This window comes from Ricinus communis, chromosome 9, assembly GCF_019578655.1.
Source record: "Ricinus communis isolate WT05 ecotype wild-type chromosome 9, ASM1957865v1, whole genome shotgun sequence".
Classification (NCBI taxonomy): domain Eukaryota; kingdom Viridiplantae; phylum Streptophyta; class Magnoliopsida; order Malpighiales; family Euphorbiaceae; genus Ricinus; species Ricinus communis.
In genome coordinates this window covers 17488840-17560928 of record NC_063264.1, presented here as the reverse complement: position 1 = coordinate 17560928, position 72089 = coordinate 17488840, and the positions used below count along the sequence as shown (strand labels likewise).

At 32.6% G+C, this 72089-nt stretch overlaps 5 protein-coding genes and 1 pseudogene across 11 annotated transcripts; 4 read left to right on the top strand and 2 right to left on the bottom strand.

Annotated features, from left to right (window-relative positions):
• The first annotated feature begins 22460 nt into the window (after nucleotides 1–22460).
• On the top strand, nucleotides 22461–36731 carry LOC8288358 (MLO-like protein 11). The gene is made up of 15 exons (XM_002528516.4): nucleotides 22461–23391; nucleotides 24093–24150; nucleotides 24272–24504; nucleotides 24907–25023; nucleotides 26075–26135; nucleotides 27149–27243; nucleotides 27745–27819; nucleotides 28572–28657; nucleotides 28814–28863; nucleotides 29140–29180; nucleotides 29415–29585; nucleotides 29732–29767; nucleotides 29991–30058; nucleotides 30139–30199; nucleotides 36021–36731. The coding sequence occupies exons 1-15, from the start codon at nucleotides 23266–23268 to the stop codon at nucleotides 36408–36410; spliced, it is 1668 nt and encodes a 555-aa protein (XP_002528562.1). The 5' UTR covers nucleotides 22461–23265; the 3' UTR covers nucleotides 36411–36731.
• Nucleotides 36732–37230: 499 nt separating this feature from the next.
• On the bottom strand, nucleotides 37231–38007 carry LOC8288357 (glycine-rich protein 5). Its single transcript, XM_048379735.1, has 2 exons — nucleotides 37530–38007; nucleotides 37231–37424 (listed from the first exon to the last, which is right to left on the bottom strand). Exons 1-2 carry the CDS (start codon nucleotides 38005–38007, stop codon nucleotides 37231–37233), a joined length of 672 nt encoding a protein of 223 aa, XP_048235692.1.
• A 945-nt stretch (nucleotides 38008–38952) lies between these two features.
• LOC8288356 lies at nucleotides 38953–41102 on the bottom strand. Of its 5 annotated transcripts, none has more exons than XM_048379033.1 (4): nucleotides 40849–41102; nucleotides 40518–40588; nucleotides 39594–39675; nucleotides 38953–39429 (listed from the first exon to the last, which is right to left on the bottom strand). In XM_048379033.1, exons 3-4 carry the CDS (start codon nucleotides 39667–39669, stop codon nucleotides 39323–39325), a joined length of 183 nt encoding a protein of 60 aa, XP_048234990.1. In that variant the 5' UTR covers nucleotides 39670–39675; nucleotides 40518–40588; nucleotides 40849–41102; the 3' UTR covers nucleotides 38953–39322. The 5 variants fall into 5 exon arrangements, with proteins under 5 accessions (XP_048234990.1, XP_048234989.1, XP_048234988.1 ...); XM_048379032.1 differs by having other exon boundaries at nucleotides 40518–40557; XM_048379031.1 differs by having other exon boundaries at nucleotides 40518–40554.
• Nucleotides 41103–43973: 2871 nt separating this feature from the next.
• On the top strand, nucleotides 43974–47406 carry LOC8288354 (2-succinylbenzoate--CoA ligase, chloroplastic/peroxisomal). 3 transcript variants are annotated; one of them, XM_048378811.1, is made up of 10 exons: nucleotides 43978–44256; nucleotides 44367–44439; nucleotides 44512–44689; nucleotides 44799–44897; nucleotides 44982–45079; nucleotides 45174–45367; nucleotides 45536–45663; nucleotides 46236–46624; nucleotides 46717–46928; nucleotides 47151–47406. In XM_048378811.1, the coding sequence occupies exons 1-10, from the start codon at nucleotides 44057–44059 to the stop codon at nucleotides 47278–47280; spliced, it is 1701 nt and encodes a 566-aa protein (XP_048234768.1). In that variant the 5' UTR covers nucleotides 43978–44056; the 3' UTR covers nucleotides 47281–47406. The 3 variants fall into 3 exon arrangements, with proteins under 3 accessions (XP_048234770.1, XP_048234768.1, XP_048234769.1); XM_048378812.1 differs by having other exon boundaries at nucleotides 43979–44256; nucleotides 44521–44689; XM_048378813.1 differs by lacking the exon at nucleotides 47151–47406 and having other exon boundaries at nucleotides 43974–44256; nucleotides 46745–46922.
• Nucleotides 47407–55970: 8564 nt separating this feature from the next.
• Nucleotides 55971–64350, top strand: LOC8288353 (putative nuclear RNA export factor SDE5). Its single transcript, XM_048378866.1, is given in 14 exon segments — nucleotides 55971–57336; nucleotides 57338–57440; nucleotides 58145–58153; nucleotides 58194–58210; nucleotides 59385–59459; nucleotides 59587–59660; nucleotides 59808–60064; nucleotides 60806–60894; nucleotides 61229–61285; nucleotides 61940–62007; nucleotides 62080–62148; nucleotides 63078–63097; nucleotides 63189–63262; nucleotides 63894–64350. Coding segments are annotated over 14 exon segments (1554 nt in total). The 5' UTR covers nucleotides 55971–56826; the 3' UTR covers nucleotides 64026–64350.
• Nucleotides 64351–66448: 2098 nt separating this feature from the next.
• Nucleotides 66449–68810, top strand: LOC8288351 (annotated as a pseudogene).
• Nucleotides 68811–72089: the final 3279 nt, after the last annotated feature.

Below are 72089 nucleotides of genomic sequence, written 5' to 3'. Positions count from 1 at the left end.
GAGGAATATTGGAAATTGGAACCATGAGCAAACTCATTTTACCTCTTCATTTCTCTAAAATTCGTATATGGCCAAAAACACAAAATTTAGAATAAGAGAGAGGAGTGGAATACCTAGGAAAACTTAAGATTAAGATAGGATTTTGCCAACTATTGAAGGAGCCAAGCTAAAGCTAAAGGATTTAAGCATATTAGCAACCCAAAAGCTGAAATTGGTAAGTTGTTACTTGAGTGTTATTAATTTGTTATTAGGGTTCTTGATTACAAATTGGAAAAACTTCATTTGATACTCTCATTGATTAATTAAAGGTCTGATTATCATGAATTAGTAGAGTATTGAATGATTGCATAAAGATTAAGCTTGATTTAAGTTTAAGTATGTTAAGATAGAAAACTGTCAAAATTCCACCAACCTTGATGTTCTGTATTTTAGGCATAACATGGGTTATATAAGTCCAAATTAAGCTTAATTGGTGTCTATGGAAATTTTAAAGAGTCCTCTATAATTTTGTAGTTTTGTGATTTTACTATTTTTGCCGTTTTAGTTACTTAAATTGAGCAAATAGATTGCTGCTCGGGTACAACTAGTTGTATGACCCTTGCTCAGTAATTTGAAAATAATTAAATCTATAGAAGTCGGAATTGAGTAATTCTTCTTAGAGATGAAACTAGACGCATAAATGGATATGTCTATTTAATATGAGATTTTTATATTAAGCCAATTTTGCCCAGCAATAAATATACCTTGGTACTAAATTCTGTCTAGAAAACAGAAATGTTGGAGATTAGTTTTATGCAATTTATTGATGTTAATTTGAGTTAAATTGGTATTTAACTAGATGGAAAATGTTTATAGGATATTAAAACAGTAATTGAGAGTCTTAGAGGAAGAGTTAGACCTATGAATTAGAGAGGAGATGATCTTGTAATGCATTAGAACTCGCATTTACATGACTTTTTGTAATATGCATGAAATGTGAATTGATGAATGTGTTGACAGGTACTCAAAGGCCTGGAAAGGAAGTTGTAGAGAAAGGAGGTTCTTATATGCTAAAGGAATAAGTATATTTTGAGTAAGTAAATAGTTAATATTTGCTATGTTCATATATTTAATCAAATATTCCGCAAATGGTTGCGTTTGCTTAATATTGTTTATGTTTGAATGACTGAGATGGAAATGATTGGTGTTGAGTGAAACAATTGTTATTGCTGAAATATGATATAAGTGAAATGATTGAATTGTGATGTTAAGTGCATATGTGCATGTGAATGGTGGATTCCCCTGTGAAAAAAAAAAGATATATATATAAAGCCTTGGGAGGCTAAAGCCTAGAGAGGCTATAAAAGTGTATAATGTGAGATGAGGCGGAGCAGCTTACGTGTGTGATATGTGAGGATGAGGCGGAGCAGCACATTAAAGGGGATCCACAAGCCGTGAGAACTAACCATAATTGTTGAATTATATTTCTTCTATGATGGTTGTAATGAATTGAGTAGAATGGTATGACTTTATACCTAAACTATGAATATCATGGAAAGTTATGTGATTGGGTGGAAATTGTATTAAGTGTATGTGATATAGATTATGTTGATTATTTATTTCACCGAGCTGGAGGCTCACCCCTCTCCAAAATTTTTCTTTTCAGGTTTGTAAATAGTAGTGCATCCGTTGGTTGTATGCGAAGTCTAGCTTTTAGCAGTTCTGTCAAGTTGGGCCAGTTTTGTGAAGTCTCCTCCTGATGCATTTTTGTATGCAGTTATGTGATATATATGGAAGTATGCCTTATAAGGCATAAGAAGATGTTTGTAATACTTGTTAAATGATGTTTAAGTATAATCATATGTTTATATGTTAATAACCTTGTGTCCGGATTCTTAACAACCTACATATTGACCTATCTACCCTGTAGTATATATTCTACGATGCTTGTATGCTTCCTAGCTAATGTTTATTGGTTAGCATGTGATGGGGGTGTTACATTTTAGTGGTATCGGAGGCAGGGATTAGATTCATTGGGAGTAGATTCATGTTGCACATCATTAAGCATATGATATATGTTCTTTAAACTTGACTGAATATTTGCATTTCATATATATAGATGGAGAGACAAGGAGAACACGCAATCGGCCCAGATAAGTCATTAGAGTCTGTGCATGGTCATGAAAATGCATCTGAACATGATCAACATGATGAGCATGAGCTACATTCTGAAAATGCTGCACAATCGAATGTACAAAATGTTATGGAACAGTTTATGGATTTTCCGATGCAGCGGAAATTTGAACAACAAGCACCTACCGGACTCAACAACAAAAGGCTGTGATAGATAAGAATTATGAAAGAGTTAGGAAACAAGGTGCTAATGTTTTTCAAGGTACTACTGATCCTGAGGCCGAGGGAATCGTTCTGAAATCTGAAAGGGTGTTGGATAGATTTAATTGCACATCCGAACAAAGGCTTCTATATACAGTATCTTTAATAGAAAAAGATGCACTTGATTGGTGGGAAACAGTTTTAAGAAGCAAAGATCGACCAATGACTTTGACTTGGAATGATTTCTTGAGAGAATTTGCTGAGAAGTATACTCCAGAAATTTATAGAGACAGAAAGAAGCTTGAATTTCTTCAGTTGAAACAGAATGATATGTCAGTTGCAGAGTTCGAAGTTCAATTTGTGAGATTATGTAAGTATGCACCAGAAGAAATAGCCACTGAAGAACTGAAAAGGAAGAAATTTGAGATGGGTTTGAGGCTTGACATTCGTGAGAAAATGGCAGTGAAACCTCATAATTACAATGCCTCAATTGAAGCTGCTTTGAGAGCTGAAGAAACATCATTTGAAAGGAATACTATGGAAGCTAAAAAGAAGAAGATCATTGGTGCTTATAGTAATCCTCCAAGACATATTAGTATTTCTTCGTTTAGAGGCTCTAATTCACAGCGGAGTAGTTATCGTGGACGAGGGTTTGGTGGTCAGTCTAGTAGATCCTCCACAGTACCTTATAGTAGAGGTGGATACAATTCATCCAGACTTGAGGGAGGACAAGTTTCAGCCAAGAGGGTTTGCTCCCTGTTTGTCCCACGTGCAACAGGAGACATCTTGGAGAATGTTGGGGACCTAGACCGGTAGTATATTTTACTTGTAGTAGGCCGGACATTATTTTAGAGATTGTCCTATGAGAAGAAATAATGTTTGGAGAATCTTATACGGTGGGTCGGAGTAGTGTTGGTGAAAATATTCCGATTGGTTCGGGCAAAGTGAGGAAGAGGTGGCATAGAAGGTTTAACTATTTCAGCAACACCATTAGAACAAATTGGTCAACCACAAGCACAAGCTAGAGTATTTGCTACTACTAGAAATGAAGCATTTGCTTTGAAATTATTCTTGGTATACTTTCTATTCATGATTCCGATGCACATGTTCTTATTGATCCTGGATCCACATGTTCATTCATATCACATGATTTTGCATCGCATGTTCATGCTAATATAGAGGCATTAGGTTATGATATATATGTATCTATGCCTGTTGGGGGTATTATCACAGTAAATACGATAGTGAGATCATGTCCTGTAGTAGTAGATAGTGTCAAACTACATGCAGATTTGGTTATTATTAATCTTAGAGAGTTTGATGTTATTTTGGGGATGGATTGGTTGTCAAGAAATCATGCTATTGTTGATTGTAAAACGAAGGAAGTGGCTATGGAAATACAAGGAGAAATGAAAATAGTAATGGTGGGTGAAAGGAAGACAATTCCTAATTGTTTGATTTCAGCAGTGACTGTGTGTCAGTTAATTAAAAATAGATGTGAAGCATATCTAATTAGTTTTACAGATACTACTAAGGTCAGTCCAGGGTTATTAGACATTTCAGTGGTCAGAGAATTTCCTAACATATTCTTAGATGATTTGCCTGGTTTGCCACCAAATCGAGAGGTTGATTTTGAGATTGACATCATCCCTGGTACTGCACCTATTTCCATTGCACCATACAGAATGGCTCCATTAGAATTGACAGAATTAAAGAAGCAATTAGAAGAGTTACTTGATAAAGATTTCATCAGGCCAAGTACTTCACCTTGGGGAGCACCAGTTCTGTTTGTGAAGAAAAAGGATGGTAGTATGCGATTATGTATTGATTATAGGCAATTGAATAGGATTACAGTGAAGAATAAATATCCATTGCCGAGAATTGATGATTTGCTTGATCAGTTAAAATGTGCAACTGTGTTCTCTAAAATTGATTTAAGATCAGGTTATTGGCAACTCCGGGTTGAAGAGAAATCTATTGCCAAGACAGTATTCAGAACAAGGTATGGGCACTATGAATTTATTGTGATGCCATTTGGTTTAACAAATGCTCCTGCTGCTTTTATGTCACTGATGAACAAGACTTTCCAGCCATATTTAGATCACTTTATTATTGTGTTCATTGATGATATTCTGATTTACTCTAGAATCCCAGAAGAACATGAACAACACTTGAGAATTGTTTTACAAATTTTGAGGGAAAAACAGTTGTACGCAAAATTCAACAAATGCGAGTTTTGGATGGAGGAAATTGCATTCTTAGGGCATATTATTTCTAAACATGGAGTGCAACCAGATTCATCAAAGATTAAAGCAATTATTGAATGGGAACCGCTTCTAGAAATGTTTCCCAAGTTCAAGTTTTCTTGGGTTAGGCTATTATAGAAGATTTGTAAAAGATTTTTCGGTTATTGCTAAGCCTCTAACAGCTTTGTTAAAGAAGAATGTGCCATTCCGGTGGGCGGAGTTATGTGATCAAAATTTTCAAGACTTGAAGAAAAGGCTTACTACTACACCGATACTCGCATTGCCATCCGAAATGGAGGTTATGTTGTATATACCGATGCTTCTAGGCAAGGACTTGGATGTGTCTTAATGCAGCATGGGAAGGTTATAGCTTATGCTTCCAAGACAATTCGCGACCTCATGAGCTGAATTATCCTACACATGATCTTGAATTAGCAACTATTGTACATGCATTGAAGATATGGCGACATTATTTATACGGGGAGACATTTCGGATATTCTTGATCATAAGAGTTTGAAATATATCCCTACGCAGGAAAGAGTTGAATCCGAGACAACGAAGATGGATTGAGCTTCTGAAGGATTATGATTGCACTATTGATTATCATCCTGGAAAAGCAAATGTTGTTGCTGATGTTTTAAGTAGGAAGTCAGTGGAAAATTTTTCAAGTATGATTTGTTACAATGTAGAATATTTAGTTGCACTTAGAGCTATGGATGTGAAGTTTTATGTTTATGACGATGATCTGTTAGCCACATTACAAGTAAAGCCTTTGATTGGAGATAAAATTAAAGACACACAGTGTGAAGATTCTTATTTGCAAAGGATGAAGGGTAGAGTACAAGAAGGAAAGAATACACAATTTGTGTTGAAAGATGATGGTGTGTTATTGAATAGAAATCGTGTATGTATACCTGATGTAGGGGATTTGAGAAAGGAAATCATGCATGAAGTGCACTATACACCTTATGCAATGCATCCTGGAAGTACCAAAATGTACAAAAATTTGAAGCCTTATTATTGGTGGCCGACAATGAAGAAGGATGTGGCGAATTTGTGAGTAAGTGTTTGACATGTCGAAGTGAAAGGAGAGCACCGGGGCACTGTAGGTAAACTTCATTCTTTATCTATACCTGTGTGGAAGTGGGATAAGATTACTATGGATTTTGTTTTGGGATTGCCGCGTACATTTAACAAGCATGATGCTATTTGGGTAATTGTTGATCGACTTACTAAATGTGCTCATTTCTTACCTGTGAAGCAAACAGATTCACTTGATAAACTTGTTGAATTGTATATTTCTGAGATTGTTAGATTACATGGTGTGCCAATATCTATTGTATCATATAGGGATCCCAGATTTACTTCTCGTTTCTGGGAGAGTTTGCAGAAAGCATATGGTACTAAGCTTTATTTCAGTACAGCTTTTCATCCTCAAATAGATGGGCAATCAGAAAGAACTATTCAGACATTAGAAGATATGATGAGGGCTTGCACACTTGAGTTCAAGGGTAACTGGGATGATTACATACCACAGATGGAATTTGCGTATAACAACAGTTTTCATTCTAGTATCGGTATGGCTCCTTATGAAGCTTTATATGGGAGGAAATGTAGAAGTCCAGTATGCTGGGATGTTGAAGGTTTAAGACAGCTTGAAGGTCCAGAATTGGTACAAAAAACAGTGGATAAAATAGAGATAGTTAAAAAGAATTTGAAAGTAGCACAGGACAGACAAAAGAGTTATGATGATTTGCATCGAAGGGAAATGGAATATATTATGGGTGATAAAGTTTTCTTGCGGGTATCACCATGGAAAGGAATATTAAGGTTTGGTAAACAAGGGAAATTGAGTCTGATGTATGTAGGACCTTATGAAATTATTGAAAGAGTTGGACCATTGGCTTATAGGTTAGCATTACCTACAGAGTTGTCTTCTATTCATGATATTTTTCACGTTTCTATGTTAAAGCGATATAGATCAGATCCTAGTCATATCATTCCAGAGCCAAAGATAGAAATCACAGAAAAGTTGACATATGTGGAAGAGCCGATAGAAATTCTTGATCGAAGGGTTAAGAAATTGAGAAAGAAAGACATTCCTATGGTCAAAATTAAGTGGAGTCATCATTCACCAAGAGAAACAACTTAGGAAGTGGAAGAGCATATGAGACAGAAGTATCCGCATCTATTCCATTGCAATGTTGGTGAGTTGTTAAAATTTCGGGGACGAAATTTCTTAAGGAAGGGAGAGTTATAGCCTTTGCATTTTCTCATCATCCATGTTATGTGCATTTACATTTAATCATTGGGCATATGATGGTATATCAATGATATTTTTATTTTATGAGAACAAATATATATAATTATAAGTAGAGAATAAGAAGCATGATATTAGATTATTAATTTAGATAAGTTGATTAAGTACTTGGGTTATGTGTATTAAGCCTTAAGACTTAATTGAACCAATAGTTGAAGGTTGGGTAAATAGATTGGACTTAAAAGATACAATTAAAAGTTAGTACCTATATATGGTTAGTAAGAATTAATTTAGGGTGATAAAAATAGTTTAGTAGGTGGTGGCATTAAGAGAGGAATATTGGAAATTGGAACCATGAGCAAGCTCATTTTACCTTTTCATTTCTCTAAAATTCGTACATGGCCAAAAACACAAAATTTGGAATAAGAGAGAGGAGTGGAATACCTAGAAAAACTTAAGATTAAGATAGGATTTTGCCAACTATTGAATGAGCCAAGCTAAAGCTAAAGGATTTAAGCATATTAGCAACCCAAAAGCTGAAATTGGTAAGTTGTTACTTGAGTGTTATTAATTTGTCATTAGGGTTCTTGATTACAAATTAGAAAAACTTCATTTGATGCTCTCATTGATTAATTAAAGGTCTGATTATCATGAATTAGTAGAGTATTGAATGATTGCATAAAGATTAAGCTTGATTTAAGTTTAAGTATGTTAAGATAGAAAACTGTCAAAATTCCAGCAACCTTGATGTTCTGTATTTTAGGCATAACATGGGTTATATAAGTCAAAATTAAGCTTAATTGGTGTCTATGGAAATTTTAAAGAGTCCTCTATAACTTTGTAGTTTTGTGATTTTGCTATTTTTGCCGTTTTGGTTGCTTAAATTGAGCAAACATATTGCTGCTCGGATACAACTAGCTGTATGACCCTTGCTCAGTAATTTGAAAATAATTAAATCTATAGAAGTCGGAATTAAGTAATTCTTCTTGGAGATGAAACTAGACACATAAATGGATATGTCTATTTAATATGAGATTTTTGTATTAAGCCAATTTTGCCCAGCAATAAATATACCTTGGTACTAAATTCTGTCTAGAAAACAGAAATGTTGGAGATTAGTTTTATGCAATTTATTGATGTTAATTTGAGTTAAATTGGTATTTAACTAGATGAAAAATATTTATAGGATATTAAAACAGTAATTGAGAGTCTTAAAGGAAGAGTTAGACCTATGAATTAGAGAGGAGATGATCTTGTAATGCATTAGAACTCGCATTTACATGAATATTTGTAATATGCATGAAATGTGAATTGATGAATGTGTTGACAGGTATTCAAAAGCCTGGAAAGGAAGTTGTGGAGAAAGGAGGTTCTTATATGCTAAAGGAATAAGTATATTTTGAGTAAGTAAATAGTTAATATTTGCTATGTTCATATATTTAATCAAATGTTCTGCAAATGGTTGCGTTTGCTTAATATTGTTTATGTTTGAATGACTGAGATGGAAATGATTGGTGTTGAGTGGAACAATTGTTATTGCTGAAATATGATATAAGTGAAATGATTGAATTGTGATGTTAAGTGCATATGTGCATGTGAATGGTGGATTCCCCTGTGAAAAAAAAAAGATATATATATAAAGCCTTGGGAGGCTAAAGCCTAGAGAGGCTATAAAAGTGTATAATGTGAGATGAGACGGAGCAGCTTACGTGTGTGATATGTGAGGATGAGGTGGAGCAGCACATTAAAGGGGATCCACAAGCCGTGAGAACTAACCATAATTGTTGAATTGTATTTCTTCTATGATGGTTGTAATGAATTGAGTAGAATGGTATGACTTTATACCTAAATTATGAATATCATGGAAAGTTATGTAATTGGGTGGAAATTGTATTAATTGTATGTGATATAGATTATGTTGATTATTTATTTACTAAGCTGGAGGCTCACCCCTCTCCAAAATTTTTCTTTTCAGGTTTGTAAATAGTAGTGCATCCGTTGGTTGTATGCGAAGTCTAGCTTTTAGCAGTTCTGTCAAGTTGGGCCAGTTTTGTGAAGTCTCGTCCTGATGCATTTTTGTATGCAGTTATGTGATATATATGGAAGTATGCCTTATAAGGCATAAGAAGATGTTTGTAATACTTGTTAAATGATGTTTAAGTATAATCATATGTTTATATGTTAATAACCTTGTGTCTGGATTCTTAACAACCTACATATTGACCTATCTACCTGTAGTATATATTCTACGACGCTTGTATGCTTCCTGGCTAATGTTTATTGGTTAGCATGTGATGGGGGTGTTACACTACTGGTTATAGTTTATAGTTTATAGTTGAAATACAAGTAAATATGACCATAGAAATATTGAGATACAATTATGTTTGTGACTTTGATCCAAAGATATACTGGTTATAGTTTATAGTTGGTTTGGGATTTTCCAACTTTAATTTTTATTTTATATTATTTTTAAAATTTTTAAAATTATTTTTGCAAAAAGCATATGAACTGATGGTTTTTAAAAAATTAATTTGAAACAAATAATTTATAAAAAATAAAAATATTTCAATCAAAAAAATTTAAAACCTGCTTTTTAACACCCAACAACACCAAACACAATCAGTGTAGTTAATTCTTATAATGGAGGTTGCCGACTGCCTGAACAAGATAGATCCTAATAATGTCAAATAAAATCATAAATGATTACTAGTCATGAATTCCGCAACAGCTAGAGTAAATATATTTAGGAGCAATGTGGTGAGAGAGATCGAACTTGAGTCAAATTATGTAAAGAAAAAGATATCAAATCGCTAAATTGTAACAAAATGATCACCCAACATTAACTAATGTATCGTTAGCAATTTAAAATTTGACGCATATAAAACATAAAAGATGTGAAACACACTAATTTTAATAATATTTTGTGACACAAAAGCCTTTATTTCTCTCACTTTAATTCATTTCTCTTAATTCTATACTTATATTGATAACTCGATCGGCTGAGACCAGCTATCAACAAAATTTTTTAAAAATTGACCTTAGACTCCAAAGTACCTGCAAGGAAATGTTAGAAAGCATCGAACGGGATTTGTCCAGTCACTCACTCTAATAGTAAAGTCAGTAATTTATGTGAAGATAGCTAAAGTGTTTAAGTGTGTAAGATTGTTTATACCTGGTGTATGACGTCCCCATTCTTATATAGATGTTGTAGGTCTTCTAGTCTATTTATGAGAGAACTCTATATATGTAGGTCGTCCTAATCGTATTAGGATTTGTACTCTTGTTTATCTTCAGAGTTCTAGATCGGATCGGACTCTATGACTAGAGTCATCTCACTACACATTCTTTTAGAGTTGCAGTCATAATGGACATCAATCTTTGATCAATCCCGCCTTTCTAAGATGGGACAAGCTGACTTATAATACTCGATTATCATATGTTAACTTTAATTTCTCATTCACTCACCCTAAATCTCGTAATTTCTTCTACTTATCAAGCTACTGCGTGCTTAGTTAAATGTTTCTCTGATCTTAATGTAAATGCGCTATCTTCACAATTGATTTTCTGATTATTGATATGTGAGTTGAGGTTTTGGGAGGTTTTTTTAACATATAGTTAAGATGTCTGGGTTTCTAAGCTTGGATGTATGGGGTAAGCCAATTGACTTTGAGAATATGGTAATATCAAAATATGTTCTTCCCCATTTAATATAAGCAAAATAAATGGAGATTATTTTTAAAAAAAATCTTATACTGAACCCTAAATCGATATTATTGAATCAAATGCATTGTGAAGGAAGCACAGTAGCCTAGTTATTCGACATTACAAGGCCATTGGCACTAATCCGAATTTGATATTGCTGTGGTTATTGACATGAAAAAAGAAAGAAAAAAAGAAAGATAGAAAGAAATGAGGAGGCAAAATTGAAATGCAAGATAAAAGGAGAAAAGGTTGTTGGCATCAACAACCATGATTAAATTAAAAGGCAAGAAGGAGAAAAGGCTCCCCCATATTACAAGTGCTCAGGGGTTTAAAATTGTAGAGTTTGAAAAAGATTTCAAACTAATATAGGTAATTTTCTAATTTAGTTATTTATTTGTCTTTGTTGCAGTACTTGGTTCCAACTACTTCACAATTTATTTGCATCATGAACTGGTATTTGGGATTTTAAATTATGTTGACCTACATTGTTGGATATTGTGATTTTTATACTTTATATAAGATTTCTAAACTAGAAATAATAATTCAATGGATAAAGAGTGTGGTTTAAATTATATAAATTTTTTGATCTGTGCACCCGTAACCGGCACTAGGGATATAGTTAGATATGAAGCCATTGAAACATAGAGCAAGCTTGACCTTAACCGAAACCTTATATATGTGTTATTATCCATACTAAAATTCATAATATTTAATACACTATTATAAATTTATAAATAAATATTAAACATCTAATATTTAGAGTCACGTTACAAATATTAATATCTCAATAATTTTAATATTATATATAATTAATATTGTCTGTTAGACATCTGATTCTAGTTGCAGAATATCTAGACTTCAATATAAAATAAATATAGATAAAATTTTATATTAAAACCTTGCACTAAAAGAAGAAAGGTTGACAAAGGAATAGTTGGAAATCCTATTTACCACTTGAAAAAAATTAAAATTGTCGATTTTAAAAGTGAGTTAAAATTGTATACTCAAAGTACGCTACCAAACATCCACATAATATATATATATAATAAGGTGATAAGGTAATTTTTTCTAAAATATATATCTTTTTATTAACGTCTCACATGAAGTAATAATCTAATGAATAAATAATATGCGGAGAAAGTGGATAATATTCTTATTGATTTCTTATTCCATTTTAAATTCTAACTATGGAATACCTGATTCATTATATATAATTTTTAATAATAAAAGAGCTTCACAATTACACTTCTATTGATAGGTTACATTTAGAGAATTTAATCGCTCGGTTATTTACTGTGGTACCTTGCATAAGAATGATAAGGAGCGTATAAACACTCATTGCTTGGTTATTCTTTGTCTGCACCAAATATTGTGTAGGAATTCATGTCTTCTGGAGAGTTGTCACAACCCGACCCAACCCGTGAGTCTGTGACCGACGCTAAGAAACGAGTAAATTTAAGGCTACCGAATCTCATAGTAAGCCTAACTAATCAAAAACTCATATAAACATATTACTCGAATATGCCCACAACACATTCACATAATCCCAATACAATTAATTAAATCCATCAGTAAGGTTATTTAAAAAAATTTCCATAGTTTTAAAAAGATCAAGATAAAATGTAAAGTTTCAAGTCCACTACTACGGAAAGTCTAGAATTTCAAATAATTCAAAATACAAAGGTATAATTTAATTACAATAAGCCTTAAGGGAAATGAAGTCGGGCTACCAAGAGAAAGTCAGTGGAGAACCTAGTTGTCACCTGAAAAATTAAGATTGAGACTGTCAGTCTCGAGAGTGAGTTAAAATCATATACTCTCAGTTTAAGCAGCCATAAATATAAAATAATTATTTAATAGTATAGAATATTACAATATAATAAATGTGTGTCAAAAAATAAATTTTAAAATATAAATTTTTTAACACATACGGGACGAGTACTTCAACAGAATCCTAAACCTCCAATTCTAGCAGCATTTCAGCTCTCTTATTTCAATAAGACTGGCGCTCCGATGGCAAAGTTCGACCAGGGTCCTTAAGTCCAGTCTAGTAACTTAAATACCAATACAGTCGGCGCCTAGAGAGCAACGCTCGACTATGGACCTTTCTCCGGCAAATCAGACTTCCATAGACCTAGAGAATTGTGCTCGACTAGCACATCTCTGAATATTCCTCTATTACTTGACTCTAATTTTCACCATTATGCACGCAATCCTGATGTAGCCCATCAGGTGGCATGTTCTACTGTTGCCTCATCCCGAGCCACAAAACATTAATATCAGTAATATTACATGCAACATGATACTCAATGATAGCTGTAGTTATAACAATATAATGAAGTAATACAATTTTATAAAATTAATAATAATTTAACAACAGCAACAGTAACGATAATAATAATAATAATTGTGATGATAATAAATGTAATGCACGAATAATAATAATAATAATAATAATAATAATAATAATAATAATGAAATAAATTTAATAATACTTATACTACTAAAATAACCATAATAATTAGTTCATTTAAAAATTTCGTCTAAATGCAGATATGATACAGGCGGTAGAATATATAATTCTAACTTATAGTTCTGTCGAGTTACACTGTTTGCTTCTATGCCTCGGATGGAGCTAGCTAGTCTGACGGATTATCTATTCATGAAAATAATTAAAGTAATAAATATTCATAATTTTCTCTAGGCATAGACTCCTAGATTGGACAGCCTAACTTCCGACTCAGAAATTCTACAAAAAAACTCTGCAGAATCTCCCCTAGAATATGGATGTTACCTCTCGTATAACAGGTCTAGAATCTGCTAAAAGCACTTCAAATATTTATTAATTAATTATCAGGAGTAGGGTCACCCAACTGCATTATTTTTCCTGACTCCGCAACACATTCCAGTTCACAATACAATGATTAACAGTTCGAAAATAAATATTATTTCATGATCCAACACGTAAATATTTTTCTTGTATTTTAATTTAATTAATCACAATCACAATTTATAAAGTAAAATAATAATTTTCACTATAATTAATCTATAGTATTTCTAGGTCAATCTACTAATTAATTAAATAATTTAATTAATTATTAATAACTAACAATTAATGCACCAATTGTTTTCTAATAATTTTAAATAATTTTTGGTCCAAGACAATTATACCTAGCCGAAAACCCGAAATTCCGCTCGTCCGGAAAATACTAGGGTCCGAAAACCGGTACCGCCAACAATATTGGAATTCAAATCCCAAAGCGCCCACACGAAGCTTAAGACTTGCTAAAGCCGAAAACACCAAAATCATAGCCTTGCCTTTGTCGGAAACTGCTAGATCGAGATTGGAAAGAGGTTGCTCCGGTTGCATCTAATATGTTCTTCCACTATCTTGAGTATCTCCTTACTCTGCTTCTTTAAACCTTCTAGGATTCCAAAGTAAGCAATATGATTAGTAGCGCTAAAGAATGAAAGAAAATTGTTATCTGGATTTGTAGCATTAGGTCCACTGGATTTTGGTTAACTTTCTCGCCGTGAGGAGTTTGAAGAATTGGACTCCTCTCCCTTCTCTATTCAATTATTCCACAAGTTGAGAAACATGAATATTGTATCTTACTGTTGTAGGCGTACTCTCCGTAGCATAAGACCCGATAACATTTCCAAAACACTACTGGTCTTTAGATAGTTCACAAATTATTTACTAAAATAAAATAAACATTATGTGGATGCATTGTATGTGACACGCCCCACTATGCATGCCAAAATTACTATTTGGTTAGTATTTCGGCCCTTTCACGTGTGATTGATTATTGAGCATATCTTAATTGATTATTGAGCGTGCCTGAGGTTGATTACCTCGAATAATTGCTACGGATGCAAGAAATATAAAATGCATGACCGTTTGACTTCTAACATAGATGATTTTGAATATAATAAAGTGATATAAACTACCTTGAGTTCTTAGCTAAGCTAATACAGTTTCGCCAATGATGAGTTAAGGATGTGAAATTGAGTTGTGGGCATGCAATTATGTATTAAGGATGTAATATAAGCTTAAAGAATCAAGCTAAGAACTAAATTATTGTAAACTAAGAGTGATAATATAAAATGTAAGCTACAGAACAAGATGCAATAAATATAATATTGAAACAATAATTAAATAACTTCAGAAATTTGATTGCATAAATAAAGTAATCGATTTACAAATGTAATTGAATGCTGCGTAACACTAGAGAGCTTTGAAGAATGTATTGTAAATTAAAGCTAGGGATTGTTTGACTATACTAAGTATTGTTTTTCTAATCTAAGGATTGTTGTTCTAATCTAAGGATAAATGTAAAGGTAAAGTCTATAGACTTTGGGTCTTTTTTTTTATTTGATTGGTTAGGTTTTGTTCACTAAGAGGTCCTTGCCTATTTATAGACTTCCATGGTTTAAGATATGCTTTAGCATATTCTTTATCCTTGGCTTGGTTCTCAATTAACTCTCCATCTTGAGAGCATTGGCTGTTGTTTTTCATATTTTACATATGTTGATAAAGATGTAACTTCCTTGCTCACTTTTTTACTCTTCTCAACTTCCTTCCATATTTTGCCCTATTTCATGCTTTTGCTCAACTTCCTTCCTCACACAATATAAATACTTTTTATTCCTTTAGATATACTTCACTTTCACATCACTTCTTATGTGGCCGACACTTGCATTCCCGCATTCCATTTCATAAGAACGTGCTTCAATTTTCTAGAAGATTTTGTATCTGACTTCTCACTTTTCTACTCCCTCATTTTTCATATGTTAATAATCCTTAAACCAACTCCTTATAAGTGGGTCGAGGATTTACTCATGGGTCAGTAATCCAAATATGGGCTAAAATACATAGACTTTAAAATTTAGATAAAAATTAAATGAGCCTTCTTTTTTTATTGATCTGGCTAAATTTATCGAGCTTAGACTGGTATTAAATTTGAGTGCAAAGACATTCTTATATTTAGATATAATTATTTTATTAATTTTAAAAATAAGACTGACATATAAAAATAGAATAAAATATTGTCATATTAATGGATGATTACCATATAATAATTTTGCGATAAAATTCACCAGATTAGTGGTTGGGGGAACTTGGATTCCTCATGCCCATGCACCTTCGCAATCCATATAAGGTTTTTGTTTGCTTGTTATGGTGCATAAGCATTCACTTCAAAAGATGTTAAAAAAGAAAATGGGTCCAAGGATGTCTGCCCACCCTCCCTCTGAATTATTCTCTTGTCTTTTTCACTTCCATGCATGCATCCTTTTCCTGAATCTCACTTGTGCTCACATCTGATTAGCCCATCTGAACTACTTCCTCACAGTGTCATGGAAAACAAAGATAGACAGTCACATTCGTATGTTTCTTTCCGTTAATAGAATTTAACTTCTTTTACGGTGTACCCATGTTTATCTTTTTATTTTAAATACCAAGTACTAATTTATTTAGTTTGTTTTAAGGTTATTTTGTTGGTCTGAATCCCATTTAGTAAGATATTTGTTACGTACTAGAAAGAAATGGGTTAACTTATTAAATATTTAGCTTCATGAAGCCCTGTTGACCAAACTAATTCACTATTTTAGCTGAATATTAATGTTTAGTAGGTTGCCAATTTTATCATCTAACTATGATGGTTAAAAATAAGCGATTTAACAGTTAGAAATTTCTAAGTTAATTTTGTTACAAAAAAAATCTAATAAAATTAATTCTTCCAAAAGAGGGCTACAATTTTATTTGTCATTAGAAATAAAAACAGTCAATTATAGTTACTTTATTAACATAATTGATAATTGTCAAAATTAAATTTCTTTCTTTAAGGAGATTAATATGTATGCCTTAACAATTATAATTGATTTTTATTTTTATCTCGATATTCTTTATTTATTTTTCACGAATTACATATTCATATTTTTTTTAAAAGGTAATTAACATAATTGAGGACGTAGAGAATATATAAACTAAACTTATGAGTGATTAGAGCTAATAATTTTTTTAGAGTTACAAATATTATTATATCATATCTATCATCCTCCTTTTCTTTTTTTTTTTTTTACTTTTATTTCATTTTTAATAACAGAGAGAAGTAAAGATTCGAATTTAAAATTTCAGTCTTCTTTATAAAATTTTCCGCTAAATAATATCTCGATCGTCTCTATATATTCTTTTTGACAAAATTATGGATATTTTGCTAAAAATATTTATTGCCGTCAACTCAGCTACATCTGTATTATTCAACAAATAATTTTTATATATCCATAAATTGTAATGAATAAATAAATTGCTTCGTATCTAATTATTAAAAGATGCTAAATATGAATTTAATATAAATGAAGAAGTACATTTTTAAATATTTAATCTGCAAACAAACAAGTCAAATAATTTATTCATTCCTTTGATAGGACTTCTGGTGACGTGAAATAGGGAAAAAAGATAAAATCATTGGGTTAAAAGGTTAAAAAAAGAATCATTGGGTTGAAAATTATTCCTACTTTAGTTATCGTAAAAGACAGCCGATGCACAATAATAATCGTAAAGCAAATGTGTTTTCATTAGACTTCCATTTCATTTGTCATTATTGGAAAGTTACAAATTCAGTACGTTAATTTTTTAAATATTTCTATAATGTTTGAACTTATTTTTTCAATCAAATATCTTAAAGTATGTATATGATGTTATCTTTTACAGATTTTATTAATCAATATACTAATTTTATACATAAATAATCTAAATAATTTTACTTTATATTATTCATAATTTCTTTTTTTGTTTTAGTTTTTTATATTTTCTTTTAAATATTTTTAGCATTAAAATAAAATTGTTGGATTATTTTATATTTATTTATTATTATTATTATTATTCATTTTCTAAAAGAAAGAAATCTACTCATTATTCTTTGAATTCTAAAAGTTACTTTTTTTTTAAGAAGAAATTAATACCTCTCTTTCTTAGTAAAAAAATATATTTTGTTTTTACTTTTAGTAAAGTGAATGCAAGAAAATAAAAATAAAAAATAACATTTAATTTTCTTTCAATCTTCTATTTAGATGAATGAGAAATTCTTTTAATTATGTTCTTTTAATATCTTGAGAAATAATATTATTTTTCAAAAATAATGCTAAAAATGAGATTATCTTAAATAGGGATATTTACGTTAATTTAATATTTAAAATGAGTAGGTAACTGATTCCATACGTCATATTGATATTCTTTACAAGTTCAAATACTTAATTGAATAAAAAAAATAATATAAACATAAAAATAAATTAGATAAAAAAATTAAAACACCAATTTTGTAATTTTTTTATTAAATTAAAAAAAGCTATTACATAAATAATTTAAAAGATACCTAAACCAATTAAGATATTTAATATTCTTATCAAAAGCAATTAATTCTTGTCACTTCTTTTTAAAATATTCTTGTTAAATCTTGTTAAAAGATAATAATATCTAGAAGTAAGTAATCTTCTTTCTTTTGTTAATTACTAAATCTGATTTTCAATTGGACCCATAATTATACCATCTCCATCTCCATTAGCAGTCATCATCCTCTTCCTATTTTTATTTCTTTTTCAGTTTTTCCTTATCAACCCTATACATCAACTTTTCTTTTTCTAAACCTTTGTTGTTGGCTTTATGAAAAGCAGGAAAAGAAAAAGTGACATATATATGGAGGTTTGCTGGAGACGTTTGTTGCCACCAACTCATCTTCATTAAGTTTTTTTAGACAAATTACAGAGAAATCAAATAAGTTTTCTTTTTTCCTTTTCTTGTTTAAAGGTGACATGAAATGGGAAAATTAAGAAAAAGAAAAAAGGTATTGGCTCTAGAGCCACATTTTTTTTTGTCTCTTTTACATATAATCCTTCAAACACTTCTTTTAATTTGTATTTATCCTTAATTTTATTTAAAGGTTTGAGGTTTAATTGGTATTAATGATCAAATGAGTAAAATTTCAATGAGTTTTGATCTAAATGGAATAAGAAATGATTTTTCTTTTCAATTTGATAACAAATTTTTTGTGGGTATGCATATATATAAATGATTTAATTGCTTCTTTAAAAAGATATTTTTTAATAAAAGTCTCATTGATTTAAATAAACATTGTAATTGATAATCGATAATTATAACTCATTCATATAAATATTATTAAATACTTTTTTAAATTTTTACTCTTAGTATAGAAAAGGATTCTTATGGATATAATTTATATTTAAAATATGATTTTATTTATACTACACAGGCATTGAAATGGGATTTACAAATCTTGATGTTGAAGTGAAATTAATTAGGTAAAATTGGTGAAACTATTGGATGCTAATGCAATGTGTTAATTAGTCAAAAAGACTATTTTATTTGGGATGCATGTCTCAAAGCCTTTTTATATTTATTTATTTATTTATTTATAAAGAGAGATCTAATTGAAAACGACATTGAAACACCAATTTCTGCTTGATAGACGAATGGAATTGTGAGGTGGAGAATATACAATCGTTAGCTGTCCTTTTCACTTTGATTTCTTCAGAGGAGACTACGCAATCAAAAAAGACCAACTTTAGTCAAATTGATTTTGAATGCTTTGCCGACTTCTATTCTTAATTCTTGTTTGTTTTCACTAATTTAATCTTTTTTTTCCTTGGTGTAGCTGATTCATTCACAGGGGGTTTCCTCGATTCATTTTTTCCTGAATTAGTGAAAATAAAAAGAAGTTCATATTAAGATTTAAGAAATTAAATAATTCAAAAAGACTTTTCACATTAACGAGTTTTTGATTTCTGAATATCCAACCCGTTAATTAATTCTTTATAATGTATTTTATTTTTCTTTACTAAATAAGACAGCAGTTGTTGCCGTTTTCCTAGAGTTTTCCGCAAACCTCTTTGAGATAAGTAGTTTTTTCTAAATGTAAAGTAAGTTTTCATGAAACTTATTATTTGAAATTCAACCACACATCGAATGATAATATGTCATATAATAAAAATATTATAATAATAAAAAAACTAAAATTTAAAATTTTTTAAATATCGCGGATGAAAATGCAATTAGATTATTGCTAAATTGACACTCATTGAAATTAATGAAAGACCAATTGCATATCAAATTAAGTTGTGATTCTCCCCTATGATATGGTCTGGTTTTATCCAGTTTGGTAGTGATAGCCACTGAAAATAGTATGTTTTAAATAAATAAAGGACAATCCCTCTCTTGGGGGACATAAGTAAAATTCTAAAAGAATCTAAATGCCTTAGTAGAAAGTCACACAAAAATTAAAGGAATAAATATTCTAGAAGCAAAATTAGTATTTAATCCACTTCTAACTAGAAGAAGGACAACAATTCTATGCCTATATAAAGACAGTTCTAATAGCAGTATCTTTCTCAATCACTAAATTAATTTTATGAGTTTTTCTAGTATGCATCTCCTATAATTTGCTATAATGAGTGAATTAAAAATAACCTAACTTGTTAACTTCTTTCATTTTTATTATTTATTTAGTAAGTAATATAAAATAGATTTTAATGGTCAAGATTAGAAATTAAAAATTTAAAAGTTATATTTAGGTGTAAATTACACCAAGTCCATGTTAAAGAAAATTCTAATTTATTTATTCGAATGTTATTGGAAAATGATTAGACCTTCAATAAAATTAAAGCATTCTATGAATATGAGTGATCGATCCAAATTGTATATATATACTTAAAGATATTTTAGAGTTTTAATGATATATTTCTATATATAATATGGTGAAAATATGTGTTTTTACCTCATTTTAGTTTTATTGTCTAAATTCAAGACATAATTGCTAAAGAAGAGACTTTGAGCTAAAAAATGCACTAATGAATTTTAATTGGACTGCGGCTATAAAATGCTCGAGATTCAGACACGCTGGTTATCAATAGCCTGAGCCTAACTTAATTCATTAAGGCCCAACAAAGGGAATTTAAGTAATTATTACGTAATTAGTGGATAATTATCTTTTAAGTTGTTTACTTTATTTAGGATAGTAAGGGATAACTATAGTAGTTATGTGCTAAGAAAAGAACTCCGACAAAGGGATTTCTATAAGCAGCAGAGGTTAATTAAAACAGGAAGTTCTTCGGCTACTACGACTCTCTCTAGAGAAGGTTTCTACTATTTTCTACTGAAATTTCTATAGTTCATCATCTTCTACATCTAACTAGCTTAAGTTGCATCATTCTTCAAAAAATCGGAGAAGCTTTTTGAAGACGTGGAGAAAGAGGACCAATCTTCTTAATTCCTTGAAAAGTCTTTGAACTTGGAGGGAGTTTTAGTTTACTTTTTTTATGTATCTTAAGTCTTTCTATTTAATTACAATGATCGTTGGATTAAGTATGTTAGACTAAGTTCCATAAGTGTTTAGTTTGACTTTTTACTTATGTACGAACCTTATATATTTTGAGTTTAATGAATGATTTTTTTACCTTCATATGTTCATTAGTTTCATCTATTATTATTGGTTGACCATCATATCAATGTAGTAATAATATTTGTTATAAAAATCTTTAGGTTAAAAATATTAGAAACATCATCTTTACTTTAATCTATGTTGGTATAAGAAACCTAAGTTGCATCATTAACTTGAGTGACTTGAGGAAAAATGCACATCACCATTTCATTTGTTAAATTTATACTTAAGGGAATTAAATGGATTATTAAAGCTAGACTAAATGTTATTTTATCATATAGTTTATATTAATCATTATAGTTGCATATTTATTTTCTGATTATTTAACTTTTTTATTAAAATTAAGATCATTCTCAAAACATTAGCTTAGAATGTTTATATTTATTTTCAATATTTTGTGTGATAGTTGGTTTTAATATATGCTCTATAATTCTTTATGACATCGACCTCGTGGTGAGCTTGTCCGAATTATTATTCAATTCATACACTTACAAATACTAATAATAATAATAATTTCTAGATGAAAATAGAAAATTGCATACATAAATTGAATGCCTATGTGTAGCCAATGCACATGGCATCAGTTTAAAAAGAAAAATACAAATAAGAAAAGAAAACAAAAGCATGTGTACTTGTTTTTGAATCAGCAGTTGCATGTGTCTTTGTTTGTAATGAATAGTGAATCTTTCCAGTGCCCCCAAGATTGGCGGGGGACTAATATATTCTAAATTTAATTAAAAAGTTAATTATGAAAATAAATAAAACAAAAGACAACAACAAGTCTTCTTAGGCTCTAACTCCTAAGTCTGAAGGCTATTCTCTTCCTCTTTTATTTTTTTAGTTAAGGTTTTATTTTTTATATACCTTCTGATCACTTTCAAATTGATAATAGTTCTTTGTTTTATTAATTAATCTTAATAAATGATATTAATATTTTTTAAAGATTTTTTTAAAAAATTATTTTTCTTACTAAAAATAAAAATAAGAAAATTAAGTCAAAACTCAAATATAGGAATTGGAATACATGAGTCAGAAGTATGAATTGAAAATGAAATTGATAAAACTAAAAATTAAAAATTAAAATTCAATATTTTGAAAGCTTAAATCATATATACAAAATAAACTCTAAACTCAAATAGGTAGTCCATTTAATTTAATTTAATTTAATTTTTGAACTAATTTTTTTAATATAGTAAATTAATAGACTCTAATATTATATTTCATTATATTAAATAGTATCGAATTAGAATTACAAATTAAAAAAAAAAGGTTAAATCTCTAATTTAAATATTTTTATAAAACTGAAAACTATTTGTATAACGTGAACTCTATCAAAAGCTAAAATTAGAACCCATTTGTTAAAAATTTGTCAGAATTATAATTAGGAGTGAGACCGAAACCAGAACCAAAACGAAATAAACTAAAAAAACGGTGTCGTTATAGTACGTTGATTCTAGATTTGAAAGAGGTAACTACCCTCTCAATTTTCATTTATATCGAGTGTGCTGGCTCGCTGGCATGATAGGTGTTGTCCATTGAAACAGAGAGAAGTAGCCGAGCACTTTCCAGACTCCGAAGTGATTATTATTTAGATCTCTTCTTTTTGTCTTTCTTTAACAGAAACGAACAGAACAATTCCTAGAACCCATCAATCTCTTACAATTGTAGGACCCTATAAAAAAGAAATTTCATTAAGTGGATCTGCTTTTCTTCCAATGTGAATCGTTCTGAATCAAATTTCTTTGCTTTTCATGAAAATGTAGCAACCCGTTAAAGTTTCCATGTTCACAAACGTATAGTCCGTAGAGAAAAAGAAAGTGGGTGGTTAGTAGCTTCTTTGAAACAGAGAGAAAGAAGAGAAATTTTTTTATAGAGGGAAGAGGATACCTGGAGCAACTTTGATAGAAGGAGAAAACGCTTCTGCGTTTTGGTTGTTTCTCTACATAAAACAGTGACAAAAAGGAAGAAACTTTGCCGTTCATTTTCCTTTTTTTCTTGTCTCGTGTTTCTGTATATAAAAACTATAACTTTAGATTGTGAAGTACTCATCTTTTCCGACTTGTCTCTTTTGCTTTATTGCTGTTGAAAAAGGATTATCATTTAGGAGTTTGCTATTTATATTGTGTAGGGTGTGTATGAAATTTGGAGGCTAAGTGTAATCTGCAATTGCACTTTGATGAGATGGGTTTTGATTTTTTTACTCTGCTTGGCCTGAAAGGGGAATTTTAGTGGGGGTGAGATTTGAAAAAAGTGGTTCTCGGTGGTGTATGAGTAGGATTGTTTTATTAAATGGCAGAAAATACCAAAGAAATGAGATCATTGGCCTTAACTCCAACATGGTCAGTTGCAACTGTGTTGACAATTTTTGTGGTTGTTTCTTTGATTGTGGAACGCTCAATTCACCGGTTAAGCAATGTAAGTTTTTATCTTAATTTACTTTGTTTTTGTTATTAATTATTGTTTAATGTCATCCTTTTGTCAAGATTTCTGAAACTACCACTATGAAGGATCTGATGCATAATTGTCGTACTCTCTTTTAGCGGATTAGTATCTTTTACTAGTATTTTTCACAGTTGCATAGTGTTACAATTATTTTATTTTTTTATTTATGAAGTCAAAGTTCTTACATGATTATGAGTTTCTTTGGTCATTTGAATTGCATATAAGTTCTGTACTTTCAGAATGTCCTGAAAACAATCTGGTTAACGTTTTACGTAAGGAATTTCTGATGATATAGAGAATTGCAGAAGATGTTGTGTTCTTACATTAGGCCCAACAATAAGTTGGAGGTGCAAAGTCATGGGTTATGCTGGATTATGGGCAGGGATGCTGCCGCTGATTATTATATCACATGGTTGAATGGGCTGTCGTGATACATCACTGTTACCTATTTTTTTGTATGAAGATAAGCATATTATTACCCAGTTAAAACAATCATATGCTCTTTGGAATGTAGTTATATTGTAATTGTTACTATTTGATAAGATTTTATTTTGCTTTGTTTAATTAATTCATTTATTTATGGTGATGCAACTCCATTTTGCTTTACTTGTAATGGTGCTCATCTTAGTTTCAACAGCTGTTATGTTTAACCCTTGTTTTTCCCTTTGTTTCAGTGGCTACGGAAAACTAATCGGAAACCTTTGCTTGCAGCTGTGGAGAAAATGAAAGAAGGTAGTTTGCCTAACTTCTTTATGCAACTCTATATGTTTTAATATTTTCTTTTGGTAAAGTGGACTCAGCTAATTCTGTCACTTGTTTTAAAGTCTATATTATCTTTTGGACTTGTCTTCAGAGCTGATGCTGCTTGGATTCATATCGCTCCTTCTAACGGCTACCTCAAGCGTGATAGCCAATATTTGCATTCCATCAAAGTTCTATGATAGTACTTTTGCTCCTTGCTCTAGGTCTGAGATTGATGACATGGAAGAAAAATCTTCCGAGGGGCGTAAACTACTGATGCTTTCTGTTTCTCCTATCTCAGTCCGGAGAATACTTGATGGCCTGGATCAGAATACTTGCAAAGAGGTATGTCATTTATCCATGAATGTATTGTGCAGGATCTTACTTAATGTTTTCTATTGATTCTGGAAAGATGGAATTTTTCCATGCATTGAAAAGAAATTTTTAACTTTGAAATTAGGAGAAGAAATCTAATGAGGATGGGTATCCTCCAGTGATGAAAACAATATGTGAATAGATAAGAAATTAACAGAAAACAGCATTAAAGGCTCAAAGTCAGAAACCTATAACGAAAACCGCCAAAACTTAATTATCAAAAAAGTTTGTTACTTCTATCAGGCAGCACTCTCAATCTTTCTAGTTTAGATATACAATAGAAAGTTTCTATTTTATTGTCTTATTTCTGATACTTTCTTTTCATATTTTTTAAATGCCCTATGATATGGTAATAACTGCTCCTTTGCTCAGGGACATGAGCCGTTTGTGTCACGTGAAGGTCTTGAGCAGTTGCATCGCTTCATCTTCGTCATGGCAATTACACATATATCTTACAGTTGCTTAACCATGTTGCTGGCTATTGTGAAGGTTACAAAATGTGCCATAATTCTATTCTAGCAGAAAAATTTGTATTTATAATAGTTGATTCGTCAATACAGAACTTTTTTAGGAATGATTAACTGTAGTGGAAAAATTGATGACTTGTTTGCAGAGTTAATATTGTGTTCTATTTTTGTTGATAGTATGGGTTAACAGAACTGGTAGTTTCTTTTTTTCTTTAAATTATTATCATTGTTCTTGTCACAACCAAGAGCTTTTTAAATGTAGAAAAAATATAAGCTCTTGCTGTAGAATGCCAAGCTTACACTGTAGAGGATAATGTGCACAGGGGTGAGGTACTGCAAACTGCTTAGTAGCTATGTAAAGCATACTCTGAGTTCACAATGGTCATATTTAATTAATTTTCTTCAATGAGGAAGTTCATGTTCGATATGCAAATATTCAATTCTTTTAATTGAATATAAATACTGCAGTTAAAATTAAAAATATTAAAGATGTGGAGTTGTTTCTTATGGTTCAACAGATAATAATGCTGCTGTGCTTTTGGATGGCAAGAACACTGTAAATTTCTTTAAAGCTCAATTTTTCATGTGTATTGATAATCCTATGTTGGTTTATGTGAGGTTTAGTTAGATCATTTATATACCTTCTCCACCTCATTGCTTAAATTTTTAGGTGCGAACATCAATATGATATGAGTTGCATTTATTGGAGGGCTTTCTTGTTATTGACAACTCTCATCACTTGACATCGATTATTTCCTCTCATATTCAGTCAATTTTGTTGGTTAGCTTAGGCCCATTTTTGAACCATTATGTAGTGTTAAATGTTACCCTGTATGTCTGCATATAAAGGAATTGTTGACTTATGCCATATTGATCACATATAAAGTTTGTTATGCCTTTGCATAGAGAATGATACCAGCATGCTAATCTTGCAATAAGCACCTCTTGTTTTGATCATTGGCTCTTGCATTATCTGATATCTTCGCATGTCTAATGTGCTCTGTAGTGTTCTAAGCCAATTATTTGTATCTTAGGGCAATATGCTCCTTCTAATTGTAATTTTGTTTAACCAGATTCATAGTTGGAGGGTGTGGGAAGACGAGGCTCATTGGGACCGCCATGATACCTTAACAGGTATCCAAATAACAGGAAACCCTTGATCCTTTCTTTGTTGATTGAGCATTCTATTGTGTTGCCAATCCTCAAAATATATATTTAACCCCTCTTCTGAATTTTTGATATTATAAGTAGCACTTGAATACATAAATTTTTATGCAGTTCTGGAACTTTGAGAAGATATCAAGTTTGATCCTTGACTTTAACTATTTACTAGTGGAATTAGGATGTTTATATAAGAACTGGAACTTGGGAAAAAGAAAAAAGAAAAAGACTTGTAGAAGTAGGACAGCTGCAGAAAATTTTCTTTTCAGTGAATTTTGGGTGGATTAAAAAATTTAAAATTATTTTGTCGACTTGGGGAAATTAGCAGTGATAAACTATCGAATTCAGGAAGACAAAGTCTAGATAGGAGAAACTTTGAACTTTGATAATTTGGGAATGGTTTCTTGTAAACTTTTTCTACTCATGTTAGTGGTGCTCCAAGCCTTCAACTGTTGTCCGACTCACTTTTTTCCTTTGGAAAATCAAATTTGGAAGGCCATAGTTTTGTCTAAAGTAAGGGCTTTCGTTTGACTTGCAATTTTCCAAAATATTAATACTAAGGACTGGGTGCAGACATGAAAACAACAAATGTTTGTCTCTTGATAAATGTCTTTTTGCTATAATAGTTAGTTTCTTTCCCATGTCTATTTTATCTTAGTAACTTGGGCAAAACTTTGTAAGGTGAGGTCAACAAATAACAATCTATGATGTTGATGGGTTAACATTCAACAATATTAGATGAATTTTATAGTAGAACAAAATAGAGGATACTTGGTCATAGAACTAAAGACTTGTGGAATCATTGAGAAGTATGAAAAAGGATAGAAAAGAAAAGAGGAAAATATATAGAAAACAGTTTTCTGCTTGGTTATTCATCACTACTCACTATGGCAATAAATGCAGATTGTTATAGCTATTTTATATGCTTTTTTGATGTTATGAATAAGCATTGGTGTACAAATGCACTGTAATGTATCCTGCATCAGAAATCACAAGAGAGCAGACGTTGCGGAGGCAGACAACTTTTGTCAGATATCATGCATCAAATCCTTTGGTCAAGAATAGTTTTCTTATCTGGGTGGTAGGTACAGATACCATCTTTCTTTTTCTTAACTGCTTTTTGTTTGTTGTAATATATTCCATGCTTTAAGCAGAGGAAATTTATGTATTGAAATTTATATATTCCATGCTTTTTGCCAATTATAGCACCATGTGCCTCTAACCCTCAAGATATTGTTCTTAGAACATATTCTTAATTCCTCAATAAGAATTAGATTCCCTAGTTTCAATATTGTTTTCCTGCATCAGGAAACTACAGCTTGGTTGCATTGGAGCTTTTTTATTTTAGGTGTTAAGCAAGTGACAGAGAAGATTGTATTCTATTAGCTTTTCTTCCACCCTCTCCCCTTCCCTTCTTTTCCAATTGTGTTTATGTTGCACACTTGCTCAATCACCCTTATTGGTTTCTCTCTTTCTATTTTTATTATTTTGTCAATTTGATTCTATTGTTTGCAGTGTGTGTATCTGTTTATATTGGTCTGAATGATAATCTGTTGAAGTTTTGGTTTTTATCACCTTGCAGACTTGTTTCTTCCGGCAGTTTGGGCGTTCAGTAGTTCGCCCGGACTATCTTACCCTCCGCAAGGGCTTCATCACGGTATGCTGCATTCCCATCTATCAGAAACCAAAGTTAAAAAAAAAATGTTCTGTTTCTTTGGTATGTATATATGAGCATGATTCTTGAAAGTGTATTCTTTTTAACTTGTCTTTATTTACCTGTTTAGTCTATCTTATTTATGTGTAGATATGAATGGTTTTGCTGCTATCTTAGTCAGTTTTCCACAGACACCACTACACAAAAATATAGATTTGTGCAGAACATATTAAAGAAATTGGTTAAGCAGCAAAAATGAATTACATTCGTACTTGATTTTCCTGTTTGAATATTTTGTAAAATGAGTGACTTGTTAATCAAGTTTTGGTTTTGAAGTGAATGCTTTCATCCACTTAAAAAGAGCTAGGTTCAATTCTCTCTAGAAAAATGCAAGGTTGGGTTTATGAATATCAATTTAAGCAAAGATAAAGTTGTCTGTTTCTTACTCCCACACAAATAGAGGTCGAAAAAAGAGGAACAAGAGGCAGGGGCTACTCTCAGAAGAGAAGCCAATAAGGACCTCTAGAGTACATATTGACAGGATAAAGGACCCATAAGATTTACTTGTACATGCTGCATGATACTATTGATATAAGTAAATAAGATGTCAAGTTAAAGCATTCCATCTCAGGAACTATGACAAGTCCCTTTGTATGGAGATTCTTCCTCTTTGAATCTGTGTTGATATGCTAGGTAGTACTAGCCTTACTGGTGTTTACTAACAATTAGTCCTTTTATTCTTATATTTATGGCAGAATCACAATCTCTCATCGAAATATGATTTTCACAGTTACATGATTCGATCTATGGAAGAAGAATTCCAGAGGATAGTTGGTGTGAGGTAAAAGCAGTGTGCTTGGGCATTTATTTATTGTATTGGATTTAATGCAAACTTTTTGGAAGTCCAAAAAATTTACTTTTTGATGGTTGGTTTTACATGATTGAGTTCTTTAGAGAATAAACCAGCTCAAATCTCTGTTTATTCCTTGTCTTGCAGTGGTCCATTGTGGGGATTTGTTGTCGCTTTCATGCTGTTTAATATAAAAGGTATGACAGCAAAATGAATATGTGCTTGCTTGGGTTAATGTTAGGGAAAAATTTGCAACTGTGCTTTGTTGAAATTGCTTCTGCCTTTTCATCTTTATGGTTTTTCTTCTCAAGTCACTGTCTAATATCGTGATGCCAATTTTTCTCTAATAATGGATACCAATTAGATTTTCAGGTCTAAGCTAATCTTCTTTCCTGACTTCTGTTTAATTGATATATTCTGAGTTTCAAACTCATTGTACTTGGTGGTTCTTTGTTTTTTGTTTGTTACAACAGGGTCTAATCTCTATTTCTGGATAGCCGTCATTCCTATTACTGTAAGTATTTATCGTTTTCAATTTCAGCTTAACCAGTCACTCTTATGCTTGAAAAGGATATTTTTAGTTAGTAGCACTAGTATGCATTGACAAATAGATATTTACAGAAAAACATATGGGTTTAGAGAGAGAGTGGACATTTACCAAGAGACTTTTAAATTTATTAAGGTTTTGAGATGTCCTTTGTCATTTCATTTGTATTGCAATTATTCTAATATTTTGGTTCATTGGCAGCTTGTCCTTTTGGTGGGTGCAAAACTACAGCATGTTATTGCAACCTTAGCATTGGAAAATGCTAGCATAAATGGATACTTTTCAGGAACAAAGCTGAAGCCTCGAGATGACCTTTTCTGGTTCAAGAAGCCAGAACTGCTGTTGTCCTTGATCCATTTTATTCTGTTCCAGGTTAGTGGAGCTCATAGTGATGGGTCTAAAAGTGCCATAAGACATTGCTTTTTGTTTTCCTTAATGGCTTTTTCTATACCATGAAAAGATCAGTGTTTAGTAGAACTGACATTAATGTTTCTCCTTTTTTGTGATTTTCATTGCAGAATTCATTTGAGTTGGCTTCTTTCTTTTGGTTCTGGGTACCTCCTCTTCCATGACTGGATTGATGTTCAATTGACTGTTGAAAATGACTGTTTAAATCAATTTTACCAAGCTCAAATTTACTTCAAAACCAATTTCTTAAATTTCATGGAATCAAAAAATACCATGGGAAACCTAAAAGGAAAAGTAAGATAATTTTTTCCTACACTTGCAGGATACTAGATTCTGTTTCACTAGTTTTCTGTTTTTTGTCTGTAACAGTGGCAGTTTGGATACAACTCCTGCTTTATCCGGAACCATTTGCTGGTATATATTCGACTTATATTGGGGTATGCATTTCTTTCAGCATTCTTTTTCTGTATAGTTATCAGCAGCTATGAATATGATACATTATTTTCTTCTCTTGTAGATTTGCTGGACAATTCCTCTGCAGCTACAGCACCTTGCCCCTTTATGCATTGGTTACTCAGGTTCAAGTTCATAAACTAATAATATATATCTTATTAAATGCCATTGACAATTTATAAGGAGGATATTGCTGTGGACAATTTGCGTCCTTTGGGACTTCCCACAAGCTATCACACCTTGTAGTTGTGGCAACTACAAAGTTTGTGGATAGTCTTATGGCCTGTGGCATAGACCTACATGTGTGTTCCTCAACTCTTGGGTTTTGAACCCACTCAGGGGCTGAGAAGAGATTTTAGCTATGCAACTAAGCACAATGTGATCCTAGCCACTAGATACAAAAAGGAAAAGGAAACCATAAAAAGAATTCTTGGAACACATATATTAACCATACTGAATTTGTTAGAGAAACTTGTGTTTGGATATGGATGTAGATGCGTTTGTATGCCATATTGATTGGTGGATGCACACTCATGCCTTTCAGTCCCCAAAGTATTGCATGATAAAAAACTGACGGATATAAGCATATGTGATTAATGAACAAATTTATACAGGTGTTGGAAGGTTAAAAATTTTCGAAGTTGATAAATTATGATGGCTAATATTTCTTATCCACTGTGAAGAGTTAAAAACACCTAGCCTTTGAAGTTGTGCCAACTCTCTGATGGTGTTATTGAATTTTAAAGTTGAGCGCTCTGACCTATTTCTGAACAAGGATCATGCGAACTTTAAATGATTATGAACAAAACACACAACAGGAAGAAAAAACTGTATTTTTCATATGTTTCTGCTGAAATTACATGGTCTATATATAAGAAAAAGGAATACACCTAATTTATTTACAATATCTGCTATTCTTAGAAACTAAATCCCCTAAATTAGGCAGCAACTAAAACAAGCAAGAATATACAATGATTCTACTTCCTATTTGATTATTCCATAATTTTTGGGATTTAAATATTGTTTCCAACACTCCCCCTTAAGCTGGTGAATAGATATCTATCATTCCCAGCTTGCTAATACACAAATCAAATTCTGGTTTAGATAAGGCCTTTGTAAAAACATCTGCTTATTGAGACTTGGTAGGAATATAGGATAAAGCAATAGTCCCGCTTTCTATTTCAAACTTAATAAAATTCCTATAAATTCTCACATGCTTCATTCTGTCATGTTGAATTGGGTTATGAACCACACTTATTGCTGATTTACTGTCACTAAACAACTTCATGGTGTAAGTCAAAGGCATATTCAAATCAATCATCAACCTTTGAATTCAAATAAGCTCACATGTTCCTTGTACTATGGCTCTATATTCAGCCTCCGCAGTGCTGCGGGCTACTACAGATTGTTTTTTACTTCTCCAAGTAACCAAATTTTCCCATATCTTCATACAATATCCAGTTGTGGACTTGCTATCTTCAACAACTCTAGCCTAATCTGCGTCTAAGTATCCAGTTACATCCCTTTTCTCAGTTTTCTTGAATAGTAACCTTTACAAGGACTTCCCTTGAGATATCTCAAGATCTGATTTACAGTATCCAGGTGTCTCTTTGTGGGAGCATGCATGAATTGACTAACAACGCTCACACTAAAGGCAATGTCCGGCCTTGTAAGAGACAAATAGATGAGTTTGCCTACTAAATGCTGGTAGCTATCCCTATTCACTGGTGGATCTTCCTTTGAAATTTTTTGCTTCCAATTGTGTTCTAAGGGTGTTCTAGCTAGTCTACACCAAGCTTACCAGTTTCTTTAAGCAAATCCAAAGTGTACTTCCTTTGTGAAATAAAGATTCCCTTTTTACTTCTTGCAATTTCCATTCCTAAGACGTATTTGAGGCCTCCCAAGTCTTTTACTTTGAATTCAGCCTGGAGTTTCTTTTTGAGATTCTCAATTTCAAATTCATCATCCCCTGTAACAACTATATCGTCCACATAAACAATTAGAATTACTTGTTTCCCAAACTCTCCTCTTTTTACAAATAGAGTGTGATCAGCTTGTCCTTGCTTGTAGCCTAACTGTTTTATCACCGTACTGAACCTAGTAAATGCCCTTGGAGATTGTTTTAAGCCATTGAGGGATTTTTTCAATTTACATACCTTAGCCGATCCTCCTTGAGTCTCAAACCCTGGTGGAGTCCTCATATATGCCTCTTCCTCTAAAGTGCCATTCAAGAATGCATTCTTAATGTCTAGTTGGTGTAGTCCCCAATCTAAATTTGCAGCAATAGACAATAGAAGTCTTATAGAATTTAATTTTGCAACTGGAGCAAATGTCTCGTCATAATCAATTCCGTATGTCTGAGTGAAACCTTACGCCACTAATCTTGCTTTGTACCGATCAATCGTGCCATCTAGTCTATACTTGACTGTGAATACCCATTTGCTGCCAACTACCTTCTTTCCTATGGGTAGCTCTACCAACTCCCAAGTCTCATTATCATTAAGCGCCTTCATTTCTTCTAACACAGCCTCCTTCCATTTTGGATCTTGAAGAGCTTCATGAATATCTCTTGGCATTTGAATTTTGTCAACTTCAGCAATGAATGGCCTGAAATTATTTGACAACTTGGAATATGTGAGGTGGTTTGAAATTGGATGTTTAGTACAAGTTCTTACCCCTTTTCTTACTGCAATTGGAAGATCTAAGTCATTAACTTCGCCATTGTCCTCTGAACAAACCTCTTCCTGTTCTTGTGAGTTTGTAACATTAGGATTTGACAACGGTTCAGATTCTTGGTGTTGCATTGGAGCCTTTGGTCTCCTAGAGTAAACCAAGATTAGTTTTGGGTTTGATGTCTTACACTCTTCCCCTTGACCGAAGGCTTGAGTAGTGGTAGGTTCATGTCTATATGAATCAGGTATAGGTAATGATACAATGGAATCTCAATGTTTGTCTCCCTGATTACTATTATTCTCCCCCTGGAGAGAAACTTGGGAATAGAAGGCTTGATTTTTCAACAAATGAGACATCACATGAAACAAAGAACCGTTTTGAAGGAGGGTGATCGCATTTGTAACCTTTTTGTGTTGGTGAATAACCAACAAAGACACACTTAAGAGCCTTAGGGGTCAAGTTTACTCTTGTTAGGTTGGACATTGTGAACAAAACTGACACACCTAAAAACACGAAGTGGAAGAGAGTTGTGAATACGAGAGGAGGGAAAGATAGACAATAGCTCATTAAGAGGAGTTCGGTATTGCAGAACTTTTGTTGGAAGGTGATTAATGAGATAAGTTGAAGTAAGATGGCGTCACCCCAAAAGGAATGTCGTACATGACTAGCAAACATGATGGATCTTGCCATCTCAAGTAGGTGACGGTTTTTTCGTTCTGCAACCCCATTTTGTTGGGGTGTGGAGGTTCATGAGCTTTGATGGAGTATACTATGCTCTACAAGATATTGGTTTAATTCTTTAGGAAAATATTCCCTACCATTGTCTGTACGAAGAATATGAATAGAGGATTGAAAAATATTCGTGATAGATTTATGAAATTGCTTAAAAATAGTACTCACTCCAGACTTTTCTCTCATTAAATAAACCCAACAAACTCGAGTATGATCATTTATAAACATAATAAACCAACGCCCCTAGTTAGGTTTGGTACCTTAGAAGGACCCCACACATCACTATGAATAAGATGAAATGGTTTTGATGGTTTATAAGGTTGAGGACGATATTGTACTCGAGATTGCTTTGCCAAAACACAATAATCATAATGAAACAAAGAAGGATCTTCATTTATAAAAAATTCAGCACGCAAATATTTTCAATAGTAAAAGCTTGGATGGCCTAATCGATTGTGCCAAAGATGAACATTTGAATAAGAAAAGATGGAGAGAGCAGTAGGTGACTTAGATTTCAAAGGAAAGTCAGTGTCAGATGGGTAGTAAAGACCATTTTTCTCCTCCGCATTGCCAATCGTCCTCCCCGAAGCCAAATCCTGAATTTTACAGCAAGAAGGAAAAAAGGTTACGGAGCAATTAAGATCATTGGTTATCTTACTCACAAATAGTAAATTGCACTTTAAATTTGGAACATAAAGTACTGAATTCAACTTTAAACTAGAAGATTTCATATCTCCATGTCCAGCAGCCTTGCAAATTGACCCATCTACCACCATGATCCCAATACTCTTCTTACAAGGTTTATAATTCATAAACCTTTTTGTGGAACTTGTCATATGATCGGATGCACCGGAATCTACAATCCACTTGTCATGTGAACCTTAATAAGAGAGCAAAGGGAAGATGGAAGTTGATTTACCTCGTTGGGTTGAAAGGGCAGCAAGATTTGATGATGCAAGCTCAGACCCTTTAATAGCTCTTGGAGAATCCAGTAATCTCCGAAGCACTTCCATTTGTTCAGTTGTAAATGGTTGTTGCTCTGTCATGTATGCAGCCTTGTTGGTTCTTCTTTGACTTCGTGGCTTCCAATCTGCTGGCTTACCATGGATTTGCCAAAATGTATCCTTTGTGTGATAAGGTTTATTGCAGTGCTCACACCACAGCTCCTTATCCTTACCATTATGTGCTTTTGGATTATTCTTTCCGCTACGATTTGATACAAGAGCTGATCCTTGGGATATAACCTCTGTAATTGTATTCTGAGAGGCTGAAGACATCACCCTTTTTCTACTTTCCTCACGCCTTACTTCAGCAAATACTTCTTTCAGCGTAGGGAGGGGTTTTGTGCCAATGATATGCCCACGAACTTCATCAAGGTCTTTGTTTAAACCCTGTAAAAAAATCAAAAATTCGATCTTTCTCCAACATTTTATTATACAGAATTGCATCATTTGAGCATGTCCACTTAATATCATAAAATAAATCTATCTCTTTTCATAACTTTAAGAGGGTGTTAAGATATTCTGTGATAGATTTGGTACCTTTTTCAAGTCGCAGAACGGACCTCAAAACTGTGTGAAATGTTGTCAAGGTCAGATTACATTTCTTTAACAGCCTCCCAAATTTCGTTTGTTGTTTGGTAAAAAAGGTATAATCGTCCAATATTGGGCTCCATTAAATTTATAAGCCGCGTTACAATAGAATTCTCTGCCTCCCAAGTGCTATATGCTGCTGAGTTTGCTTCAGGCATTGCCTTTGCTCCTGTCAAGTAACCCATCTTTCCTCTGCCCTTGATTATCAATAAAATAGGTTGGTACCATTCTCGAAAGTTATTTCCATTCAACCTATGTGTTATAATTTGGATTGAATGATTATCAGAGTGGGGATGGGTAAGAGATAATTGAGGATTTGAAACAGTCTAAACCTCAGAGGATTCCGCTGTAGACGAATCTTTTGGCAAGCTCGCCATTAGTCAGCTCTGATTGCTGATAAAATTTTATGTCGGTGAAAGACCCGGCTCTGATACCATGAACAAAACACACAACAGGAAGAAAAGACTGTATTTTTTATAAGTTTCTGCTGAAATTACATGGTCTATATATAAGAAAAAGGAATATACCTAATTTATTTACAATATCTGCTATTCTTAGAAACTAAATCCCCTAAATTAGCCAGCAACTAAAACAGGCAGGAATATACAATGATTCTACTTCCTATTTGATTATTCCATAATTTGTGGGATTTGAATATTGTTTCCAACAGATTAAATATGAGAAGTCACAAAGCTGCTCCCATTTTTTGAGATAGGTTGATGAATTTCACTATAATTGTCTGATGTTTATGGGGACTGATCTCCATTTCTGATCAAATGGCCATAAGACTGACCATAGCTTGAACAGTTTTCATGGTGAAGTCTGTAGCATTATCTGATCTATTGCTTAAACCATGAGTAGCTGTTTTTGCCCTGTTTTTCTAATTTTATTTTCCAACTGTTACTATAATCATGTGTTCTTTCCTCTTGTTCTTTTTTCTTTGTACCAGATGGGAACAAACTATAAGGCAGCACTTATCCCTCAAAGGATAAGGGAGACAATACATGGATGGGGGAAGGCAGCTAGAAGGAAGAGAAGGCATGGAATGTTCACAGATGATTCTACCATACATACAGATACAAGTACAGTATTATCGCTCGAGGAAGATGATACCCAGTATATTGATATTTCTGAGACTGCCACTGGTGCGCACAATGAAATAGAGTTACAGCCAGCTTCTACTCCTTCAAATAGCACGCCTCCGTTCCCAAATGAAACTTCAAGTAGGGTTGGCACTCCCCTCCTTCGACCGTCGGCATCTATTTCCTTACAAAAGACACCAAACTATTTGACGGAAATTATTCCTAGATCTTCTTCTTTGCCAGCCAGAAGAGATTGAACCAGCTTTAAAAGATGACTGCGCTTGTGAAAGAGTTCAGTTGATGGATTTTAACTTCATAGGGATCTTAGTGAAAAGCGCGAGGGAAAAGAACAGAAAGTGCTAGTATTAGCTTGCTCAGTTTTCTTGCAAAGTTCCTGGCCTTCCCTCATTCTTTCTGCAGATCCATGTAGAGAATCAAGGTTCATAGTACTTAAGTTGTAGCATCAAATATACAACTAGGAAATTAGTATATGGCTCTGATTGCCAAAGAATATTTGCTATATCATAATGTAACTCACAGGTATAGAAATTACACAAATTCGTACATCCTTACCTGCATATTTGCTTCAGGAAAGCACCAGCTTGCTACTATGAGTGAAATGACACAAATTGATAAAAAAAGAAGAATAGAATTTTATGGAACTTTTTTTGCAGTCGGTATTTTCATATTTTCATGTTGTTACTGATACTGAGTAACTCGGCCATGCAGCCGAATCAGAACAAGAGAAAAGAATATGTAACGTTGATAACCCCAGGAAGTCATACTTCAAACAATCAGAAGTTGTTACAATCTGTAAGGGTGTAAGCAACAGTTTTAGTTTTCTGTATGTATTTTTCTATTTTCTTTTAGTGTATATATAGTTTTCCTGGACTGTTCACTGCAACATCTTTTGTTTTGATAAAAGTTGAGAGAAATATAATGTTAAAGCTATATTAGTCTTCAGGATTATTTGAAATAAACTGAGCTTATTATTGAACTTCTTCTGAAGCTTAAGTACAACTATTTTAGTGCTCAATTACATTTTGCATTAAGCTCTTATAGCTCTGTCATCATCTTCTAGTGATTGTTTTCATGACCATTTGTGTTCTTAGCAGCAGCTGCTGCATAAGTGAGACACGGAGGAGGACAAAAATAGCCTGTGTATCCAACAGATCCACCGCCACCACCGCCTCCGCCTCCGCCGCCGCCGCCGATATTAGATGGAGGTATAATTGGGATATAACCAATTTGACCACCACCACCACCACCACCTCCACCATAGCCTCCACCACCACCTCCACCATAGCCTCCTCCTCCTCCTCCTCCGCTGCTGCCTCCACCTATTGGAATGGTTATTATAGGTACTGGTTGAGCACCGCCTCCACCAAAGCCACCCCCTCCACCACCAAAATTACCACTGCCAATAGGCATTGGCACTGGCATAAATCCAAAGCCTGGGATCACACCATATTGACCTCCACCTGCACCTCCACCTGAACCTCCTCCTGAACCTCCTCCAGTGCCAATGCCAATACCAACACCTTTTCCTGCACCTCCACCTGAACCTCCTCCAGTGCCAATGCCAATGCCAACACCTTTCCCTCCTCCTGAACCACTTCCATACCCAAAGCCTTTTCCTCCTCCAGATCCACTACCAGTTCCTATTCCAATACCAATACCACGTCCTCCACCGCCCCCACCTGCACCTTGTTCAGTATCTCTGTTCCACTCTGTGCTAACTTGATTCTCAGGATGATCATCAGTTGTAGTACCCGTAAGGACCCTATGAGCGAAAGTGAAGCTTGAGCATGTCAAGATCAAGAAACACACCAAGAAACATTTTAAATTTTCCATTTTCTTGAAATGCTTTTAATTCTTACCTCTGCGATATAGCAAGTGTAGAGTTGGAGATGTATTTATAGTGAGGTTCTGTTATGGTTTGGCCTTGGAATACGGAGTCATGGTGTTTGTGTGAGTAACATTTACGTGCAACCATCGACATGAAACCTTATATCCTGCATTTCCTTTGGTTGCAAGTAATCTTCCTCTTCATCTGCGTCTTAACACATTCCTTCTGCGTGCATGAACATTGTGTTGGAAGTGTCAATAATCCTTCTTTTTTCTTTTTCCTTTTCTGAAGTGTGGATTAAAGTTTGTCAGGAAAGTAATAGTTCAAAATAAACATATGTATGAAATGGTATTCTAAGCTTAGTTTTTGTTCTGAAAAGGATGAAATATTTAAATTAGAAAAACTGCAGTTCGGCAGCATATTGTCTGCCTCTACAATTCAGAAACTTTTATCATTAATTAAGAATTTCGGGGGAAAAGGAAGTATTTGTCTTTTAAATGTAAGAGAAAATTAAACAATATTTCCTCTTTTAATCATACTTGTATTCGAACAAATTATCATAAAATATTCATTAAGGTTTAATTATCAAAAAACTAATTAGAGAGAGAAGGGACCCAACCAACATTATCTGCATGAACAAAAACTAAAATCTGATCTTTTTACCCACAAGCAGAAAATGGGCGGAAACCAATGTCACGCCCCGCCTCGCAGCTAGCAAGGGAAAACAAAACTCACGTGACACCCGGGATAGGAGGAACCAGTCAGGAATCTTTTTCGAGCTCTTGATTTGAGGTTGAATTCATCATCCTTACAAATAACTTCCATTTCTGTGTCCTAAATCTCTATTTCTTCTAGTGTCCAGAATTTGCAATACCCAACCAGTTATTACAACATTTTTACAGAAAAGGTATATGTATATAGAACAATTTATCACATGTGAAATCATGAAAGAGTAGAATTCAATGAATTTCTTATTTATTTCGTTTGTAATAACAAGCCATTTCATTCTTTCAAATGAAAATCTGTTTAATGTTACATTAGTTAGCACAAACATCAGGAGTATAATATCAACTGCATCAAACTAAAAGACCATTCTCTACAGACAGCTGCATAATCAATTAACTATTCCCTTTCATGTCCCTGCTGAAAATTGTACTCTTCAACCTCTGAAAAACTGAATTATTATCAGAGAGAAATCCTCAAACTCCAAATCCCCAAAATTAAAGGAATAGTCCTTTGCATAGACACTCATTCTAGAACATTAGGAGAACTCTTTAGAAGATATTACAGAAGAAATTTTTGACAATCAGACACCCACATTTAAATACTCTCCCCACTGCCCGACTCAGCCTCCATATCCTGTAAACTTTCGGCCAGCATTCGGTCTCTGTTCTTTTGCTGTCTTTCTACAGCAACCATATATAGGCCTGGACAAGCAATAAACAAGATCATACATAAACTAAACTATGAGAAAACAAAGAAGTCTGTGATGTCAACCATTCGTGAGAATCAGTGGCCTATAAATTGACAATATAAAGGAAAAAAAAATAATGTCAGCCAATAAGCCAAAAATTAAATCCAAAATGCATACTGATTGCACTTCCAATAGCACAGGCCCAAAGAATCCTCATTGACCATTTATCCCCTACAACTCCTCGGGTTCCCATGCCTGGCTGCAAAAAGAAAATATGGCTCTCAGTAGATCAGCATGGGCATGAATTACAGCATCTGAAGTAATAGCTTTTGAGCACCATGATATGCATAGGGGCCGCTCATCTCAGATGCTAGATCATAGCAAGAAAATGAAAGATAAAACAATGCATTTAAGCCATCAAGTAATGCTAGAAGTAAAATTCACAGGGGTCCTTAAACAGTACTCTTATTCGATAGTAAATACACTTGGCTTTTTAACCTACCACCTGAACCATAAACTGGTAGTTGATGATGAATGAAAACCATCCTTTAGATCCTCAACTACTAAAAGGCAATCAGTTTGATAAACCATTCACAAAACTTAATATGCTTACATTATATCTGGAAGAATTTCTAGTTTTGTCTGTCCTCATGTTTGCACAATATATTGAGAACTTTTTCCTCCAGTATTTGCAATGCACATATATGCATGAGGTAAGTTACTAATGAATGATTGCGTACAATTTCATAAGACAACCTACGATAATGATTTCCCATCACAACTAAATAGCTACTAGTCCTCATCAGTAGCTACCGAAACACATTAAATTTAAAGAAAACCCATTTAAGCAATAATTTCTAGTTTACAATTATAAGATACCCATCTCATGCTTTGAACAAGAACTCAATAACTAACTATATACTTGATTTAGGGCCTGAAGACCACCCTTTTCAATATGACCAAGAACTTTAACAACTAGAACTGGAATGGGCTATGCCTTCATCTATGCTATTGGTTTTCAAACCAAAGCATCACATCTTTGGTCTGGAAAAGGAAGGGAAGCTAGGTACTATGGTTCAATGGGTGAGGATGCTAGGTTACCTGGTCCTCAAATCGGGTATTGAACCGTCTCTCCCTCCTGCTGCAACCAACATCAACATTCTCATGTCTTTCTAAATCAGAGTAAATATTTACTTTGAGCTAACAAGTTATAGCTAAATAAAAAGTCAAAATAAATAGCTACATTAATCATTATCAACAAGCTTAGCATTTATAAAACGTTACTTCAAGAAACAGTATCAAGATGTTGCATACATGGAGAAATAGCAGAGCGGAGGACAGATTCTAGGTTATTTGATTAACATCCCTAACAAAAATTGAGCTTTCATTACAGCTTAAACGGAGTCATAGAATAGACAGATCAAGACATTACCTTCCAATAATGAGACTCTGAGTGAGAAGAAGAGAATTCTCAAACAGTAGAATTTAAGCTACTGAATAAAATCGGTGCGGCACCTTTTCCGTAAAAGAAAAAAAACAAAATTCTTTAAATCACACGAGGTTGAGGCTACTATTGGGAGAGCGAAAGGGCAAAAACACGGGAAATTAGTGAAAAATGGAAGAACAAATATGGGCCAGGCCGCGCAACTCTCAGTGCCCCGCCCAGAAACTATTCAAGGATATAGACAAGGGTTGTAATCCAACACGAGCTCGAGCTTGCTTCATATATAATAAATGAATTAAATTCAACCTCAACTTATTAATTAATTATCTAATGCAAAAAGTTTGAGCTCAAACTCAAATTCAAATCGATAAATGAATTCAAAAAATAATTTTTTTTATAAATTTTTTAAATAATTTGAAATCGAGCTCGAATTTAAAAGCTTGATCACGAGGCTGCTTGTAAGTAAATAATAAAGTAGCTCGCGAGTCCAAAAATAAAATTATGTGAAAGTTACTTTTAGTTTGATGAAATTATTGAGCTCAAAATTAAGTTTAAACTCAGCTTAATTAATTTAATAAAAAAATTTAAAAAATTTTAATCAAATAAAATTTCAAATACTTCATAAGACACTTGCTTTATTTATAATTCTAAATAAACATATTTATTTTCATCTTAAAATTGACTTTTAATTGACTAGCTTTATTAAAATCAATATTTCAAAATCTAAATCGATCAACAGGTTCAAATTTCAGTTACCAATTTAATCGGTTTCAATTCAATCAATTGTATAAAGTATTTTAAATTATTAACTTTTTAGCTCTTTTTCTCTTTTCAAAAAAAAAAATTCAATTACAAATAGATTAATCAAATTAACCGGTCTAACTAATTGTTTCAATTAATTAAATTAGATTTGACTAAGTTTTCAATTTTAAATACTAAATCCAATCATATAAGCCACCTAGGCCATTTGGGTCTAAGATTCTAAATATAAAATTAAAATCTTTAATTTCTAACCTATAATAAGGAAATTAAATTGAGAAATGTCCAAAGCAGGATTTTAGATAAAATCTCACGTCGAGACTCTATTAAATAGAATGTCGAGTTAGTGACCAAATACTGAATTGATTGACAGGTTCAAAGTTCACACGACAGAAAAACACATCTATAATTAAGAGCTGTATATTTATTTTTTATTTTTTCTATTTTCATCCTCCTCAAGCAAATAAATATTGATATTATTAAAAAATATTATGTTGCCAACAAGCACTTAAATTAAGTTCTTTTTCTATTATAGGCAGTATGACAAAAATTCAGACTTCAAAAAGACATTTCTAATTTTTCATTATTTTTTAAAAGTTTTTGAGAATCATATTCATTTTATCTAAATTTAAAAAGAAAGAAAATAACTCTTAAGATTATTTTATTATTTTTTACTCACTTTCTTTTTAAAAGTCATGTTTTCTTTCCTTACTCATTTTTTTCTATTATTTATTAATAAAAATTAATTAAAAAAGAGCCATATTCTCTCTAAAATTTAAAGGAAGAAAGTAATTCTTCCTTTAAATTTGGTGTAGTATAATCATTCTGGTTACTCTAATTTATCCTTCTATTCAGTTCGATTCATATTCATATACAATTAGATTATTTTGATTTATTTTAATATGTGGTTTGTTTTGGTTCATTGTCAAAAATGTTTCAATTTCTTCAATAGAGCTAGTTCGAACTAAATCGACCGAATACTCATTCTTAATATTTTTTTTGTTTATAAATAAAAAATTAATTATAGAATAAAATAAAAAAATATTATTCAAATACGCATATTTTAAAATAAAATTAATAATTAATAATTTAATAAAAATATATAAATATGAAACAAATTTTAAAAATATTTAAGAGTCTGGTTGAGAACATGTAAATACATATAGTATGAAACATTATTTTATTCATTATTCAATTAGCAAAGAAAAAGTCATACTTTGACTAGTATTCACCAATTATCTTATATGATAATTAGCACTTAGTTGTAAAGTTTCTTCCTACAGATTAGATTGGAGATCAAAACTTTTCATCTCAACCATTCTTTCAAATAAAGTTTTTATATATAAGGGCAAATCAAGCTAGAGGGCTGAAATATAAATATAAATTAAGTATTATAATTTAAAAATAAAAAAGTGATAAATTAATATTTGGAAGACAACAATGAATAGACTATACATTGATTTTATTAATGAAAATTAATACAACAATGACCAACAATAAACAAATGGATACCAGAAATCAACATCACAATTAATTTGAAGGCAAAACATAATAGAAAACTAGGAAATTAAAGTAAGAAATTTATATAGTTTAGACTTTTGTTGATTTATTTAATTCAAGTCAAATTTGACTTTTGTATTTTTTGTATTGCATTTACTTTTTATTTAAAAATATTTATTTGTTTTATTTTTTAATTTTCTTGTGAAAAATAACAAATAAATTGATTTTATTCTAAAACATAGAAATTTTTTAAAAGTCAGTTTACTTTTTTTGACTGTCTAAGAGGTTTGAAAAATGCCATAAAAAGTAAAACTATTATTAGCTCTCTGAATTTTTTTATTTTATTTTATTAAGCTATTAAAATTTTAATTTATTATATTAAAATTTTATTTTATTAAGTACTTCTTATATATATTTTATGAGATTTTTATTTATTTTATTAAATTCTTGTATTTTTATTTTTATTTTGATTAAAAATGAATCTTAATCAAAATAAAAATAAAAGTACAACATGTCAGTAAAATAAAAAATCAATATAAAAGCAAAAATTAAATAAAAATTAAATTTCTTAATAAAATAAAACTAAGAAATTTAAAGTTTTAAAAATACATTTTGTCTAAGTAAAAGCCATTTTTATATACTTTTCTTTTGGGAAACTTTTTGAAAAATATTTAGTTCAACAAGTAATCTATCAATAAAATTAATTTAATACTAATATTTTCTTTTTGAAGGCAATTTAGAAAAAGTTTAATACTAATATGGTAAGATAGCTTGTAATCACACCGACCAATCACTTCAAACCGTGAGCTATCCACTGTCACAAACACGTTACCTAAACCAAAGATAAGATACTGTCCTTAGTAAATCACCCGCCATTACCTCGCTTTCAAAGCTTTTCCATTCAGCCCATCAGTTCTGAATTTTACCTTCGTCAACAATGTCTAATTACTCTCAGGCTCACATATGCCAATGCCTGACACGACTATCAACTCTCCGGCCTAATTCTATCGTCACCATCACCGGCAACCGGCAAACAACGGGCAAGCAGTTCGTTGAAAACGTATTGAGTCTAGCCGGTGGACTCACTAAACTTGGCCTCAGAAAGGGCGACATTGTAGCAATCTGTGCTTTTAACAGGTTCCAACTTTGTTTCCTTTTTCCCTTTTTCTTGTGTCGTAAATTTCATGGACACAAAGAGTTTGAACATAAATTAAAACTTTGTGTGCTGTTCTCATTCATTGTTTCAGTGATTTGTATTTGGAGTGGTTATTAGCTGTTGCTTTTATTGGTGGAATAGTTGCCCCTTTGAATTATAGATGGGTAAGTTGATGTTTAACTGTTGTATGAGTTTCTGGGTGCTTCTTTTTTGTAATATTATGGCATTAATTTAAGTTGTTGCAGAGCTTTGAAGAAGCGAAATCAGCTATGTTGAGTGTGAAGGCAGTGATGTTTGTGGCGGATGAGAGTTGTAGTTTTTGGTATTCAGAGCTCAAGATCAATTCTATACCTTCTTTGATGTGGCATGTTTTCTTGGATTTCTCTTCATCTAGTGTTATTCAAGCTTCAAACAGTATGCAAATTTTTAATCTATTCGGATTTTGCAGTGATTATTGACTTCCATTCCTCTTCTTTTTCCGTAATTATTGACTTCTATTCGTTCCTTCTTTTCATTTTGTCAGTATTAACTACAGATACGCTTCGAAAGCAAGGGATAGGATCTCCAGAATTGAATTACTCTTGGGCACCTGAGCGTGCTGTCTTGATATGCTTCACTTCAGGTATTTTTTTGTATCCACTGTCAGTTTCTTGTTCATTGTTTCAATTACTGAACAAAATTTGGCTTTATTCTTTAATGGTAATAGGTACCACTGGAAGGCCAAAAGGAGTACTCATAAGCCATTCAGCTTTGACAGTACAATCCTTGGCAAAAGTTGCATTTGTTGGTTACTGTGAGGATGATGTATGCTGAAAATATATTTCCATACAGCTTAATTTGAATGGACGAATATAGGCATGCAGCACTTTAAATCCTCATTCTGTGGAATTTTTTACAGGTCTATTTGCATACTGCCCCATTGTGCCATATTGGTGGATTGTCATCAGCTATGGCTATGCTAATGGTTGGAGCTTGTCATGTGTTTATACCCAAGTTTAATGCTTCATTAGCTGTAGATGTTATTGACCAACACAACGTGACCTCTCTGATCACTGTCCCTGCAACAATGGGTGATCTGATTTCCTTAACCAGGTAATAATAGAACTCAATTTGTAACAGAAACAAATTGAAGCAATATGGTTATTTCAATTTCGTAGCATAAACCTCAAAGCTTGTCACTGCCACTAAACCCTTTCCAAAGATTTCTGCTTTGTATGTTAGTCAGTTGGCTCAGTTTATTTTTCAGAGAAATTTTGTCAGGGAAAAGGAAACTTGGAAAGGGAGACATACTTTGAAGAAAATGTTAAATGGAGGTGGGAGTCTATCGGTTGGGCTTATTAAAGATGCCAGCAAATGCTTCCCAAGAGCTAAGCTTCTGTCAGCTTATGGTTAGTAAGTTATCCTTCTGAATTCTGCCCAGCTTGTAACTTGGTCTATTTTGCTCTAGAAACACCTTAACATGAAGACGAACAATTGTTATTTTCTACTTTAAAATAATCTGAACCTGTGAGGTACCCTGGAAGTAACTTGCTTAGAACCAACCTCCCCATAGGATAAATGCGCTTTCAGGAATCAAAAAATTCTTGGGCCGGAGAGATGCTTAAGAAGCACCAGAGTGGTATAAGTCATATGTGCATAAAGGACAGGATTGCTTCCTTCCATCAATAAAACGCAGGGGACTTTGGGATCAACTCGCAAGCTAGAAAATCCTTTAATTGATTTTTGTCCAGCAAAATCAGGATATTTATTTGTTATAATTCTTTCCAAGCCTAATTGTAGTGTTGCTAAAGAGAGAGCCAGTTAAGCTTGTGTATATGGTTTGAGCTTCATCATATATAGACAACATATTTTATCAGTGGATCTATGTAAAATGGTTCAGACTCTTGTACATTCCAGTAATTTTCATTTTTTTTTTACTTAATTTATTACCGAGATTACTTTCTTCTTACTTGTTTTGAAGGAATGACAGAGAGCTGTTCTTCTCTAACCTTCATGACCCTCTATGATCCTACACTTGAAACCCCTGATCAGCTCTTACAGACGTATGGTAGAACAAAACTCACTTCGGTTAACCAACCACAAGGTGTATGCGTTGGCAAGCCTGCACCACATGTGGAAATAAAGATATGTCCTGATGGCTCTTCTCACTCTGGAAGAATTTTAACTAGAGGCCCACATGCAATGCTTAGATATTGGGACCAAACTCCATCTGAGGCTAGTGACCGTACCAATGAAATTTGGCTCGACACAGGTGACATTGGTATCATAGATGGTTCTGGTAATTTATGGCTCATTGGGCGCGCGAATAATCGTATCAAGAGTGGCGGGGAGAATGTTCATCCTGAAGAGGTACATTTCATATGCCCTGTTTAATCATCAACTAACAAAACAAAATCAATAGAGGGCACTGTGCTATAAAGGGCAGTATTGTGCTGACATAGGTGGAAGCAATCCTGTTGCAACATCCAGGAGTTGCTGCTGCCATTGTTCTGGGAATTCCGGATGCTCGTCTGATGGAGATGGTTGTTGCTTGCATTAGATTAAGAGAAGGTTGGCGGTGGTCTAACGATGATTGTAAACCTCTTGCCGGAAAAGAGATACTCTTATGCAGTGAGATCCTCCAGAAATACTGTCGAGAAAAGAATTTGTCCAGGTATTGCTTCCTTTAAGTTCATTGTGGAAATACTGTGGCTGTCACTTTTTCTGCTAATAGCTTTAGTTTCCTAATCTTCAAAATGGGCAAAGCCAAGATTACAATTGCTTTGTGGCTGTCAATTTGTTAGTTGAGAATTTTTCAAGTTCTATGTACATTCATGTTTTAAGTCATTATTAGTGGCAAACTATAGCTGAATGATTTTTTTTTTTTTGGTTGCAGATTTAAAGTGCCTAAAATTTTCATCATATGGAGGAAGCCATTTCCATTAACAACAAGTGGAAAGATAAGAAGAGATCAAATTCGTGGAGAAGTTACATCTCATCTTCAATTCTTACCCTCTAGTCTTTGAGTTTTCAATTAATTACAACTTCCAAAGGAAGCAACAAGTTTTTGATTTGAGAAAAAATGTAACAAGTTTCTTTACCTTCGGCGCTATCTCACATTGGAGTAGGATAATCCACTTCTATTGGCTTCATATTTTTCTACATTTTAAACCTTTTTCTTAAAAATAATATAGATATTTCATTTGAAAAAGATATCTTAATATAAAAAATAAAAATAAATATCAAACTCTAAGAAATATATTTAAAGAAATTTATTCATGACAATCATTAATTGTACTGACAGAGTAATGTATTACAATTCTGTGAAAATAATGCACCATTTGTTGGTACTAAGCCACGTATCGATTTTATAAATGTCTTTTGATGAGACCGATTATTATATGATTAAATTTCTTTTTTTTTTCTTCATTGTTCTCATGGAGGAAGAACTCAATACCCCTGAAATAGATGACCATAAAATTTCTATAGAATGAGAATTCAATACTTCTATCATAAAAAAAATTATAAAACTCATCATAAATACTAATATTTATTTATTAAAACTAATTAAAAAAAAAATCAGGCGAATCTATATTTAAACTCCTTTATCAAAAAACCTACTGGATATAACTATCAATTTTTATAATGTGATTCATTAAACTAGTTAAATTATAATTTTTATCCTGATCATCCATTTTAATATTTACATTTTTATCAATTTTTGCCTGTTTTTTTCGTTATTGACAAGTTTATATAACCACAAAAAACCGAGTAGTCCCTACTATATGTTTTTTTTTTTCTTTATATCAATTACATAGTTATAATCAACAAAATATAAGAAATTGATAAAGGGATGCTTTTGTAACACCCGAAATTTTTTTTTATATATTTAATAATGAGTTTTTTATTTAAGTTAATTTTAGCTTTATTTTTATTGGGTTTAATTTGAAATGATTTAATGAAAAATTTAATATTAATCAAATAAATGAGTTATTTTCTATACCCAATTAGTTTGAAATTTTAAGAAATTATTCAAGTAAATTATTTGAGAAATGATTATATTTTGGTTATTCAAAATTTTCCCAAATGCATATTTATATAAGTAAAATTATATATTGAAAAATTTTGGAAGAAATTATAAAGGATGTTTTTATAAAAGAATTTTGGGAAAATTGGTATTATAATTGATTAGTAGTATTAAATTTTAAGTTGGAATTTGATTATTTAATTTAATTATGTGTTAGGACTAAATTGGAAATTTATTTTGGAATAAGGATTGAAAGTATAATGTTATTTTTATGGGGTTTTAATGGAAATTTGTGAGCTTGGTATTTTTGTAAATAAATATGTCGATCAGGGGTATTTTTGTAATTGTGTATTTTCAATAATTCGGATTTGGCCCAAATTAAATAGTTAGGGGCTTAATTGAAAGGCTAAAAAGAAGTTTGGGGGTCAAATTGGAATTCTGCAGGATGAAATTGTAAGTAATTAAGAAAGTTGAGGGACCAAATTGTAATAAGGAAAAGTTCGGGGGCCTAATGTCGTTATTGAAAGGAAAGAAAATCGGGGAAGAAGAAAGGAGGAGAGAGAGAGAGAGTGCGGTGCCGGGGAAGAGAGTGAGGGGGCCGCGTCGGTGGCGGCCGTCGGGCGTGGGCCGGCCGGAGGCGGCGTCTTGTTGGCAGCGGCGGCCAAGCGAGCGAAGGCGGCTTCAGCGTGTTCCGGCCGTTTCGGCGTTGTTGGCGGTCGGGTGGCGATCGGCTCTCTAGCGAGAGCTTTCTTTAGCGGCCAGCGCCGATGGTGGCCGGAAGCGGAAGATCCGGTGGAGAGAAAATGGTGGCGGCCGGCGTTTTGGGCTTTTCCGGCGAGCTCCGGCGGAGGATGGATGATCGGAGGATGTATCCCGACTCTCCTCATCTCAAGCTTCGCGATGGCACCTGTTTCGTGGCGATCGGGCTTCGACGGTCGAGATCGTCCGCAAATTTCTCCGGATGATCGGGTGTCAGATCGGAAAATCGAAAGCGGGGATCGTCATCAGCGCGTCGTTGTGAGTCCGATGGTGTGTTCGGATCGTCGATCGGACTCCGGCGGCCGGAGGCGAGTCGACCGAGCGATCGAGTGTCTCGGTAATTTTCTTTGGCCCGTTAATTTTAGAAATTCTTGGTTATTTGTGTTTATTGGATTATATTGAGTATTTGATGATTTTTGTGAGTCAAAAATATTTGTCTGTTAGTTGGCCTGCCATAGTCGTGTTTTTGTGCTGTGTGGCGGAGTCGGGAAATAGTGAAGTTTGGGGACCCGACTCCCGTTGTTTTAATCGTTATGTATTTGAAGTGTTCTTCTGGCAGGTCCTGGACCCGTTTTTACGGGGGGTAATGTTCGTGTTGTAGGGGAGGTTCTGCAGGATTTTCGGTAGAATTCTCCCGAGTCGAGATTCTTAGACAGTCAGTCCTACGAATCTAGACCTAGGATCTATTGTAATTGTTTCATCGTTTTGATAAATTGTTTTCCGTGATTAGATCTGTTCGTTCGGCTCGCTCCAACTGAGGCACCGGAGCAGAGCTAGGAGGTCGCCCAATCCTGTGAGTTAAAGTCATTTAATCATTGCACTATTGCTAAGTCTGATTTTAATATGCTATTTAGAATTTGTGCTTAATATGATTATTAATATCGCAAGATAAATGATTTCACTTGATTATTAATATTTGAAATAATATAAATATTATTATTAGTATGTTATAATAAGATAAACGTTATTATTTTTCCCCTCACAAATTGCACGTTGTTTTACCTTAAATCTTTAATCTTCATTTCGATATGTGTTGGTTGACTTCATCAGATAATGATATTTATTATATGTGATGATTGCGAATTGGGAAATGTGGCTTGTAGAACATGCCTTTGGTGGGTTACATCGGGACGCGTACCGGTAATGATTATGGACATAAGGTTATTATGGATTTGTTTGCCCTGATCGAGCATTGCTCTCTGGGCTGAGTTCAGTTGATTGCCGGAGTTAAGGTCCCTGATCGAGCAATGCTCTCTGGGTGTCGGCTTATTTGGAATTCAAGTGTTCAGGCTGGAGGTAAGGACCCTGATCGAGCTTGCTCTCTAGGCGCCAGTCTTATTGGATTAAGACAGCCAAAATGGCTGTTAGATTTTGGGGTTTAGGGTTCTACCGAGCCACTCGTCCCGTAAAAGTAAAAATATATTTTTATTATTCATTTATTTATTTATTATGGTATGATTATAATATGGATTGTATTTACGTGCATGGTTGATATTTTGATTCGAATGATTAATATTTTTATGTGAAGGAAATAGTAAGGTATAATTATAGTATGGTTTGATATACTGATTTAAATAATCTATGTTTTCTGAGAAGAAGCAATAGTCTCTAGATTATTTGATTTTAAATCACTCTCGAGACCGATCTCATTTTCTTTATTTTCGATTTGTATTTGTTAGTTCTCCGCTGACTCTTATTCAAGAACTGACTCCTTCATCATCGGGTGATGTATTTGATTTGGTATGTAAATTGGTAAGTCTTAGATTCTCCGCAGTAGTAATAGTAAATGTATCAGTTGTAAATTTTCTGAGCTTCGGGTCTCGCCTAGTTTTTCTGGTAGACCGAAGTAATTTTGTAAAGTGTAGCTATTAAGATGAATTGTGGCTTTAATAATATTAATTTGAGATAAGATTTGTTTAAATCAGTGAGTGTCAGGCTTACTACGGGTTTCGGTGGCCTTAAGCCTACCCATTCCCTAGTGCCGGTCACGGGCCCACGGGTGGGGTCGTGACAGCTTTAAAATAGTTTTGTCATCATAGCATCATCATCTTGTTATTTACTATTTGTCCCATATTATACTAGTTATTGTTTTTGACATTTAAAAATTATATTATTTTATCATTTCATATTATAGTATTATACTAAAAAGTCTTTTTTTTAGAATTTTCATTAAACAATCATTATAAATTTAGAATAGTTTTAAATAAAATAAATAATTTAGAATTTTTATTAAACAATGATTATAAATTTGGTTAAATGTTATTTATTCATTATTTTTGGTTTAATATATAAGTTATCATCTATACTGTATTTATTGCATTAAATATTTTTTACATTTTAAAATTGACACAATTAAAGCACTAAATTGATAGAAAATATATAATTTAATTCTTCAATTTTTATTAAAATTATAATTTTAATGTCTATTAAAATTAATTATTAGAACTATATTTATTTTATTTTAATAATTTAAAATTAAATTTTATGAAATTTTAATACGTTACTAAATATAAGTGCTTTTAAATGTTTAGATTTCACTAAAATTAAACTATATAAAAATTAAAGCAAGTAAAAAAATATTAGTTAATTATTTTTGTTAGAAACTAAATGAGCTTTTACTAAAAATAAGATTTTTTCTTAATCTTTTAGAAAAAATATATTAGACTAATTGATACTTAATAATTAAGTTAATAACTAAATTAATTGTTTTATCAATTTAATCTTTTTATTATCTTAACTTTGGATTAAAAAAGAAAAGCAATTTGAATTAAATTTAATAGTATTTATGTAACGATTCTGCCCTAGTTGGATCCTACTATCTAATTTTCTATTTTCACCTTCTCGAATCATGAAGTCTAGCAACACAAAGCTCTAACTACTACAGCTTATATTCTGATCCAACTCTTAGACATCTTGTATAACACTAGTGGTGGAAATAAAATGAGTAAAAACTCAGTGAGAGGATAAATAAATAACAAAGTGGAACAAATAAGGATTTAATTAAAATTTCTGCAATACAATACAATCTTTAAATACTTTTCTATTAAGAAAAATACTACTAATATTTTAAATATAAATATTTAATCAAATAAATCTAGCTGGATAAATAAAATTTTATAAAACTAATTAAATGAGAAATCATCTTAGTATGTATCTGAAACTGCATTCTATTTCTCATATGAAGTTAGCAATATTCATATTCCAAATCAAACCAAAAAAATATAGATAATAATTTAAAAACTAATATTGAATCAAGAAACACATAAACAAATGAATAAGTAGTTGAGTAGAATCAATATACACTCATAGATGTATTCTACTAATTCCTATCAACTTTGGCGTTCAGACGTCTCAACTATGTAGATCTCAAAGTGCAATTCTAGTCATACACGAGCAGAAAAAGGCATCACCTAGCATATACACCCTAAAGACGAAGTATATTAAGCATTATCTCAAAAATAATATATTAATGTTTATACTCGATGTTCAAGATGTGACATCATAGATCACATAAATGAATGTGTACTCATATAAAAATCACAATCATATATAAAATAAAATTAAAAATACCATTTTTTATTTTCAATTTTTATAGAAAATAATAAAATTTTAAAATGCACTTAAAATAACTAACTTCTAGTAGAAATATTTTAATAATTCATAAGAATATAAATATTAATATATTACAGAAAAATACAATATTATAGATTTATCCACTCATCTAGTATGGAGGGCTCAACCAACTATACCTTTAATTGAATTTTGTTATTTTTTTTCTAACGACTATTCGAGCGCATCATTTTATAATTCACACATAAACATACTTTAGAATAATCTTAAATCTTATTTCCTAATGATTCTTAACCAACATCAATTATTTTATATCTAAAATCTAATTCTAATTTTAATTCTAATATTATTTTAGCATAATCCTATTAGTTCTCTCCCTATTATAATTATTTAATCCTATAAAAAATTCGTAGCACCATTCCTAAAAAAGGATTAATTTCTCCCGTCAAATGGGTTCACAACCTCTAAGAAACACATAAGACACACTAAAAATTTCTAGCCGAGATCTCCTAAATTTTTTTATTGAATTCAATCTCTCTCCAAACAAAACAATTTATCATTCACAGCTGTCTAATAATTATTTATACCATGTCTAGATATTTATTCATCACATGAAATCTCATTATAATTACTTCCTCTTAATCATATCAATAACTAGATTAATATAATAATAATAATAATTATTATTATTATTATTATTATTTATATTTATTTATTTTCCAACATTAATACTTATTTACTAACTATTATGATTAATTTTGAGAACTTAAAAATAATAACTGGCCTATTTTAAAATTCAGGCATCATAATCGAAGTACTTATCTCATGCTAACAATATTATTTATAATATAGCTAATATTAATTATGACTATTTTTCTAACACTTAAATATAAGCTTTTAATTTATTTATTCTAATAAAATACAATATTCTTCTATCATTTGTTAATTATTTACTAATAACATAATCAAAATTCTAATTATAATAAATCACTATGTTAAAATCTCAATTATATATAATTAATTAATTACTGCAATTTCTGGCTATAGTTTTAAGTTCCACTAAATCATATATTATAATTAATTAACTTCACATTATTAATATTTATGAAGCAGCTAATAAAAGAGCCTTTATCAATTTTAACAGATCGCTCAATTTCACTAAATTTCAATAATACAATTTTTTATTTCTCAAGATATATTCATAAATACATTAACCAATTTTTCCCCGACTAATACCAATATATTTTTAATTAACAATTCTAAAATCAATAAACTAAAGAATTATCAATATGCGTGCTATATCAGTCGACTTACGTTTGGTCGCCGGAGTCCGATCAAAAATCCAAGCATGCTTACGGACTCAAAATAACGCGTAGAAAATGAATCTATATTCTCTGATCAAGTCACCGATCAACTTCAAATGCCGTAAGCAGGTTTGACTGTTGATTTTCCAATGGAGATTGATCGTTATGAAAATGGGTGTCAATGGAAAGCTTAGGTTCCGAATATAGTCTCTAATCATCTAAGACACGACGATATTGGCTAGAAAGTCCAAATAATCAAGCTGCCTTTATAAAATTTCCTTTGTCGGATCTCTCTTCTCGAGCCACCATTATTATTATTGCTGCCCCAACTGAAAAACCACTCTCAAATGAGTTGATAGCCACCAAAATCAGTTGTTACCGCTATCGGAAACACCATAAATGACATTGAAGAGCTGCTGCCTTTTGCTTGTCGTTTTCCGCTATCTGCTGTCCTCGATAGCTGCTGCCACTTCCACCTTTGAGTTCGCCGTCGACAGTTACACCTCCTGCCAACTTCTGCACCTACCAAATTGACCTCCTCCTCCATCTGCCATTAATGGCAGTCTCAAGCTCCCTCTCCTTTTTTCTTCTTTCTCTTTTCTCTCTCCCCGATTTCTTCTTATCCCCACCCGATCCTTGCTTTTATTTCCTTTTAACAAATGCCCCTGAAAAATTCTTATTTAATTAATTCTCTAGCTTTTATTTGGTGTTTCAATTAAGCCCTTACTTGTTACTTTTAGGCTAAATTAGAATTATTGAAATATATAATTACCATTTAATCTTGTCTTTAATGGTTGAATTACTAAATATCCCTACCGACACAATTATTTGCACAAACACTAACAATTATATTTTCCACTTAAACCCCAAATTAGATCAACTTTACTTTTAACCCTCTTCCAATAAATAAATATCAAATTAATCCTAGCATTTAATTAATTCAATTAATTAATTTATTAACTATTTTTAATTAAATTAAATACCATTTAGCTAATTAATTTTTATCATTCTCCAACTAATTCTTCAAGAAAAATATTTTTATAGCCTCCAAATAGGTAATTTAATTATATATATACAAATTAAGAAAATATAAACACAGACATTTACAAATAGGTAAATCACATTTTATATAAATCACTTATCTAATATTGAAAATCAAAATAATTAAATTTGATTTATTAATCCTTTTACTTTTATCTAACAATAAAATCCTTTCGAAAAATTAAGGTTTCATAAATAATCTCTTATAAATCATCCTACTAAATTACATACCTTAAATAATAAATTTTTTAGTTTTATTATCATCATCATTGTTAATTACTATTATTATTATTATTATTATTATTACTACTACTATTATTATGGTTCATTAGATACGTGATTTACAATTTAAACCTATTTAACAATTATTTATATAAATATATAAATAAAAGATGAAAAAAATATAATTTTTAAAAATTAAGAGACAATTAATATACTAAAAACAATTGCAAGTGTACAATAATAATTACCTATTATTATTATTATTATTATTAGAATATTTATAATATAATTTATTTATTATTACATCTTTTTCCTTCAAAAGAAAACTCGCCTATTTCTTTTAATAACGTTATTATTTATATATAGTAAACCTCTTTATAGCAATACATTTGGAATCAAATGAAATTTATGACTATGAGGAGGTTATAATTTAATAGAGGTTTGAATACTAAAAATTTTCTTTGAACTTAATATTTAGTCTTGTAGATGAAATAATATAACTAAAAATAAGATATAATAATATCTTATCATATTATACTAATACAATTGACAATACTAAGACAAAATATAATATAATATATATATTTTTTAAAATTATATATACAAATGTTACTATATAGAGAAATATTTTATTAAAATAAAATTTTAAAAAATTATAATTATTTTAAAAGATAATTTATTTCTATTTATAATTGGTTTAAATTAGAATTGCACCGTATAAAAATTATTTTTATATAAATGATTACTGTGGAGAGTTTTACTGTATATATATGTATAAAAAATACATAATCAATTCTCACTCAGCTGTTTCTCAGAGACACTTTCTTTCTTTAACTTGCACAAGAAGCATGACCTAGAAATAGAAACTAGAGCACTCTGTAAGTTCACATCACTCTCTAATCAACAATCTCTCTATTCTCATCTTCTCTCAGTTAGCCCCTGTTTGGTTCGCGAGAAAGGAAAATGACGGAAAAATATTTGATCTTGAATACTTTTTGACTTTTGGTTGAACTATGTATCCTTGTACATGTATAGTGTGTATCCATTGGACATTATCTAGGTTTTGAGTGAGTTTGATAATGTCTTTAATGAATGCTTGGGTAATAGGTTTTATAATAAAGTTGAATCATTAAAATGCTTGTAAATTAGTTCGTAGGTTTTTATTTTACGTTTTTTATGATGCCATCACTTTTTTTGTTCTTTCTTATGAGCTAAGCAATTAGGGACTAGTCCCTTTCTTATAATGTGAAATCTCTAGATGCCCTAATATCTCCATGAAATCACAAATCTCGTAACTCATTAATATTCGAACATAAGATCTTATTAACAAAATTTTTGGCCTTAGAAATAGCTGGGTGTCTCCTTCAATTGCTGTTTTAAGTACATTTTGGCGCCTAGTTCATTTTCTCAATTATGTTACAAATCTTACCCATTATTTGTTAAAATGTAATTTGGTTTCTTGTACCAGTCATATAGTATTAATTTCATATGCTCTTTAGTGTGTAATTAGTTTGTTCATTACTACATGGGTATTAATGTTATACTTAATTTCCCGTATTGGGTAAAACACTTCTAGGCCAGTGGGTTCAATCAGTCTTTATATTATATTTGATTGGATCTTCCCTCATTGTTGTCAAGCATATGTGAAAATGCAAGCAAGTAGTTCAAGTGCTGATGATTGTGATATGGACAAGGACTTGGAAGAGCTGATTGAAGTTTTTGGCTGTAAATTCTCTCTCAAGGATATTACGTTTGCTTATTTCCAGGCGAGGCAAGACAAAAATTTGGCAGCTGAAACTCTGTGTAGTCTGGATGGTAGTACATCTACCACCATTACTGCTAAAATGTTAGCAGCTGAACGTGCGGCACCAATGAAGTTAGCTTCCTGGTCGGATAATACAGGAGTAGTATCATTGGAATCTCCATCTGGAAGTTTTCTTGAGAATGCTGTTGAGGGAGAAAAAAGGACCAAAGAACTGAAGTCAAAAAAATGTTCTGCATCAGTTGGTTCTGGTTCTGTTTCATGTATGATTGGGAAAGAGTATGCTAAATCTAGTCTGTTGAAGAATGAGGCTATTGAAGTAAAGAAGCCATTGAAATTAAATTCTAAGGACTTTCCAGTCTCTGAGATCTGGAGTGAGCAAAATCCATCTATGTACCACAGTGAGGAATGTCCCTGCACAAGCTGATCTTGAGGAATTTCTTTTTAAGATGCTTGGAGAGGGCTTTCAACTTGACGTGCCTGTGATTCAAGAGGTTCTTGGTAAAGCTTTATCATTGTATCTATTCAAGCTATCTAATACTTCTGTTATGCTCTAGTAAGATCCTTTATGAAAGTATTAAGGTTTATATTTCTGCAGCTTTTGTAGCTTACATTGATCATTATTGTCTAAGCTAAAGAATGGTCTCACAAATTTCTGGATTCTGTTATTTGCTTCATCGAATTCCCTGTGTTTAATATATTCGTTTTCGCAACGAATATTTATAAAGCAGATAAGTGATGCACCTCATTTTCTTTTCTTTCCCAGTAACAGATCTAGGGCCTGTCTTAATCATTTAATAGGATTTATGGAAAAACTTTTGATGCTCATTTAGGACATGTAAGTGCTGTCGAAAGGCAGTTTACAAATTGATGAAGACCTATATATTTTTAAAGGTGAACACATGATTAGGTAACCAGATCTAATTGGGATCTGTAATGTTTCAAAGGATCATGCATTCTATCTTTAAAATGGATTGAATGTTAGATAATGGTCCTAGCTGCAATAGTCTTTTTGAAATTTGGATGCCATTTTTTTTCTTCTTATCATCTTTTTCTTGCTTTAAATCCTAAAGTGCCATCTTCTGCTTGTATACTGCAATGCGATCATTTTAAGATGAATTTCGTTGTTTGTAATTTGCTCTGGACTAAAAGTTGGTATGCTTTCTTAGCAATAAGCTTAATCTGGAATTTGTTTTGATTTGTAGGCCTTTGCGGTGTTATAAGCCTTGAATGGAAGCCCCGGTAAACGGCGGGGGCATGATGTGCAAAAGGTGAAGTATTTTCTATTGCACTCTACACTTGAGTTTACTTTTTTTTCTTTTTTTGTTTTGTTGTTGTCTTTGTTTAGAGGAAAAAAAAAATGTATCTCCTAAATGCTGTCTGCTTTCAATCTCGAAAGTTCGAAGAAACTGGACATGAGTTCTTAAAAATGTTGGAGGCCACAGATCCATCCATTGCATGATAACATAGAGGTGAAAAGCATTATGATAAATGTTAATTATACCACTAGGAGCTGATAACCGACCATTGCAAGCTGTAATTTCTTATGAGTGGAATTTTTTGTCAAAGCATATGAATTAATAAAACTCTTACCTATGTTTCTCTTATTACTTTTTTAGGTTTATATTCAAAGTTAAGAGAGTAGAATTACCTATTGTAAACTGATTTCTGATTTTTAAATGTGATGCATGAGTAAATCTACAATTGAAGTTGCTAATTACAACTGAGTTATGGGATGTGTTAGAAGTTGTATTTATCTCACATTGCTTAGTTATTGGGCTGTTATAGTGTATATAAGTGGATTGGGCACCTTCTTTTTTTTGAGCTAGTTTTTGGGAATGAGTTCTACCCAAGCCCATTTGTCATGGTATCATAACTGGCCTTTTTTCTTGGATGATGGGTTTGGACTCAGCCCGTTTGCATGTCATGCTAAGCGTGAGTGAGGGTGTTAGAAGTTGTATTTATCCTATATTGCTTAGTTACTGGGCTATTATAATGTATATAAGTGGATTGGGAACCCCCTTCCTTTGAGCTAGCTTTTAGGAATGAGTTCTGCCCAAGCCCATTTTTTCAGGATGTAAAAATGCTTTGTTCATTATTTTTAAGTACTAGTTTCTGTGGAGTTTTTTTCCCTCCTATATAGTCATTTATCTTGATAGCTGTTATTGATTTTTTTGAACTTGTATATTATTTGCATATACAATGGTTTGTTCAGCTCGTTATTTCATCCATATGGTGCTATTGGCACTCATCTTATTAGTGAAAATCTTACTCTTACTTAGTGGAGTCCCAATAATATATGCCTTCAATCCAAAAATGATTAGCACAGAGGTATCCAATTTTGTGTCGTGGTACACAGTTTTCAGTTTGCTTTCATGTTTAATCTTGTAGCATATACATTTAATCTTATAATCTAGATAATCAGTTTCCTTGTTGGTCATGCAGAGCATGGACAGGCTCTTGGATTCTTTGGTTGCACCATTCGGCAAGTGTGAAGATCTTGGCATAGCCGTTGAAGATGTATGCCCCTTTGCATTGGTTTATAATTATGCAAGCACTAGTTTATATGTAATATGGGCTTTTCTTCCTCTAAGTTATAATCCTCAAGAAACGAGATGGGATCTTTTTACCTAATGTTATTGAACAGTCTGCAGGAGAATGTTCAGACCAGGAATATGCTTTGCTTCAAGGACAATTACAACAGCTAGATTTTGCTCAAAGGTCTTTCTGTCCCCAATATAGATTATTAGTTCTTATTTCCTTCTTCCAAGAGTTAGTTTCACCACGTTTGGAAAAAGATGTCTGATTTAGTTATCTCATTCTACTTGCATTAATTGATATCTTTTTCCTTTCTTTGTACTTATGCAGTGATGGAGCTAGATTGATGGAGAGAACCTTAACAGGTTCAACAGAAACAGAAAAGAATAGAATTGGACTTCAGAAGGAAGTTCTACAAACACTGTTTGATTTTCCAGGTAGATCTGAGGAAGCACCAAAAAGAACACGCCTAGTTAGGGCAGTGAAGAAACCGAAAGTATTTAGTAAACTGGTGTTTGAACCTCCTGAGGATGCTACTAGACAAGACAAGCATTCTGCTGCAGAATCACAAGCAGTTAATAGAGAAGGTGTGAAATCTAACCTTTATGCCATTTACAATTGTGGAAGTGTATTTATAGAGAAGTTAAAAGTAGAGAGGACGCATACAGCTAGGATGTTTTAAGTTGCTGCATTTTTGTTTTGTTTTCCCTTTTCCTTTCCTTTTTGGCTTCTATAAAACTGGTAATATAAATAGCTAATGTTGTCATAAAATGATAAGCTTTAACCCATGGTCCTGTTTAGTATTGAAGTCTTAAGGTATGTATCTATTGCTTGATTGAATTAGATTGTTTCGGTTTCTAACAAATTGTTTATTAGATGGTACCTGGAATATATATTTTATAGTGGCCTGATTAGATCAATCCTAAGTTTTTGTTTTCCTGTTTATCTTCATGTCTTCAGTTCTATTGAGCCAGTACAGATACATGGTTGTTTTTGTTATTGATAGTCTACTACACGGGTTCATTTTGGATCTCTCTTGATCAACACTGCTATTATAGTGGGTTTCTGAATTATCTTAGGCTACTCCTAGGGGCATGTCAACACCACCAAAACATGAGCTACTCTTTAGACTTGTCTACATGATTGCATTGGACTGCATTCGAGCTGAGACTGAAGGCACTAATAACATTATCTTTATAAAATTGTGTATTGATTTTACTTTCTGAGTATATGATAGGAATTTTTTTGGTTTTGTTGAGTAACAATATATATATATATATATATATATATATATATATATATATCTGGCAATTACACATCTTCCTCAGATAAAGCAGAAGATAATGATGACAGCTATGAGGTCCTGAGAACAGCTGTTAAGGAATATTGGTTTACAATGAAAGAGTACTACAAAGCTGCAAGTTTTTTTTTTATAAATTTTATAAGCCTCCAACAAATGTACTTGTGGAAGATTAAGTTTACCACATTTGACTAATGATGTAGCGAGGAATCTTTTTGACGTTGATAAGATAATGGTGACCATATTGCTTGCAATAGAAGATATGTGGTAGTAATGGCTCTGCATTTGGTATACAATTCTGCTTGTGTTGCTTTGCGGAGAATCTTTTCCTGCTCACTTTTAGTTTGGATTGCCTTTTGTAGTGGTACTGTACAGATTCTTTAACATAATGGTCACTATACTATTGTTTGATGAGAACAGTTTCTTTTAAGTTGTTTTTGTTAAATTGCAGGCTGTTGATGCATTTGTCAATGGTGATCATGCAAGGGCAAATAAACTCCTAGAGAAGGTTTTGTTTGTAAACTTTTTCTTTTGATGTTGATGCTTAGTGATATGACTACAAGTGCAAGTCTGCTTCTCACATAAATAGAAGTGTTTGCTTCTTTTTTTTTCTTTTCTTTTCTTTTCTTTATTCTTCACTGTTCTCTGATATTTTTAGTGTAATATTAAGTGCATTTTTAAACCCTCTCACTGTTTCGTGATGCCTATGAAACTGAAATTATTGTTGCCATTCTTGTACTTGATGGATAGCTATTGCATATTTGCGTCAATTTTTTCTGGTGGTTCCTTTACATTTTAAGACAAATGCTTGTATTTGCTGCCAGCTATTCTGCTTCTGTTCTTGCATCCTTTAGGGGGCTATGGCATAATATTGGATACAAGAATAAATGTTGATAAAGCTAGTGCCGGTTTATTTATCTGAATACAATTGATAAAGATAGTCTGTTATTACCAAAAAGGATTTGCATCAGCTATTGTTGATTGCAGAAGAGTTGTATTTTACTGGAAGTTAACGTTCAACTGAGTATTGGACATAGATGATGCCCAGAACAAATGAGCAGTCTGTTATGCTTTTTCTTTCTTTCTCCAAACCATTTAGCAGACTGTTATGTTGATTATTGTGTGCATGACACGTGACTTCTAATAGTGTTGGTATATTTAGGGACAATTTTTTAATAACAAGGCCCGAGCGGCAGATGATAAATCATTTCAAAAGCTTGTTGAAACCAGGTTTGTGCCTCTAGACCTTCTTGTGTCTTCTGTAAATTGCTCCATAGGTAACATGAATGACTTTGGTTGCAGAGATGCTGATGTAATGTCTCTTGACTTGCACGGTCTTGAACCGAAGGAAGCTTTAAGACTTTTGAGGCTTCATCTGATGCAACCAAAGATGCATCTAAGTCAACTAGCATGGATCCACTAGCCTATGGAGGACCGATGACACGAGCAAGGAGTAAAAGGTTCAAGCAAGCCTTAAATTCTTACTTGGAGCATGTTTTGAAGATGGCTAATGATGGTGCTTTTAATGAAGATAACAACGCCTTGAAGATAGTGACATTAATTGCTATTAATGAAGCTTAAACTTCTGGTCATGGAACAAGGTCAAGGTCAAAGATCAGGGATCAAAGTCAACAGGCTTTCCTAGGGTTTCTAGAAGCATTGGGCCGCACATTAGGGTTTCTAGAAGCATTGGGCCGCACCCTAAGCATTGGGCCGCATTAGGGTTTCTAGAAGCATTGGAGGTCTCACCTAACCCTAGGGCAGCCCACCACTTATGCTTAGAGAAGGAGGCGTACCGCACATTAGAAGTCTTTTAGGGTTTGATTCTTTATTGCTTATCTCTTAGTCCTTTTAGGGTTAGAATCATTTCAAAACTCTATAAATAGAGCTATGTATTTCGGGCTAAAGGACATAAGATCAATATACATTTCTGAATGAAGTTTAATTTGAGTTGTTAACTCTTATTCCTTAAGGTGTTCCTTATTGAATTTCTTGAGATTAAATTAACTTGTTTGATTTAGTTTCACATCTACATGTTTGATCAATCAATTAACTTTTTATTAGTTTCTTGAGTTGTTTGAACATTCTTCATCTATTTATAACTAAAGGGCTTAGTAGTTCTATTGCTAAGTTTGTTAGTTCCATAATCAATTGCAAATTTTCAAGTTAGATCTTGGGGCGACAAATTCGAACTTATTGGTAAGGGTGCTTCCTCTTAAATAGGGAGAGCGTTTATCAGTTTGATTTTCTCACCATTACTTATCTTGGTGTTTGAACGTATCCGGTTCGAGTTCGTATCATCATCTAACCTCAATTTCCGGTATCTTATGTGGGTTTTCACTTTTGTTTCCTTGTTTTCTTCACATTTAATAACAAAAACATGACCTAACTTTTCTCTTGACTTTTATCAGCTATTAAATACCTTAGAGTCATAATAAAGAGCAATGATGAAGATACTAGTAAAGGGGCGCGGAAGAGAAATTTGGTTAGATTGGATATTGTAGCTATTTTTAGTACAAACACTGTTGAATCTCATCGATATTTTATTTCTCGATTGCATTAGACTATATCTAATGGACTGACAGTAGGTCCGATAAGATGAAAGCACCTTCTAGAAACATGTGAAATTGAAACATTGTGTTCTTAGCTTTTCTAGGCCTCATTAAAGATACTTATGTTGCAGTTTGGTTTACATTGTCTCAGAGCAAGGTTGCATTGTACATTGAATAATTATAAAGTTGCTTTTAAGGATTGAGGGGGAAATGCAAGAAACCAAATAAAAGAGCAAGAGTTAATCAGCTATTCAAATTTAAGGCTTGTAAATTTGTTCTTGGAGTCATCTCTGAGGCCATGAAGATCCTCAAAATACTATGACCTATGTCACTGTATTCGGTCAAAGACGTCTTGACTTCCAAATAAACGTTATTTACTGAAAATCTCTTTATTCATGAAGATGTATTTATTTTCCAAAAATTCTTGTTTGTAATAGTACTTTCCAAAATCTGCTGATAGGTTACATGTTAACTTTTTGTAATTTCCTTTTGCTCCATCTGCTGCCTAGTGCCACTTGAATTTGAAAATGAAGGATACTGACATGCTTAAAATTTCTTCTGCAGATCCTGAAGCAACTGGAGAAGGAATCGATCAAATGGAATGATGAAAGCGATGGTAAGACGATATTAATCCAAGTTGATGCGATTGATCCAAAGCGCTTGAGTTTTGCGAAGAAGCAAGAGCCAAGGGATTAGGGTGGAGGAGGACCTAAACCTGGCAGTTTGGGATACTATTTCTAGCTGTTCATTAGAAATGCTTTTCTAAATACTAGCCGGAGGTTATTCTGTTCAAAAACTTGCAATGAAGTTCTTGTTAAATAGATTCTGTCTGGAACAACAAAATTGCTTCATTTGTCTGCAATTAAAGGTTGTGCTATAAGATTTTGTGGTGATCAAAGCATTTCAGCTTTCTTGAAAGATTGAAGTATGACCCTGTTATGGGAATTGTTGCTTTTCCAAATTCTGGTTGTTATTTGTAGATGCAAGGCTGAATGAAACTATAATACTTCTTTTTCCTGCCTCTTTCCGTTTCTCCTGTTTTAATTTCTTTTCTCTTGTAGTTATTTCTGTTGTATGTTGGAATATGTGATCTTGTAAGACTTGAAAATCGCAGCTCTAATCAACAATCTAAGATCATTTTTTTTCTCTATTGTTTTGATACAGAGGAAAATATAAAATTGGCGAAAGTAGTTTTATGGTTATAAAATTGAAATGGTGATGGGGCAGGGCAGTTGTCGTGTTTCACATTTAACTTCACATAAATCTAGCATTGGTAAAATAAACAAATAAAAAACAAATCAAAGTCCTAAAATCTAACTTTATTTTTTTCTAATTCATTAGAAATTCAAATAGTCTAAAATCATATAACATCGGTAGTTATTTCTTTACACTCTTCGTAGACATTAAAACAGAATTTGAATTTTAAACATTAATCAGGCCTCAAATATGCTGGAAATTCATCTTTGATCAAGAAAAGTTAGGGGAGGTTAGGGTTACTGTTACTATTTGTAATATTTTGGCAATGGAAGTCATAGTAATTTCACGACTACATTATTTGAAAGAATTGCTTGTGTTGAGGCCAGAGATAGTTGCAGTGCTCGGGCATCCTATGCACGTAGTTTTGATCCTTTTGATGATGCAAATCTTGCATCGGCGCATGCTTATGTTAAGGCTGGAGAGAAGCTCTGAGCTTGGGCGTGTTATTAGGCTGATGTTGCACTGAAAGGGGTAATGTCATTCAATTATATTACCTAACCTCGTGTGGCGGAAGCTTATGCGCATTCCCTGTTGCGAGGAGTTTGGATCTGGTCAATGATACATGTCTAGCGTGGGCTTGTGCTTGTGTTGAGGCTAGAGATGAGCTATATGCTCGGGCATCATATAGGGCTAATGATGTTGCATTATGAGAGCATGTCATTTCACTTGTATTGCCTGAGGTGGTGTGACGGAAGCTCTTTGCACGGAGTTTGTATTCTGCTGACAATGCAAATCTTGTACGGGCGCATGCTTATGTTAAGGCTGGAGATGATCTTTGAGCTTGGACATGTTATTAGGCGGATGTTGCACTGAGAGTGCATGTCATTCAATTGTATTGTCTGACCATGTGTGGCAGAAGTTTATGCACATTCCCTATTGCGAGGAGTTTGGATCTGGTTGATGATACATGTCTAGCATTAGCTTATGCTTGTGTTGAGGCTGGAGATGAGCGTTGTGCTCTAACGTGCTAATGATCATTCGGTTGTATTGCTTGAGGTGGTATGGCAAAAAGTTCTTAGCACGGGAGTTTGTATCTTGCAGACGATGCAAATTTTGCACGGGCGCATGGTTATGTTAAGGCTAGAGTTGATCTCTAAGCTTGGGTGTGTTATTAGGCGGATATTGCACTAAGAGGGCATATAATTCAATTATATTGCCTGACCTCATGTGGCGGAAACTTATGCGCACTCCCTGTTGCGAAGATTTTGGATTTAGTCGATGATACATTTCTAGCGGGCATCTGTGCTTGTGTTAAGGCTGGACACGGGCTGTGGGCGGAAGTTTGGATGTCTTTAACGAAGCATTGATCGCATGTGGGTTTTCTTTATGCTGAGTCTGGAGATGATCTCTAGGCTTGGGGGTGCTATGATGTGGATGTTCCATTACAAATGCATGTCATTAAGTTGTGTTGCTTGAGCTATGTGGGATGGAAGCTTATAGAACCCTTCTTGGTTGGGGCTTGGATTCGGTCGACGATGCATTTCTTTCGGTAATCCTTAAACTTTTCGCACCTAGCGGTGAGGGCAGCTGTTTCATTCAGTGTTTCGGTAATGCTTGACGAGCATAACATGCTTGTTCAGTGTTGTAGTTCGTTGATTGGAATTGTTGCTCATTGTACATGGTGGTGCATGAGTCGTATCACGATCGTTTGGGTAGGCAGGCTCCATGCTCGCGCATTGAATTGCTTCCCTGCAATCCTTTTAGTCCTAGCCCAAGTGCATGTTTTGTATGTGGGCAAATGTTGAGTTCGTGTGTTGCATACCCATATTAATGGAATTCAATCATATTGTTGTCCCATATTTCGCCTTTGTGCCTCCTTTGGGGCATCAGATGAATATTATAGCAGTACCTGTATTCCAAACATGTCGTTTCGGCTGTTGTGGCCCATGGACTATCGCTTGTTCTATGGGATGCAGAATGCTATGCAGGCGGGAGGGTGTAAATCATCCTCCATGAGCCCATTGTTTCCTAAATATGAACGACATGCGCTTTCGTTTCTAGCCTTAAGCACATCAGCCGATAAGCAGCCTCCTCTTCAAAATCCTGAAAAACAAGTTAACACAAGCCTCTACCATATAGTTTTCAGCATTGCTGCATCTTCCAGGCTATGAGATCGTAGAAAAGAATATGTCAAGTTATGGTGGAGACCCAATGAAATGCGAGGCATAGTTTGCTAGACAGGCCTGTCAAAGATGATCCTGGAGATTATAATCTTCTGCCACCAACAATGATATCGAGTGACACCTCAGAATTCCCCTATAATAACAATGAAGGTAAATGGTTCGCGATTCGGATATCCAGGATAATATCAGAGACATTGAAGCTAGAAATGAAGGGTGTGAGGTGGTCTGTGATGAGAGATGATGATACAGTGTTTATTCCAGATAATTTCGTTAGGGTATTATCAAAGTATTGATCATAATCAGTATTATTATATAGGGAGCTCGTCAGAGAGCGACATACAGAACATTCATTTTTCTTATGCTATGGCTTATGGTGGTGGTGGATTTGATATAAGTTAGCCATTGGCAAAGGCACTTGCCTACGGGTCTGATGACCGAATTCAAGCATGCATGGCTGAATTTGGTGTTCCTCTCTCCAAAGAACCAGGATTTCACCAGGTTAGTCTATTTGCATAAGCTTTCTCTTCTGACAATACACTGAATATGCTTTGAAGAAAAATGATAGTTATTCACTGATATTGGCCACCTCTTTACTTTGGTTGCTTATGTTGTATAGCAAATGGCGTTGTATACAAATGTTGCAGGAATTTTGCAATATGATTATAAATAATTTTGTATACTCATGTTTTATTACTACCCTCCACGTCCTCTCTTGTTCAGCACGCTATAGATTTTTCATATTAACTATAATACTAGATCAAAAGGAAAAACTGCAGAACTTCTATTTCTAACATTTAATACAGACTATTACATAATTACTGGATCAATGTATCCTTTAATTTAGATCCAGCATTTAACATTCAAAAACTGAGTTTGTTTCTGCTATTTTATTGTTTAAAACATATTCATTTCTGGTTGAAATTTGAGCAGTTTGATCTATATGGCAATCTATTTGGCCTTCTATCTGCCCATCTAGTAGCACCTTTAGTTTCTCTCCACCACCTAGACCTAGTGCTACCCATATTCCCCAGTGCTGACAGGGTACAAGCCCTTCAAAGACTAAGAGCACCATTGCAACTAGACTCTGCAGCACTCATGCAACAGTCCATTTGCTATGATCAAACCCGAAACTGGACCATATCCGTCTCCTGGGGGTATGCAGTTCAGATGTTCCGAGGAATAATCCCTCCCCGAGAGATTGAAAGGCCAGCAAGAACGTTCCTGAGCTGGTATAAATATGCAGACCATCGTCGGTGTCCCTTTAATACTCGCCGTGTTAGTATGAACAAATGTCAAAGGCCTCTCGTATATTGCCTGTCAAATATGATGGCGTATGATCAGGAGATTGCTAGTGAGTATGTTGGAAATGGAATTTCAAATCCTGTATGCAATTGGAGTATGGCTAGCCCTTCTATGGTTGAGGTCTATAAGAGACCTGACCCTTACTTGTGGGACAAGGTAACAAATGATATCCCCAATATTGAAATCTCTATTTTCTTTTTTATTTATCTTCTTTCAATTTCATTGTTATTGGGTGTTGATTTCTGAAATGGTATTTTGTAGGCTCCAAGAAGGAATTGTTGTAGGATATTACCAACAGATAAAAAAGGAACTTTAGTGATTGATATTGGGGCATGCAAAGACGATGAAATTATTGAGGTTCCATGATAAGAAAATTTATAAAAAGAAAAGGAAACAATCCCATTTTTTTCTCTTATTATCTTTCAGGCTGGATTATATTTTTTTTTGAAATGCTTGCTGAGTGCAATGACACATGTTGTATGGTTAAATTTAGAGTTCATTTTATAATTTATTTTAAAAAGTTTCTAAGCTTTCATTTGAAAGAAATAAATAAATAAATTGATGTGCGTAGTTCAGCTAGCTACTGTTGAGCATGAGAAGGATATATATCAGTACCAGCTATGCTGGACAGGGCTGGCAAGTTTCGGTTAGTCATGTCCATAGAGAAGCGAATCTTGCTGCTGATGGGTTGGCTTCTTTTACTGGTGATTTTCCAGTTGGCTATCGTTCCAAAACAGATCTTTCACCTGCTTCATCAGGATGTTATTGGGGTTGGTCACATCCACCCGCATGGTTGTGAACTAGCCCGAGGCTTTGCCTCCGTTTGTAATAGAACAAAAAAAAAAAAAAAGAAAGAAAAAACCTGAAAATTTGAGAATTTCACTTCATTTTAGATCATAACCCTTGTTGAGAAGTTTAGTTTCACATGCATGTGTCAACGCTTGCCTTGCTTACAGAATCGAAGTTTTATCTATAATATCGTAATTTTGCTTAATGGATTATGCTGACATGTAAATTTGAATTATTATATTAGTGCATTGATTAATATGTTATTTTCATAGTTAAATAATAATTCTGATCTTAAAATTAAATATTAATTAATAAGTTTTTTTTTAATTAAAAGTAAGTCTTATTTCTAAAAAAATAATAATTACATCTTTAATATTAGCTTATATAAATATAATTAGTATATTAACAAAATTTTCTCATCTCATATAAAATATTATCAATTATATCTTTTATTGAATTATTATTATATGTTGAATTTAATATTAGTAAAATAATACATATAAATATCATTTAAATTTTGCAAGTTAAAAATATTTATCTAAATTTTGCTTCAACTTTTTGACAAAAAGAAAAATTTGTAGTAACTAATTGTTTGGATAAGTTATGTCTTTTTTAAAAACAATTTTTTTACATTTTTTTTTATGGTCAAAATGTGTGATTTTTTTTAGTGATTACATATTTTTATTTTTTATAGGAAACTAATTTGTCTTATATGAAAGTACAAGAAATATAGAAAATTAAAATTATTGGATTACTTCAAATCTATTGGTGGAGTCTAAAATTAAAAAAAATATTTTTTACACTCTGTGATAAAAACTAAAAACACTTTCATAAAAGAAAATTTTCATAAATTTCTATCCAAATTAATATCAAAAACTAAAATTAAACAATCTAATAAAAAAAATACTAAACATCAACAACAAAACATATTTACGGATATGTTTTTAATATAAAAGAACAATAGTAAAGAAAATAAATAAACATGAAAATAGCTACCATTAGTATTCACTGATGGCAACTAAAAAATTGAAAAAGAAATATAGATAATAATAAAATGTAAAGAGAATTGAAGAATTCTGAATTCAGAATGAATCCAATCTCTCCAAGTAAGATTAGACTAGTCGGTTAACATCCGACAGCTCTACCACCGGGAGATTAGATCTTATAGAATTCAATTTCTATTCTCAACCCATGACCAATATGAGCTTGAAGTTTCCTTCATAACTCCCTGAACTTTTTTATAGTTTCTTAGTTCCATGTCTCATTTCATAGAAAACCTTAAAGTGTCTCTATTTCATTATATTCAATTTATATTTCAGTTCTATTTATTTAATTTTTCCTTTCTTTTAGTGTCATTGACATAAGAGATGTCGTTTCCAGTCTATCTCTTTCAATTTCTATGTTCTATTTCTATATATATATATATATATATATGAAAAATTTAAAAATCATCATATAATAATTTAATATTTGTAATAAAAAAGAAAATAGAGGTTTGCGATGATTTTTAAATCTTTTATACTAGGTAATCTAGTATTTTTATGCATGAAGATAATCGAGAAGAAAACAAAACAAAAAAATCATCAAATCTCATCATCAAGAAAATGTGATATCTATTCATACTTAAGTTGTAGGTAAGATAATAATTCTTTTTTTTTTTTTGTAAAGAAGCAAGTTGATGTGGAAAGTAAGTTAATTGTATTTATGAAAATAATAAATTCATATACAATGTTTTTTTTTTTTTACCTGAATTCATATAGTATATAAGCAGTGTGGCCACAGCCTTCTACACTGTGGCATTAGCATTCCTTAAAATAATATTTGTAAAAACTATTTACATATATTTTTATTATGAGACATAAAAAGATTTTGATATGTGAATACATAAGACCTTGTAAAAGTTAGATGCATATTATTGAGGATTATGTAACTGAATTATTAATTATAATGTATCTAACATGTTGCATTTGCATTTGAAGAATTGAACAAATACCTATTTTTAAATATTTTCAGTTTTTTATTTTTTTAAATAATCTCTTTAAATATAATATATCTTATATCAGTTAAAGGTGATTATAAATTAAGTACTACATATTTAATATTTTAATAATTAATAATTTTTATTAATTATTACATATTTAACCTTACACCATGTCAAATATGTGTAAAGATATAAATGGATCTTTTTCTATTTTATTTTATTGGACTCTTAAATTTTTAATTTTATTAAATATTTCTTATATATATTTTATGCTATTGAATTTTTGTACTTTTATTTTTATTTTAATTAAAAACTATTAAATTCTTAATACAAACAAAAATAAAAATACAATAACTCAATAAAATAAAAACAATTAAATAAAAATAACACTGAAAATGTAATACCCCGGAATTTTTATATATTTAATAATGAGTTTTTATTTAAGTTAATTTTAGCTTCATTTTTATTGGGTTTAATTTGAAATGATTTAAATGGAAATTTGTGAGTTTGGTATTTTCGTAAATAAATATGTCAGTCACGGGTATTTGTGTAATTGTGTATTTTCAATAATTCGGTTTTGGCCCAAATTATTTAGTTAAGGGCTTAATTGAAAGGATAAAGGAAAGTTTAGGGGTTAAATTGGAATTCTGCAGGATAAAATTGTAAGTAATTAAGGAAGTTGAGGGACCAAATTGTAATAAGGAAAAGTTAGGGGGCCTAATGTCGATATTGAAAGGAATGGGATCGGGGAAGAAGAGAGGTCGGGAGAGAGAGGAGCGCGCAGAAGAAGAGGCCGCGGGCTGGGCGCCAGCGCAGGGCGGCTACCGGCGATGGCAAGGGAGGAAGATGGCCGAAGCTTCCTTGCCGTCATGGGCGCTCCGGCGTCGGATCGCTGATCTTGGTGCCGATCGACTCCTCTCGCTCTTGGCTTTGTTTTGGCGGCAGCGGTGTCGACAGTGGTGGCCGGAAACGGAAGATCCGGTGGAGAGAGAAAATGGAGGCAGCCGAGGTTTTTCAACTTTTTCGGCGAGCTCCGACGGAGGATGGACGATCGGAGGACGTATCCCGACTCTCCTCAGCTCAAGCTTCGCAATGGCACCGGTTTCGTAGCGATCGGACTTCGTTTGTAAATCGACGGTCGAGATCGTCCGTAAATCTCTTCGCACGATCGGGTGTCAGATCGGAAAATCGGAAGTGGGAATCATCGTCAGCACGTCATTGTGAGTCCGATGGTGTGTCCAGATCGTCGATCGGACTCCGGCGGCCGGAGGCGAGTCGACCGAGCGTCTCGGTAATTTTCTCTGGCCG

Excerpts from the sequence above, each read along its gene's own strand:
- LOC8288358 (XM_002528516.4), top strand. The coding sequence starts at position 23,266 with ATGGCAGAAAATACCAAAGAAATGAGATCATTGGCCTTAACTCCAACA. Across the intron at positions 28,864-29,139 it reads CATGCTGTTTAATATAAAAG|GGTCTAATCTCTATTTCTGG; the intron begins GTATGACAGCAA and ends TTGTTACAACAG. Across the intron at positions 29,181-29,414 it reads TAGCCGTCATTCCTATTACT|CTTGTCCTTTTGGTGGGTGC; the intron begins GTAAGTATTTAT and ends GTTCATTGGCAG.
- LOC8288357 (XM_048379735.1), bottom strand. The coding sequence starts at position 38,007 with ATGGAAAATTTAAAATGTTTCTTGGTGTGTTTCTTGATCTTGACATGC. Across the intron at positions 37,425-37,529 it reads GGGTGGCTTTGGTGGAGGCG|GTGGTGGTGGTGGTGGTGGT; the intron begins GTGCTCAACCAG and ends GCTATGGTGGAG.
- LOC8288356 (XM_048379033.1), bottom strand. The coding sequence starts at position 39,669 with ATGGGAACCCGAGGAGTTGTAGGGGATAAATGGTCAATGAGGATTCTT. Across the intron at positions 39,430-39,593 it reads TGCTATTGGAAGTGCAATCA|GCCTATATATGGTTGCTGTA; the intron begins GTATGCATTTTG and ends TTGCTTGTCCAG.
- LOC8288354 (XM_048378811.1), top strand. The coding sequence starts at position 44,057 with ATGTCTAATTACTCTCAGGCTCACATATGCCAATGCCTGACACGACTA. Across the intron at positions 44,898-44,981 it reads CTTGATATGCTTCACTTCAG|GTACCACTGGAAGGCCAAAA; the intron begins GTATTTTTTTGT and ends TAATGGTAATAG. Across the intron at positions 45,368-45,535 it reads GATCTGATTTCCTTAACCAG|GGAAAAGGAAACTTGGAAAG; the intron begins GTAATAATAGAA and ends AAATTTTGTCAG.